This window comes from Microtus pennsylvanicus, chromosome X (genome assembly GCF_037038515.1).
Source record: "Microtus pennsylvanicus isolate mMicPen1 chromosome X, mMicPen1.hap1, whole genome shotgun sequence".
NCBI classification, from domain to species: Eukaryota; Metazoa; Chordata; class Mammalia; order Rodentia; family Cricetidae; genus Microtus; species Microtus pennsylvanicus.
The window spans coordinates 36,834,900-36,906,988 of record NC_134601.1 but is presented as its reverse complement, the minus strand read 5'-3'; the positions used below and the strand labels follow the sequence as shown (position 1 = coordinate 36,906,988).

General features: G+C 39.3%; 2 protein-coding genes across 2 annotated transcripts in view; one reads left to right on the top strand and one right to left on the bottom strand.

Annotated features, from left to right (window-relative positions):
* Positions 1-23,532: 23,532 nt before the first annotated feature.
* Positions 23,533-48,049, bottom strand: LOC142841571 (uncharacterized). Its single transcript, XM_075958508.1, has 2 exons — positions 47,683-48,049; positions 23,533-25,366 (listed from the first exon to the last, which is right to left on the bottom strand). Exons 1-2 carry the CDS (start codon positions 48,047-48,049, stop codon positions 24,966-24,968), a joined length of 768 nt encoding a protein of 255 aa, XP_075814623.1. The 3' UTR covers positions 23,533-24,965.
* Positions 48,050-71,939: 23,890 nt separating this feature from the next.
* Positions 71,940-72,089, top strand: part of LOC142841570 (melanoma antigen preferentially expressed in tumors-like) — a 9,852-nt gene continuing 9,702 nt past the window's right edge. The window contains exon 1 of the mRNA XM_075958507.1: positions 71,940-72,089. This exon is cut by the window's right edge and continues 140 nt beyond it. Coding sequence (XP_075814622.1) covers positions 71,940-72,089 — 150 coding nt within the window.

The following is a 72,089-nucleotide window of genomic DNA, read 5'->3' as shown; positions in this document are numbered from 1 at the left end:
TCATCTGCAAATAACGAGAGCTTAACTTCTTCTTTTCCGATACGAATCCCCTTGATCCCTTTATGTTGTCTTATTGCTATTGCTAGAACTTCAAGCACTATATTGAAGAGGTATGGAGAGAGTGGACAGCCTTGTCGTGTTCCTGATTTTAGTGGGATGGCTTTGAGTTTTTCTCCATTTAATTTAATGTTAGCTGACGGCTTGCTGTAAATAGCTTTTATTATATTTAGGTATGATCCTTGTATCCCTAATCTCTCCAAGACTTTTATCATAAAGGGGTGTTGAATTTTGTCAAATGCTTTTTCAGCATCTAATGAAATGATCATATGGTTTTTTTCTTTCAGTTTATTTATATGGTGGATTACATTGATAGATTTGCGTATGTTGAACCAGCCCTGCATCTCTGGGATGAAGCCTACTTGATCATAATGGATAATTTTTCTAATGTGTTCTTGGATTCGGTTTGCCAGTATTTTATTGAGAATTTTTGCATCGATATTCATGAGTGAGATCGGCCTGTAATTTTCTTTCTTGGTTGGGTCTTTGTGTGGTTTTGGTATCAGGGTAACTGTAGCTTCATAAAAGGAATTTGGCAATGACTCTTCTGTTTCTATATTGTGAAATACATTAAGGAGTATAGGTATTAGCTCTTCTTGGAAGTTCTGGTAGAATTCTGCATTGAAACCATCTGGTCCTGGGCTTTTTTTGGAAGGTAGATTTTTGATAACGGTTTCTAGCTCTTCGCGACTAACAGGTCTATTTAGATCGTTCACCTGGTCTTGGTTTAGCTTTGGTATGTGGTACTTATCTAAAAAAATGTCCATTTCTTTTGTATTTTCTAGTTTTGTGGCATACAGGCTTTTGTAGTAAGATCTAATGAGTCTCTGAATTTCCTCTGTGTCTGTGGTTATGTCCCCCTTTTCATTTCTGATCTTATTTATTTGCGTGTTCTCTCTCTGTCGTTTAATTAGTTTGGATAGGGGTTTGTCGATCTTGTTGATTTTCTCCAAGAACCAACTTTTTGTTTCATTGATTCTTTGGACTGTTTTCTGCGTTTCTATTTTGTTGATTTCCGCCCTCAGTTTGATTATTTCCAGTCTTCTACTCCTCCTGGGCGCATCTGCTTCTTTTTTTTCTAAAGCTTTCAGGTGTGCTGTTAAGTCTCCGATGTATGCTTTCTCTGTTTTCTTTAAGTGGGCATTTAGTGCTATGAACTTTCCTCTTAGCACTGCTTTCATGGTGTCCCATAGGTTTGAGTATGTTGTCCCTTTATTTTCATTAAATTCAAGGAAGACTTTAATTTCTTTCTTGATTTCTTCCTTGACCCAGGTGTGGTTCAGTAGTTGACTGTTCAGTTTCCATGAGTTTGTCGGCTTTCTGGAGGTAGGATTGTTGTTGAATTCTAACTTTAATCCGTGGTGATCTGATAAGACACAGGTGGACACTGATATTTTTTTGTATCTGTGGAGGTTTCCTTTGTTTCCGAGTATGTGGTCAATTTTCGAGAAGGTTCCATGGGCTGCAGAGAAGAAGGTATATTCTTTCCTATTTGGGTGGAATGTTCTATAGATGTCTGTTAAGTCCATTTGCTTCATTACCTCCAGTAGTTCTCTTACTTCTCTATTAGGTTTCTGTCTGATTGACCTGTCCATTGCTGAGAGAGGTGTATTGAAGTCTCCTACTACTAGTGTGTGTGGTTTGAGGTCTGCCTTGAGTTTTAGTAATATTTCTTTTACATACGTGGGTGCTTTTATATTAGGGGCGTAAATATTCAGGATTGAGACTTCATCCTGACAAATTGTTCCTGTTATGAGTATAAAGTGTCCATCTCGATCTCTTCGGATTGATTTTAGTTTGAAGTCAGTTTTGTTAGAAATTAATATGGCCACACCTGCTTTTTTCTTAGGACCATTTGCTTGAAAGATCTTTTCCCAGCCCTTTACTCTGAGTAGATGCCTGTCTTTGTGGTTGAGATGTGTTTCTTGCAAACAGCAGAATGTTGGATCCTGTTTTCGTATCCAATCTCTTAGCCTGTGCCTTTTTATAGGTGAATTGAGACCATTAATATTAAGTGATATTAATGACCAGTGGTTGTTTACGCCAGATATTCTTATTGTTTTTGGAAGTAGAATTTGTGTGTCTCCCTTCTTTGAGTTGTGCTAGTGAAGGGTCGCTAGATGCCTGAGTTATTGTAAGCAGTGTTGGCAATGTTGGATTCCTTGGGTTGCGATTTTCCTTCTATTACTTTCTGTAGGGCTGGATTCGTGGCTACGTATTGTTTAAATTTGTTTTTATCCTGGAATGTCTTGATTTCTCCATTTATAGTGAACGAAAGCTTGGCTGGGTATAGTAGTCTGGGCTTGCATCCATGGTCTCTTAGCTTCTGCAGTACTTCTATCCAGGACCTTCTGGCTTTCATTGTTTCCATAGAGAAATCAGGTGTAAGTCTGATCGGTTTACCTTTATAAGTTACTTGGCCTTTTTCCTTTGCAGCTCTTAGTATTCTTTCTTTAACCTGTATATTTTGTGTTTTGATTATTATATGGCGAGGGGATGTTTTCCTTTGATCCAGTCTGTTTGGTGTTCTATATGCTTCTTGAATATTCAAAGGAATATCTTTCTTTATGTTGGGAAAGTTTTCTTCCATAATTTTGTTCAAAATATTTTCTGGGCCTTTGAGCTGTGACTCTTCTCCTTCTTCTATTCCTATTATTCTTAGATTTGGTCTTTTTATTGTGTCCCATATTTCCTGAATGTTTTGTGATGAGAATTTGTTGGCTTTGCAGTTTTCTTTGATCAGAGCGTTTATTTTCTCTATGTTGTCCTCAGAATCTGAGATTCTCTCTTCTATTTCTTGTATTCTATTGATTATGCTTGTTTCTGTAGGCTCTGCTCGTTGACCTAGATTTTCCATATCCAGCTGGGCCTCAGTTTGTGTTTTCTTCCTTGCTTCCATTTCAGTTTTCAATTCTTGAACTGTTTCCATTACCTGTTTGATCGTTCTTTCTTGGTTTCCCAGGGTATTATGTACGTATTTACTCATTTCTTCAAATTTTTGGTTATACTTCTCATCCATTTCTATAAGGGCATTTTTCACATGTTGTTTAAGGGACTCTACAGCTTTCATAAAGTCAATTTTTTCCACTTCTTCTGTGTTATGGTGTTGGAGACCTTCTGTTGTAAGATCGTTGGGTTCTGGTGTTTTCATGTTGTTTTTCAGATTATTGGGTGAATTCTTTCCTTGGCGCCTGCCCATCTCCTCCTATCGATGCTATCTAAGGGGTCTTTTAAAACTGGTTCAGGTTCCCCTGCTGGCCAGGGGCTCCTCTTACAAAATGCCCTTGCTCTGTTTCCTGGATCCTGCCGGGGGCCAAGATCCCTCTCTCCCCTCAGAAAGGTCTTCAGGAATAGGACCCGGCTCCTCCTTTGCCAGGGACCTCCCCAACCGAAGGCCTACCTCTTTGGTTTAATTGTAGTGGGGCGATCTGTTCTTGGTGTTGCGCGCGCGGTCCCTGCAGCCTGCTTCTCCTGCTGGGACGGTTCCCGCCGCCAGCAGCCTGTGTCCTCTGCTGCCGCTCTGGTCCCAGTGGGTCCCCGCCGGCTGCGCTGGGCGTCCTCCGGCCGCGTTCCGCCGCCCGGTGGTCCGGCCGCGTTCCGCCGCCCGGTGGTCCGGCCGCGTTCCGCCGCCCGGTGGTCCGGCCGCGTTCCGCCGCCCGGTGGTCCGGCCGCGTTCCGCCGCCCGGTGGTCCGGCCGCGTTCCGCCGCCCGGTGGTCCGGCCGCGTTCCGCCGCCCGGTGGTCCGGCCGCGTTCCGCCGCCCGGTGGTCCGGCCGCGTTCCGTTCCGCCGCCCGGTGGTCCGGCCGCGTTCCGTTCCGCCGCCCGGTGGTCCGGCCGCGTTCCGTTCCGCCGCCCGGTGGTCCGGCCGCGTTCCGTTCCGCCGCCCGGTGGTCCGGCCGCGTTCCGTTCCGCCGCCCGGTGGTCCGGCCGCGTTGCGTTCCGCCGCCCGGTGGTCCGGCCGCGTTCCGTTCCGCCGCCCGGTGGTCCGGCCGCGTTGCGTTCCGCCGCCCGGTGGTCCGGCCGCGTTGCATTCCGCCGCCCGGTGGTCCGGCCGCGTTGCGTTCCGCCCAGGATAGTGTTTTCTATTTCCATCCATTTGCATGCAAAATTCGAGAAGTCATTGTTTTTTACCGCTGACTAGTACTCAAATGTGTAGATGTGCCACACTTTCTTCATCCATTCTTCCACTGAAGGACATCCAGGTTGTTTCCAGGTTCTGGCTATTACAAATAATGCTGCTATGAACATAGTTGAACAAATGCTTTTGTCATATGATAGGGCATCTCTTGGGTATATTCCCAAGAGTGGTATTGCTGGGTTCAGGGGTAGGTTGATCCCGAATTTCCTGAGAAACCGCCACACTGATTTCCAAAGTGGTTGCACAAGTTGCATTCCCACCAGCAATGGATGAGTGTACCCCTTCCTCCACAAGCTCTCCAGGAAAGGCTATCCTTGGTGTTTTTGACTTTAGCCATTCTGACAGGTGTAAGATGATATCTCAAAGTTGTTTTGATTTGCATTTCTCTGATTGCTAAGGAGGTTGAGCATGACCTTAAGTGTCTTTTGGCCATTTGAAGTTCTTCTGTTGAGAATTCTCTGTTCAGTTCAGTGCCCCACTTTTTAATTGGGTTAATTAGCATTTTAAAGTCTAGTTTCTTGAGTTTTTATATATTTTGGAGATCAGACCTTTGTCTGTTGTGGGGTTGGTGAAGATCTTCTCCAGTCAGTAGGTTTTCTTTAAGTGGGCACTTGGTGCTATGAACTTTCCTCTCAGGAATGCTTTCATGGTGTCCCATAAGTTTGAGTAGGTTGTTTCTTTATTTTCATTAAATTCGAGGAAGACTTTAATTTCTTTCTTTATTTCTTCCTTGATCCAAGTGTGGTTCAGTAGTTGACTGTTCAGTTTCCATGAGTTTGTAGGCTTTCTGGGGGTAGCATTGTTGTTGAATTCTAACTTTAATCCATGGTGATCTGATATCACACAGGAGGTTATGAATATTTTTTTGTAACTGTGGAAGTTTGCTTTGTTATCAATTGTCGAGAAGGTTCCATGAGCTGCAGAGAAGAAGGTGTATTCTTTCCTATTTGGGTTGAATGATCTATAGATGTCTGTTAAGTCCATTTGATTCATTACCTCCATTAATTCTCTTTTTTCTCTGTTAGGTTTCTGTCTGATTGACCTGTCCATTGGTGAGAGAGGAGTGTTGAAGTCTCCTACTATTAGTGTGTGCGGTTTCATGGCAACCTTGAGTTTTAGTAATGTTTCTTTTACGTACGTGGGTGCTTTTATACTAGGGCCATAGATATTCAGGACTGAGACTTCATCGTGATGAGTTGTTCCTGTTATGAGTATAAAATGTCCCTCTCCATCTCTTCTGATTGATTTAAGTTTGATGTCAACTTTGTTAGAAATTAGTATGGCCACACCTGCTTGTTTCTTAGGTCCATTTGCTTGATAAAACTTTTCCCATCCCTTTACTCTGAGTAGGTGCCTGTCTTTGTCGTTAAGGTGTGTATCTTGTAAACAGCAGAATGTTGAATCTTGTTTTCGTATCCAATCTCTTAGCCTGTGCCTTTTTATAGGTGAGTTGAGTCCATAGACATTAAGTGATATTAATGACCAGTGTTTGTTTACTCCGGTCACTTTTTTAGTATTAAAGTTTGTGTTTTTCCCTTCTTTGAGTTGTGCTGGTGAAGGGTCTCTACTTGTTTGAGTTATTGTGGTCATTGTTGGACTCCTTGGTTTGTGATTTTCCTTCTATTACTTTCTGCAAGGCTGGATTTGTGGCTACGTATTGTTTAAATTTGTTTTTATCCTGGAAAATTTTGTTTTCTCCATCTATAGTGAATGAAAGCTTGGCTGGGTATAGTAGTCTGGGCTTGCATCCATGGTCTCTTAGTTTCTGCAGTACATCTATCCAGGACATTCTGGCTTTCATTGTTTACATAGATAAATCAGGTGTAAGTCTGATAGGTTTACCTTTATAAGTAACTTGGCCTTTTTCCTTTGCAGCTCTTAATATTCTTTCTTTATTCTGCATGTTTTGTGTTTTGATTATTGCATGGCAAGGAGATGTTTTTTTTTTTTTTTGATCCAGTCTATTCTGTGTTCTGTATGCTTCTTGAACCTTCAAAGGAATATCTTTCTTTAGATTGGAAAAGTTCTCTTCTATAATTTTATTAAATATATTTTCTGGACCGTTGAGCTGTACTTCTTCTCCTTTTTCTATCCCAATTATTCTTAGGTTTGGTCTTTTTATTGTGTCCCAGATTTCCTGAATGTTTTGTGATGAGAATTTGTTGGTTTTGCTGTTTTCTTTAATCAGTGTGTTTATTTTCTCTATGGTATCTTCAGTGTCTGAAATTCTTTCTTCTATCTCTTGTAGTCTGTTGGTAGTACTTGTCTCTGTAGTTCCTGTTCATTTACCCAGATTTTCCATCCCCATCCTTCCCTCGGCTTGTGTTTTTTTTTTTCATTATTTCCATTTCATTCTTCAAGTCTTGAACCACTTCCCTTACCTGTTTGATTGTTTTTTCTTGTTTCTCTTGGTTTTCTTGGGTATCTTTGAGTGATTTATTCATTTACTCTACCTTTTTTTTGTGCTCTCTAATTGTGTATGGCAGTTTTTCACCTCCTGTTTAAGGTCTTCTATTATTTTCATATAATTCACTTTTGAGTCCATTTCTTCTAATTCTTCTAGAGTAGGGTGTACACTTCTTCTTATTTCTCGATCCGTGGATTCTGGTGATGTCATGTTGCCTTTCAGGTTGTTGGGGGAATTCTTGCCTTGGCGCCTTCCCATCTCTTCCTTCAAAGGGAGCCAGGAGAGGCCTGGTGTCTTGGTCCAGTCTTTGCTGTGACTGTCTCTCTGGGTGTATCTCTTCAGTGTAGAAGCAGGAACCATCCAGTCCAGATGGAACTTTTCAGCACCAAAACATAGATGCCTGGTAGTCCAATGACCCGTGGACACAAGGGAGAACTTGGGGGTAGGGCGGGGACGAGTAGAACACAGGACACCCTGCTGCAAAAGCTGAAGGTGCGCGTGCTCCCTTTGGTGTGGGGGGGCTTGAGGCCTGCCAAGGTAGGCAGGCACTCACCTCTCTGGGTGGGTAGCCTTTGTGTAGGAGCAGAAAACTGTTCCTGAGCAAAGGACCATGCAGAAAACGCAGGCTTGGAGGGGGGGGGGTCGTGTGTAAGAAAGACAGCCCTGCAGAAGCAGCTGGGAGAGGGAGGTTTGTGCTCTCTTCTGGGACAATCCGCCCCTGGATAGCACACACTCACTCGTCCAGATGGAACTCCTCATTACCTAACCAGGGTCTCCTGGTAGCCCAATGATCCGGGGACAAAAGGAAAAACGGGGCAGGCAGGGCGAGATCCAGGAGAGCACAGGCACCCCTGGAGCACAAGCTGAATTTGTCTGGGCTCCCTTACAGGGGTCCTTGAGACCTGCCTGGTAGGCAGGCACTTACCCCTCTGGGTGGGTAGCCTTAGTGTAGGAGCTTAAAACTGTTCTTGAGCACTGGTCCTAGCATACAGCAGGGCAGGTTTGGGGGGGGGTCACTCTATTATATTTTAATATTTATTTTATTATCTTAATTGGCCATGTGGGCACCAGTCTGTCGATGAGGGTCTGCTTGTTCTTTCCAAACTGCCCAGATAGCTTAGACCTGAAATAATCACACAGAAACTGTATTAATTAAAACACTACTTGGCCCATTAGCTCTAACTTCCTATTGCCTAATGATTAACATCTTAATTTAACCCATCTCTATTAATCTGTTTATCACCACAAGGTCGTAGCCTACCAGCAAAGTTTCAGCAAGTCTTCAGAAGTGGATCCCTGGCATTTCTCTCTCTTCTTTCCTTCTCCCAGCATTCAGTTCAGTTTTACCTGCCTACCTAAGTTCCGCCCTACCAATAGGCCAAGGCAGTTTCTTTATTCATTAACCAATAAGAGCAACTCATAGACAGAAGGACCACCCACACCAATCCTATCCCTCCCTTTCTTTCCTCTCCTTTCCTTCATTTCTTCTTTTTCTTTGAGTCAGGGTCTCATGTATCCCAAGCTGGTCTTGAACTCCCTATGAAGCTGAAGATTATCTTGAACTCCTGATCTTCCTGCCTCTGTCTTCCAAGTACTCTGATTACAGGCATGCATTACTACACTCAGTGGTCATGTTTTTCAGTAAGCATCATTTTTTTTGCAAGTTCAACCATACGTTTTGTTGCTTATACCAGTCTTTACTCCCTTTCAGAAAATGTTTGTATTAACATATACTTATTATATATAGTAATGAGCTTAATTATGACATTCTCATATACATACATAATGTATTTGAATCCTATTCACCCCACAATGCTTCTTCATGTCCATTTCCATTCCCACTAACCAGCTTCCTCTTTCCAACTTACCACTCTTCTACTTATACATCTTTTTTTGTGACACAGTTAGTTTAAATAGGGCTGTTTATAGGAAGTTGAGTAAGAGTTTGTCTATAGGAGGCGGTGGCGGGGAAGAGACAGAAATCTTTAATAAATAAATAAATTTAAAAAAACCATGACAACACCTCACTTCATCCTCATTGGTTTGGCCATGGTGAAAAAGCAAACATTTTCACAATGGGGTTTATAACCAGAACTCAGAAACGTGTATTTTTTTCTATTTTTGTTTATGTTACCTGAATTTTGTATTAATAAAGTATTTTCATAGGATATTCTATACTAGGAAAATACTGTTTTTGTGTGTACCATATCACTCACAGAGGACCAGGAACATGAATGGCATATGCTGGATGAAAAAAAGAAGAGGATAACAATTGCTAGTGAGGGGTTGGAGAAACAAGCCTTTACATGATTCTTCTGCAAGTGACGACGGCCTGGTCACTATGGCAAATGGTTCTGTTTGCCATAAAGCTGAACGTGGAAGAACCCGGCTTTTCCATTTCTAGGTTTACAGCCAATTCCCCTGAAGCAAGGACTTGAACTTGATGGATGTATGTCAGCCTTTATTTGTAATACATAAAATTTGCAACAAAAAAGTGCAAAAAAAAAAACTAGACCTAGTTCTTCATGTCTATAATTCCAGCACTTGAGCTATGGAAACAAAAGGATCGGAAATCAGGGTCATATTTTGGGCTAAAAGAGACTCAGTCTCCAAGTAACTAATTAACTAACTTGTTAGCTAACTATTTAGCAAACTAACTAAAAACATTTTGTGTGTATTAAAGATTGTACCCAGTTCCTCACACATGCAAAAACATATTCTAAAACAGAGCCAGAAATCAAGTTCAGTCAAGCAGTCATATTGTTGTGAGCTATCCACCAGAGGAGGATTCTGGAACACAGATTCAAGAAAACAGAAAGTCATTATTAGCCAACCTGTAATACATTGGGTTTCTGGACCCCAGTGCATTGATGAGCATTTCTCAGCATATACTTTTTTCTTATTTGTTTTGTTTTTGATTTTTCAAGATAGGGCTTCTCTGTGTAGCCCTGGCTATGCTGGAACTTTCTCTGTAGATCAGGCTGACCTCGAACTCAGAGATCTGCCTGCCTTTGCCTCTCAAGTGCAGGATTAAAGACATGCACTGCCATGGCCCAACTAAGCATGGGCTTTTAAGCCCAAAAGTTATATCCTGTGTTGCCACACCTCAGTGAGTAAGAACAGCTATTCAGAAGCAGAACTATAGAAGCCAAAATGCAAGGTTAGTACATTTAGGGATTTTCCCAGAACTTTAATAGATTAGGTCTTTGTTCTTAATTTGGCAAGGGTTACTGCCTAAGTGCTGATTTTCAAGGTCTAAATGGTACTTTAGTTGTGTTAAAGTATGGGGGGCGGGCTGTTATAGTATGTCCAGTTTTGTGTTTTATGTTGGGAAGATGGATTAGTGACTAAAATGCTTGTCATACAAATGTGAAGAAATGAGTTCCAATTTCCAGAAGTATCTGTAACTTCAACCTTCCTATGGTAAAATTGGAGGTGGAGCCAAGAGAATCCATTGATGCTTGTGGGCCATTTAGCCTTGTTTGTAGCAATGAACAACAAAAGAAACCCTGCCTTAAGGTAGAAAGCAAAGGCCAACATTCAAGATTGCCTTTTGAGCTCCACATGTGTCACTGAATGTGTGGACTCTTTTCCTGGCATTAGTATTCACACAGACACATCACACAATATTTAAAAAGACCATTTTAGTTACATAACCCAATTCTTTGTGGCATTCTTCTGACAAAACAAGAGTGCCTCAATCTAGTTAAACTGTTCATTTCTCCTTAAGAAGGGTCATGCAAATTGTCTAAAAGTAGAAGTCTGTGGGGTTAGATGCCCCCAAGGTACCTCTCAAATCACATTGTGTAGTTACTAGCTGCTCTCAATTTCACAAGGCCTACACTGATGGTGATTTCAGATGTATCCTTGTCATTGTCCTCAAAACAAAATTCTTTTGGGTCATTGCTCAGTGCCAAATTGCTCTAAAGAAGTTTTGTCCTCAAGTTGCAGTGCTAGAAGAAGCAATGTGGCTATTTCTTTCTGTAGTTTTCATTTACCTCAAATCAGGTCAATGCCTGCGAACTTGGAGCAAACACTTCCAGTACTTGAGATAATTTAATATTTATTATTTTATGTCAGAGACTGAGATAGTCATTGTGGGAAAAGGTGAATCTTTTATAGACTTCCACATAGTTAGTTGCTAGAATACAACTTTATTCTTTAAAGTATCACACACTATAATGGTTTTTTGAAAATTTCAGGGGGTAAAACAACAGTTTGCAGTGAATCGCAATATATACTTTCAATTTAAAATCATATCCAAAATAGAGGCACTGCAATTTATTCATGATTTAGTTTAAGAGTTTCATTCAGCCCTGTAACTCAGGAATTTAGAGCTCAAAGACACATATACAAATAGAACAACAAACAGCTTTGAATTGGGAACCTTCTTTTTCTTTCACATGTCACATGGTAACTTATGGTAGCCAGCCTGTCCATGATTAACTGAGTAGGAACTAATTTCCACATTTTTAAGACTGTTTCTGTGGTGCTGGAGAGAATGCTCAGTGGTTAAGAACAATTCTTAAAAAAAAATTAAAAAAAAAGAAAAGAACAATTCTTTCTCTTACAGAGGACCTGGAGTTTAGTTCCCAGCATATACCTGGTGGCTTAAAAACATTGGTAATTTCAGTTTCAGGGGATTCAGAGCACTACTCTGGCCTCTGTAGGTATCTGGCAAATACTCATCTGATAAAATACTCATATACATACATAAAAATAAAATAGAATGAAAAGTTAAGAAAAGCAGCAATAGAGGAAGACACCATGGGTCTTAGGCTTCCACATGTACATGTATATGCATCTATACACACACAGAAGCATGTACGCATGCACACCCAACAACATACGTATCACACACACACACACACACACACACACACACACACACACGCTGACAGATACAAACTCACAAAAGGAACAGTCATAGTTGGCTGTATGTGGGACGAAGCTGAAATGGGATTTCAACTGCAGAATGGCTAAGGTCACTTAGGGAGTTAAGGTTTCTGGAAGTCTTTACAAATTGATTTTTATTTATCTAACAGCTTGAGAATGTTTAAGGCTTGCAGTTTAAAACTTCTCTTCCAGGAGTTCCACTGGAAGACCGTGACACACAACTGCAACAAATATGCTGAGGGCCCAGGTAAGTCCCATACAAGTTCTCTGTTTAGCAGTTCAGTCTCTGTGAGCCCCTATGATCCCAGGTTAATTCACTGTGTGTGTGTTTCCCATGGTGTCCTTGGTCACTTTGGTTCTCATGGTCTAGTCCTTCCTCCCCTTCTTCCACAGGATTTCCCAAGGTCTGCCTAATATTTGCTATGGATCTCTGCATCTGTTTCCTTCAGTTGCTGGGTAAGCCTTTCTGATGAAAATTGAGCTAGACAATTATCAATGAGTATAGCAGAATATCGTTAGGAATCATTTCATTGACTTTTTTTTTGTTAGTCATGCTTGGTTATGTCCTAGGTCTCTGGGCTGTCAAGCCTCTGGGTCCTGATTCTCTAGGAACTGTCAGGAGTGGGTTCCTTCTCATAATATGGATCTCAAGCTGGACCAGTCATTGTTTGGCCAGTGCCATAATTTCTGCACTACCTTTGTCCAAGCATATCTTATAGACAGGGAACATTGCAGGTCAGAGCTTATGTGGCTGGGTTGGGATATCAATCCTTCAACTGGAAGGTTACAGAAGATGGCTTTTTCAGGTTCCATATATCCCAATCCTAGGAGTCGTAGCTAGGGTCACCCTCATAGATTCCTCAGAGTTTCCATTGCACTAGGTTTCTAGCTCATTCCAGAGATCTCCCAATTCTAGTTGTCTTTCCCAGACATACATGCAGGAAAAACACAACTGCACATGAAATAAAAACAAATTATTCTTTTTTAAAAAAGAAGAAAGGCATCAAATTATCTAGGAAGTAAAGTGTGCCTAAGTTTTGGGGAAGATCTTGCCAAAAATCTGAGGGGCAGACAACCCGAGGTGACAATGAGTTTGGCACACTGTAAAATCCACAGGAAGAATGTTGGACCAAGGATACCAAGCAGTTCAAAGATGTAGATAGAGAAAAAAAACCTGTGTATTGCCATGTTAATTGTGATGATGGCTTGGATTAGATTTTCAAAAGTTGCTAAAGTCCTCTGGGAGGATAGAACAGGAGAGAAATATGATCTGAGCAGTGACAGTTTGAAAATATTTCAAGTACTCTTGCGTCTGTGGATCGCTGAGAATAGTCCTGAGTGCTGATAGCGTGTTGACAGAGCCTTCTGAAAATTCCTCTCAATCTCTTCATTTAAGGTAAATGAAAATTATACATTGGGGAACTTTGTAGTATGCAGCTTTTTTGGTTCAGGATTTCAGATTGCAGTTTTCATTTCCCACTCTTGGCTCTTGGGTGGATATAGTCCAAGGTCTGTCACTAGTGGTGACTTTGAAGTATTCACGGTTTCTTTCTTTCTTTCTTTCTTTCTTTCTTTCTTTCTTTCTTTCTTTCTTTCTTTCTTCCTTCCTTCCTTCCTTCCTTCCTTCCTTCCTTCCTTCCTTCCTTCCTTCCTTTCTTTTCTGTTTTTCTCACTATGTAGCTCTGCCTGTTCTGGAACTCACTCTATAGACCAGCTGGCCTCAGACTCAGAAATTGCCTTGCCTTTGACTCCCAAGTGTTGACTTTTTTCCTTCTTTCCTTCTTTCCTTCTTTCCTTCTTTCCTTCCTTCCTTCCTTCCTTCCTTCCTTCCTTTTATTTTAAATCTATTAAGTTTTCTATTTTAAACATTTATTTCATATACAATGTTCTGCCTGCATGTATGCTTACAGGCCAGAATGGGGAACCGGCTCTCATTATGGATGGTTGTGAGCCACCATGTAGTTGCTGGAAATTGAACTCAGGACCTCAGGAAGAACAGTCAGTGCTCTTAACCTCTGAGCCATCTCATATGCACATTATATGCCTCTATTTATCCCCCAATCAATCCCTCTCTGGTACGGTAGTGTTTCGGTCCTTGGACTAAATTAATTTCTGGCCAGATCGCTCTCCCCTGACTCCACTGCATTTACTCTATTGCCTTACTCTGACATCTCAAATCCAAAGCTTATCTGTAAATATTCACAAGGTTTGTGGTAAAAAGTCCTCTTTTCCCTCTAGGATGTATGTGTTTACTTGAGAAAGAATTTAAAGTGCAAAGTCTTCCAGTCACGACATAATTCTAGAAATACCTTCTTTTTGTCTTTTAGAAAAAAAAACCCTGTGAGGTGCTGTTCTTTAGCAACCAAATGGCAGAAACAGATTTAAAATCTAGGAATAGATCTTTGTGAAATGTAAGAAATTATATCATAGTATGTTGCCTTGTTGCTAATGTTGTCTTAATATACTATTTAGAATTTGGTTTTCCTCACTGCTTATATGCTTTGCCAGTATTTACTCAGAGTCCATTTTTCAAGGGGCAGTTGCCTCCTCTGCCTGCTTTACAGGAAATATATATTTTAAACCTTTCAAGTTATTGAGAACAATAGGGAAAATGTTTTATTTTTGTTGTCATAGGCATAATAAAACTAAATAACCAAGACTAACATTAGTTTGAACTTTATCTTGGAACATATCCATGAAGAACAAAGGAAGAAAGTTTAGCCTTTTTATTTTTTAGTACAGCTTATATGAAGGACACTTAGACATCAGTGAGTTATAGCTTGTGAATTACTTGTCACAGCCTGGACCCATCTTGATGCTTTTGCATTGTTTTAAAAGTCGAGCCCTCTCTTCCTTTGCAGTCTTCTATCTGTTTTGCCATTATTTCAGCTATTCATTTACTTTGTTGAGATTCTTTATCTTTCAAACCACATTATTTGGGAGGATAGCTGTGGTCTGCATCAGACTGGTTGTCAATTCTGATTTGGGAGAAAGGTTCTTAAAATCCAACAGTGCTGAGACTCATTTCTCCATGTCTCAAGGGATATCATTGGTACGGTTCACAAAATTTTCAAAACTTCACAAAGAATGTGGGACAGTTAATGTGTTTCAGCCATATTATTTTAAGGTAAGATTTCTATGAGATTGAAATCCCTCCCCCAAAGCTGTATTTTCATTTCTTTAAGTAAGATGAAGAAGGAAAGGCAGCTAACTGCAGATTGACTTCCACATGTCTTTGTTATAATACAAACTTCACAGAAAATTTTCTACTGTAGCATGTCACATAGCTAACTTCCATTATTAGAGTTCTCTCTCCCTACATTCTCAAAATATCTCACCTAAGCAATGTACAAATAGCATTAATATGACCATCTTTTATTAAAAATAATCCCATAGACAGGTAAACACACTGTCTCTGATCCCAGGTAGCAAGTAGACTATTAGGCTTTATTTTTTCTTTATTTTTTATTGCTTTATAAATAACAACATTCAAAATTTGCACTTCCTCTCCTCCCCCATTTCCCTCCCGCTCCCCCACTTACTCTCTCCCTTCCCCCTCCAGTCCTAAGAGGGGGCAGTGTACTCTGCCCTGTGGGAAGTTCAAGGCCCTCCCCTTCCATCCAGGCTTAGGAAGGTATGCATCCAAATTGACTAGGATCCCAAAAAGCCAGTATATGCAGTAGAGAAAAATTCCAGTGCCATTATCATTGACTTCTCAGTCTGACCCAATTGTCAGCCACATGCAGAGGGTCCAGGTTGATCCCATGCTTGTTCAGTCCCAGTCCAGCTGGATTTGGTGAGCTTCCCTTAGCTCAGGCACACTGTTTCAGTGGGTGGACCAACCCCTTGAGGTTCTGACTTCCTTGCTCATATTCTCCCTCCTTGTGCTCTTCACCTGGCCCATGGGAGCTTACATCAGTGCTCCCACGTGGGTCTCTGTCTCTATCTCCATCTGTCGCCAGACAAAGGTTCTATGGTGATATTCAAAATATTCATCAGTCTGACTACAGAACAAGGCCAGTTTAGGCACCCTCTCCTCCACTGCCCAGGGTCCTAGCTGGGGACATCCCCGTGGACACCTTAGAACCCCTCTAGAGCCAAGCCTGTTGCCAACATCAAAATGGCTCCCTAAATTAACATATCTTCTTCTCTGCTCCCATATCCGTCCTTCCTCCACCTCAATCATCCCACTCCCCCAACCTCTCCCCAACCCTCCCCTTCTCCCTTCAAAAATACCAATGATAACCTATGCTAGAGAGGATATGGAGTAAGGGGAACACTCATCCATTGCTGGTGGGAATGCAAACTTGTACAACCACTTTGGAAATCAGCGTGGCAGTTTCTCAGAAAATTGGGAGTCAACTTACCTCAGGATCCAGCAATACCACTCTTGGGAATATACCCAAAAATGCCCAATCATACTACAAAAGCATTTATTCAACTATGTTCATATCAGCATTATTTGTAATAGCCAGAACCTGGAAACAACCTAGATGCACCTCAATTAAAGAATGGATAAAGAAAGTGTGGCAATCTACACATTAGAGTACTACTCAGCTGTAAAAAACAATGACATCTTGAATTTTGCATGCAAATGGATGGAAATGGAAAATACTATGCTGAGTGAGATAACCCAGACCCCAAAATACAAATATGGTATGTACTCACTCATTAGTGGATTTTAGCCATAAGCAAAGGACACTGAGCCTATAGTTCATGATCCTAGAGAAGCTAAATAATAAGGTGAACCCAAAGGAAAAAATATATAGATCCTCCTGGAAATTGGAATTAGACAAGATCGCCAGGCAAAATTTGGGAGCATGGGGGTGGGGGTGGGGTGTGAGGAAGGGGATAGGGGGAGAGAGACTCTTAGGCTTTTAAGCAAGTATTTGCTATCATTTTCTGTAGAGCTCCATATGGTACCTATTTCAATTTTTATGCATCAGATGATCTTTGCCATGTCTCTTAAATTCTGCTGCTGTAGTCTGAAAGCAGCCATAGAAGTATATAACTGAATGGACATGAATGTGTTCCAATTGAACTTTATTTATCATAACACACTTATCCTAATTGTATGATGTGTTATTTGTGAACTCTCAATTATAATACTAACAATAGACTTTTATTGTGCTATATTTTTTTCTGCTCCTCTCCTTTCCTACCCTCTCCCATTCTGCCCTCTCCCATGACCCCCACGCTCCCAGTTTACTCAGGAGATCTTGTCTTTTTCTACTTCCTGTTTAGATCCATGTATGTTTCTATTTAACAATTCTGTTTCTATTTAACAATAGACTTTTAAATTACCCTCTCATTACATTGAAGTGTGCTTGTGTGAGTGTGTGTGTGTGTGTGTGTGTGTGTGTGTGTGTGTGTGTGTAGGTTAGAGGTTGACTTTGAGTGTCTTCCTCAGTCACTCCCCGTATTTTTTTCAGATAGGGTATTTCATTAAATATGGAGCTCGTCAATTTGCTCAAGATGCTTGGACTACAATCTCCAGGGATCTGACTGTGTCCCTAGCACATCTACCCCAGCCCCTGAATTGGAGTTGCAGTCATGCACCATGGCACCAGTTTTTATATGGCTCTTAGGGAGCCCCAAACTCAGGTCCTCATGCTTGTGTTAGATGGTTGCCTTATTGACTAAGACATCTTCCCAGATCCAGGAGAGGTATCTTTTTTAATGACCTATTTTATTACTTTTAATTATGTGTATGCATATGTTTTTGTGTGTTGGTGTGTGTATGTGAATGACCGCCTATGGAGGTAGAAAGCATTATATACTTTGATCTTTGGGAGTGGGTGGTTTTGACTCACTTAACATGGGTACTAGGAATCCAATTGTGGTCCTGTGCAAAAGCATTATGAACCCCTAACCACTGAGCAATCCCTTCAGACAAAAGAAGCACTATTTTCTTTCTGGAAAAAAAAAAGATTTATTTATTTGTATTTTTTTTTCAAGACAGGATTTCTCTGTGGCTTTGGAGCCTGTCCTGGAACTAGCTCTGTAGACCAGGCTGGTCACGAACTCACAGAGATCTGCTTGCCTCTGCCTCCTGAGTGCTGGGATTAAAGGCGTGCACCACCATCTCTTGGCTATTTATTTGTATTTTATGTGAGTGCACTGTATGTGTATATGTGTACTTTGTGTGTGTCTGGTACCTGTAGAAGCCAGAATAGGGCACTAGATTCCCTGGAACTGGAGCTCCAAATAGTTATGAGCTACTGTCTAGATGCTGAGAACTGAAGCATCCACATCCTGGAAAAGTAGCTTATGCTCTTAACCACAGAGTCATTGTTCCAGCCCAAGGAGAGAGTTTCCTAATAGAATGTTTTCAACATACCCAAACTACATCATGAAATTCTTGGACAATTGAGAGGATGCCATGAGATACTGTGGCTACATGATAATTTTGCCATTCATCCTAGTGTCTTCATTGTACTTCATTGTACATAGTCACTTCATCAGTTGTCTTGATTTGGTTTCAACAAAAGTGTCCAGACTTCAGATGTTAATTTTTCATAAGTACTATTTATATAGTTGCCTTTGACAAAAAGACTTGGGATTTTATTTAATTAGAATTTCTTAATGGGTTAAACACAGCAAATTTTATAAAGCAACTGCAATGCTAAAAAAAATGTTTATGGGAACAAGCTGAGGAAGAAAAAGTCGAGTTTACTTGAATGTTGCTCACTCTACTTTCTAATTTGCACTTGGTCAAGTATCACTTTATGTAGTTTTGCTTTGTGTAAGGATATTTACAACTCATTCAATTTATTTTGTATTCTCAGAAGACATGTACTTGTTTATTGCTGTATATCAGAGTAACCATGTACAACTTGTTTGCTTCCCATCAGATATGGAGCAGAGAAATGTCCTTCAATAAGCACTTTCACATATGTTTATTTCATTTGATAAAATTCAATTATTTTTACAGATGAACCAGAGAGAAGATAAAGTTACTTGCCCAGGGTCACCTAACCAGTTGAATGCAGATGGAATCAACAACAGGCCTGCTGGCTCTCCAAGGCTGCACTTTCCCCACCACAAAACAGTGTCTACAGGAAGCTACTTGCAGTTCTTGGCAGGCTTTGCCTCCCTCCCCCGTCAAGTTCTTTTCAAGTAAGTCACAAGAAAACTGAGTAGCTGAATATTTGATTCTTTTATATTTTGGAAATACATGCTTTCAAAAGGAGATATGGTGGGTTTTTTTTTTAAACAACCATAGTTCTAGAACTAGGGTATTTCCAAATAAGGATACCGTTCAGAAATTATTTGCTTTCTTGGCAGTCTCCACACATTCTTTGTGAATGCAACTCCATTTCCCATCTTCTGTGTTCAGCGAGGACTCAGATGGTATTAAAAAGCTTTTAAAGGTGTGGCTTAGTGATATTCTTTGCAGATTTGAAATAACCAGACTTCCTGGCAGCATAACGTCACATTGTGATGGAATTGGCTGATAAATTTATTAATTCTAAAGTTGACTTGTGTTAGAGTGCGGTTTTGTATAGTCTGGATCATGGGGATGAGTTGAGGATAAACACGAATGTCAAAACATTATGATACAGGAGATTGGAGGGGGCAGAAGATGGAGCAGAATCTATTAAAATCTATCTTGTTTGAAAGTACTGTGATTATTTCTAACACCATGTAGTCCAATTTAAAAAAACATGAGATTCAAAAATATTAAAATATAGTTTTTGAAGTATATGCCTTTATATAAATATGGGATCCTGATTCTTTCGTTTATTTTTACAGGAAAGCTCTGAGAATATAGAAAATCGTGGCAAGACAAAATGTGAAAATAAGCAAATTCTCACTTAAAACTGATATAAAATCTAGGAAGCATACATTTCAGTCGCTGTTGTGCAGAAATGCAGCAATTTCCTCTGACATCTCTAGTTAAGATTCGGAGCCTGAATATTGACATTCAGTGAGGGAGGACTGTGAAAAACACACTAACCTTTGTCCTAGGATCTCCTAAGCAACACCTTATCTTTTGGCTCTTAGTAGTTGGGGTGTTGGAGGACAATCGGTGAGTGACAATGAGAGGGTGACAGATCTGGAGTTGTTATTCACAGGACTAAATGGATTACTGCTGAGATGGCCAATTTTCTGCCCAGATGTTCCCTTCAGCTCAGCAGTCCATGGCTCATTTTCCCACTACTTCAGTGACTTTGGAAACTGCCACCACTAACACATTTCTGTATGGGCAAGAAGTACCTCACAGCCATAGCTTGCTAGGCTCCTTGTGCATCCCTGATATAACTACAGGGAAAGAAGTACAGGGTTTGAAGTCATCTCAAGAGTTCTTGCTAGCTTGCTTGTGCATGCTTATGAATAGAAACACTTAGGAGACTGAGAGACTGATGGTCAGTTTCAAGCCTATCAAAGCTATGTAGCAAGATCCTGTTTCAAAGAAAACATAAGCTGACATACGTAACTGTTCCCACAAAACAAAAATCTGGTTTCTTTTAAAAAATGGTTTATTTATTTTTAGTTTATGTACATTGGTTTTGTTCTGTTTTGTTTTTTGATTTTCAAGACAGGGTTTCTCTGTTTAGCCTTGTAGTCTGTCCTGAAACTCACTCCGTAGACCAGACTGGCCTCGAACTCACAGAGATCCACCTGCCTCTGCCTCCCGAGTACTGGGATTAAAGGTGTGCAACACAATGATTCGTGTACATCTATGTAAGGGTGTCAGATGCCCTGGAACTGGGGTTACAGACAGTTGTGAGCCACCATGTGGCTGCTCGGAACTGAACCGAGGTCTCTTAACCAGTGTTCTTAACCACTAGGCCATCTCTCCAGCCCCACCCAGTCCCTCTTACATAGCCTTTCCCTTTTCTACATTTCAATTTTCTTCTTCATGGTCTGGATAACCCATGTCTGTAATCTCAGTATTTATGAGGCAAGCTGGAGGACTGAAGCCAGCCCAGACTATGAAGTGACAATGCCTTTAAAAAAAATCAGTGTAATGGGGGGCAGTATTGGCTGTTCCCTGGGAAAGACTGCTTCTCCCACTCCCAGCCTGTATTTATTTGTTAGGATTGAAGCACTGTGAACTTTCCTCCTTCTATGTTGGCATATCCATTGGTTGTATTTTACAGTTAAGACTGGATAAAGAGAGAGAAATGCACTCACCCCACACCCTACATAGTATACATGATGTGGGAGTCTGCTGTTTTGTGTTGATATCATTGGTTAAATAAAGAGAGTGGCTTGGCCCTTTAATAGGACAGAAAATTAGGTAGGAGGAGTAAACAGAACAGAATGCTGGGAGAAAGAAGCCGAATCAGTGAGTCGCCATGATTCTCACTCCTGACACAGCCACAGGTTAATATCTTTCCTGGTAAGCCACCTAGTGGGCTACACAGATTGTTAGAAATGGGTTAGATCAATACGTAAGAGCTGGCCAATAAGAGGCTGGAACTAATGGGCCAGGCAGTGTTTAAAAGAATACAGTTTCCGTGTAATTATTTTGGGTATAAAGCTAGCCAGGTGGCGGGAAGCAGCCCGCTGCTCCTATTACAACAGAGTGGCGCCCGACGTGATGGACTAAATCCACTTAAAAACCTGAGAAGGCTTAAAAATAAGGGAAAGAGAGTTTAACACAGATTTTTTGCTGTTTGTTGGCGGCATGCTGTAGAGAGATTTCCTGATTCGGCAACAGCAGCAGAAAAAAAGCTGTGTCATTTTAAAGTGCAGCTTCTTGGGGCTGTGCTGCCAGTGTGAACTCTGGCTTTAAAGCATTTCAATGGCTTTTGTGGGACTGGATGTTTGTGTTCCCACTTGGGATCGGAAGGAGAGTGCTTTAAGACAGTGCTGATGGCTCAGTGCTCCCCGCCTGCACCTGGGCAGCCGGCCGAATCAGGCTTAGGCAGGCAGAAGAGCATGGCGGATTCCTGCCGCCATACAGAGACGTGTTTTCAGACTGCGCAGTGCTCTGCCTGTCAGATTTGGCTGTAACTTGGATGAAAAGAATTTCTGTGCTGCACACTCAGTCTCAGAATTAAAGTGCTAAGTGCCGCTCCTGGAGGCCCCAGAGCTAGCACAAAATGGTACATCCTCCATTTTGAAATTTTCCTGACTCAGCAGCAGTAAAAAACTGGCTGTTTTAAAATGCTGGCTTTCTGGGCTGTGCCGCCATTGCGATCTCTGTCTGGCTCCTATGGGAGACAGAGCTTTTAAATGGAGCATTTGGAGTAAAGTGCTATGATTTGTTTGATGGCAACTAGACTTGCTGTGTGCCTAAAAGGAAGTCATTGTGTGCTGTGGCTCAGAGGCACAAGCAGCTCCACCACACTACTGGTGCAATGTGCAAGGATCAGAGGCACGAGCAGCTCCGCCATGTTGGACTGGGCAGGGCAAGCAGGCAGTACCTGTTTTTGACCTAAGAATTGTCACAGCTTAGATTCTGAAGTGCTTAGTGATTTAAAGGCGCAAAACAAAGTGCTCCTGGATAGTAAAAAAAAAAAATACACATTCACAAAAAACAGATTCAGACACTGTTGGATGAATGTACATGGGCTTGGGAGAGAGAAGAAAAAGAATATAAAGAATAAAGTTAATGTCTTTAAAAAGGGGTAAAGTCTTTAAAGAGACAGAGTACAGATAGTTAAGAAATTAAAAGAAATAAAGAAAAATAAGCCACGTAAAAATGGAAAATTCACAGAGAGTCTAGATTATGTACATTGTATTTTCTTTAAAATTTTTGGCTGTGAAGGAGCTAAGTACAAAGAGACATTTCATTACATGGGCTGCCAAGCTAAACCAGAATGGATATAAGGGTATTATGATTTCAAAAATTGGGTCTAAGGATATGACGCTTTGGAGAGGGTCTTCTTTTGTTTTCACAGAGGAACAGACCCTGTAGATTGATTCTATACTGATATGGTATGATAGACCACGACCTCCCAAAAAGTTCCTGTGAACACCCTCAAAAAATTACTTCACTCAACTGCCAACTGAGATAAACCTGGCACACAAGTTACACCCTAAATGATCTGACTAACATTGCCCCCATTCAGCTCGAAGCAGTTTGGAGAAAAAAAACTGCACCCATGTTCCCAAAATATTGTTTATAAATGTTCTTTTACATTTAAAGGGGGAAATAATATAGGTATGAATAATTTGCATTGGTATGGATTTTAAGGTCAATTTTGTTATATGTATATGTATTTCTGATCTTGATTAAGGTGTTGTGATTGTGTAGTTCATTTTTAAAATGTAATGTATAATTAGGAAATATAGGTTGTTGATGGATAATCATAATAGTCAAGTTTGTAGTCATGTTACTTAGATTTTCTAGATATATAGAGATATATTTCAGATAGGCATTCTTCATATCTCTCAAAGGCTGCAGAATATAGCATTTAAAATATTTTAATAACTTAGGGCTTTTCATGACAATGAGACATGTCTGCTCCTGGCAGCACCAATCTACTTCAAGAGGAAGATGGGCATCGAAGAGGCCCGTTACGGAGTTTGATAGTCATTTGGGCAAGAAACTGCTCTTGCCTGGACTGATACATAAACTGGACACAAAGAATCTGCCGAGAGAGGACTGCTGAACTTGCCTAAAGGTGAGATGGTCTTTAGGGGTTCCTGACTCATGAAAGAGTCTGTGAGACATTCTGCAGGACACAGCAGAAAGTGACTAGCTGCTTCATGGAAATGTCTGCTGGATACTATGGGCCTGTAGGGCAAAGATGGATGCCCCAACGGTACAGAGGAACTTTGGGTGACTGTCCAGGCAGCGAGTTGTCTCTGTCATTTCTAGAGTTTTGGACTTCTTGTTTGCTTAGGTAATATTATAAACCTTTATTTAAAAAGCTAAAACCACAAACAAAAAAGGAAACAAGAAACATAATTTTCAAAGTAATTGGATTAAGAGGTTCTGCTTAGTGTCTAAAATGTAAAAGACAAACCATAAAAAAGTCTATAATCAGCTGATCTCAAATGATTTGTAAATTGACTTAAAATAACACCAATACATTTATTTGTATTTGGAAATAAAATAAAATAGTATAGATGGTAGGAAACACAAATGGATACTGTATTGTAAAACTGCACATTTATTTTAAACATTACACAAAAACATGGCTGCTAAGAACATGGATAATTTTGAAAATTGATAGCCTGTCATTAAACAAAACACAATGAGAAAATCAAGTATATCAGTTAACATAGTGGCACATATTTTTGATCCCAGCATTTACGAAACAAACAGATCTGTGAGTTCAAAGCTAGCTTGCTCTACATATTGAGTTCAGGCCACTTAGAGGCTAAATAATGAGATGCTGCCTCAAAATAATTAGTATACCTATCTCTTCAATGATCAAATCATCTTGTGAAGTGAAGGAGAGGGCAGTAGTGGCACACGCCTTTAATCCCTGTACCCCAGAGGCAGGTGGATCTCTGTGAGTTAGAGGCCAGCCTGGTCTAGACTGAGTTCTAGGACAGCCAGGGCTACACAGAGAAACTCTGTCTTGAAAAAAACCAAAGGGGTGTGGGGGAGGAGTGAGAAATGAAAGGGAAATTCTAAGGACTTGATGCATAAAACTTGATTTATAGCATGATTTGTCAAATTTTTTACTCCCGACTTTAAAAATATTGGCAAAAACCGGGCATGGTGTCAAAGTCTTTAATCACAGCATTCAGGAGGCAGAGGCAGGTGGATCACCGAGTTCAAGATCAGCCTGATCTATAGAGCAAGTTCCAGGACAGCCAGGACTACATAGAGAAACTCTGTCTTGGGGGAGAAAAAGAAAAAAATACATATGCAAAAAAGGTAATATTTTATGATACTGAACTGAATGTATATCTAAGAAATCTTTGTTCCTGATTCTATTGGTATTGTTTTTGTTTTTTTGAGACAGCGTTTCTCTGTACAACTGCACTGGCTGTCCTGTAGCTCCATTTGTAGATCAGGATTACCTCCAACTCAAAGAGGTTCACCTGCCTCTGCCTCCCGAGTGCTGGGATCAAAGGTGTGCACCACCACACCCAGCTGACATTTTATCTTTGCCCCCCCCCCCATTTTAAGAAATGGGAAGAGATTAAATTCAGTTAATACTGATTTTTTTTTAATGTGAAAGAGACTAAGTTGAGTTTTTAAAGCAAACAAGCCATAACAATTTGGCACTATTTCAATAATGAAGTGTCCATAATATGGTATTGGTACATAGATCGAAGCAAATCTCAAAGACGGTAGATTAGTAATTAGGACATCATGCAATGTTGATTTTAGCAAGAAACTTAACAGGTAAAAGAAGCATCTTATTACATTATAAATTCGAGTATGCAATTATAATTTACAAATTATAAAAATCCTCCCTTTTTACAGCCAGTTGTTTTGAATGGCTACATGAATGCGTAGTCAACAAATCAAATAAACAAACACATCTACCCAAATTTACATCCCAGAATACCTAAGTAAACTGAAGACATTATGCAGATGAGTAAGTTCTATTCATTTTCGTCATCTGGGTGGTCTGGTTGCAAAGGACATGCTTTTCTTTTCGATGTTCCTAAGCCACTGCATCCTGCTTCCTCGGGAACCTGGTTCTCTTTTTCAGGATCTTTAGGAGACAGCCTAAAGAATTCTCCAATGCCTTTTTGCCACTTTGGAGTTGGGCGCACACAAATTGGATTCCCTCCTGCATACTTATTTTCAGCTTTTCTCGACGAGCACGATGAAGAATTGGTGACAAAGGTGGAGGAGCCAAGCACCTTCCTGGGGGCTCGAGAAGCCACCACTTTTCTGTAGGCTCCCGGGACGTAGTTTGCTTTGGTCCGCACAATGTTCACACAGCAAAAGATAATTCGCACCAACGCCCCAGCTGCGGATGTCTTAACTGAACAAGAACCTATAAAATATTTCTAAATGAAACATAGTGTGTTTAAAAAATGTACATAGGTTTGGGAGAGAGAGAAAAAGAGTATAGACAGTTATAAAAAGATAGACAGTCATAGATTAAAGAAAAGAAGATAATAAAATAATTATTTAAAGGTAATAGAGAATAAAAGCCACATAAAGATGAAATATGCACTGAGAGTCTGAATTATGTATACTATTGTGTTTTCTTTGAATTTTTGACTGATAATGAGCTAACTGCAGAGAGATATTTGCTAATCTCTAAGTTAAACCAATACAAAGGTATCTTGACTTCAAAACTTGGATCTAAGAATTGGTTGCTTTGGAAAGGGGATTCTGCTTTTGTTTCCATAGAAGATGAGAACCTGTGGATTCCTTCCAGGCTTAATGTGGTTTGATGGAACAAGACCCTCTGAAAGGTCTCCATAAACCCTAAAATTACTTCACCCAATAAACAATAGGAAGTAGTTAGAAGAAAACAATGCCAAAATTCCCAAAATGATTGTATATAAATGTTTGTTTTCATTTAAAGGAAGTTGATTTTAAGTGATTAATGGTAACAGTAAATTTTTAAAAAGTAAGGGAGATATGATATACAGATGAATACTTTGCATTGGTATGGATCTTGGTCTATTGATACAAAGTTAAGGTCAATTTTGCTATATGTATTTTTGTTCTTGTTTAAAGCATGTTTCGGCAGATCATTTAAAATGGTAATATATGATTAAAAGTTGCAGATTAATAGGTAGTCATTTATAATAGTCAAATTTGTAGTCATGGTAGATAGGTTTTCTAAATGGACAGAGATATATTTTCAATAGATAGGTAGTCTTCGAAGGATTCAAAGTCGTACAGAACATGGCATTTAAAATGTTTTAAGAACTTAAACTTTTCTCAACACTGAGACATGTCTGCTTCTGGCAGCATTAATTACTTCAAGAAGTTGATGGGCATTGAAGAAATTCATTATGGAATTTGCCTTTAATGTGACAAATCTAGCCATTTGAGCAAGAAACTGTTCTTGCCTAACTGCTTGGTGGTATGCTGTATGAAGTAGACATGGAGGACTCACAGAAAAATGACTGCTGAACGTGCCTAAAGGTGAAACAGTCCTTCAGAGTTACTGCTTCATGAAAGAGTCTGCCAGACATTCTGCAGGACACAGAAGAAAGTGACTGACAAACTGCTAATATAGGTGAAATAGTCTTTCAAATTTCCTGCTTCATAGAAAAGTCTGCCAGATACTATGGGCCTATAAGCTAAAGATGGATACATGAATGTTACAGATGAAATTTGGGTGACTGTCCAGGCAGTGAGATATCTCTGTCAATTCTAGAGTTCTGGAAGTTGCTTACTATGTACTTCCTGTTTACTTAGGTAATATTTTATCCTACTTGGGGTCTTTGATGGAGTTGAAGAGTAGATATAGTTTTCCTTAGCTATGTTAAAAGATAAAGTAGATATAAATATTGTAACTGTAATTCTTGATTGATACCTGTTCATATATGTAATTTTACTACATTAAAGTTAAAACCTTTTTTTTTAGAAAGGAAAGGGGAGATGAAGTGGGATTCCCCTAAGTATGCTATGAATATGCTTTATTAGCATTGGTTATTAAAGAACTGCTTTGGTCAATGGCTTAGCACAGAGACATATATAGAGAGTAGGCAGAGTTGGAGAGATGCCATGTAGCTGCTGAAGGAGCAAAGATACCAGCCAGACACTTACCAGTAAGTCAAAGCCTAATGCTGAAACACTGATGAATAGAAATGTGTTAATTTAAGATATAAGAATTAGTAAATAAGAAACCTGAGCTAATAGGCCAAGTACTATTGTAATTAATATGGTTTCTATGTAATTACTCATGTCTGAGTAGTCAGGAAATGAAAGAGCAGTCTCTGCCTACACATGGTGGAATTTTTAGAATCATTTATATATATTATCATATCATCTGCAAATATTGAAAGTTTGAGTTCATCTCTTCTAAATTGTTTCCCCTATATCTCTTTCAGTTGCTTTATTGCTTCAGCTAAGACTTCAAGTACTATATTGAACAGATATGGAGAGAGTAGAGAACCTTTTCACATTCCTAATTTCAGTGGAACCACTTTGAGTTTATCTCCATTTAATTTAATGTTAGCTATGGACGTACTGTGGATTGCCTATACTATGTTTAGGTATGTCCCTTGTATCCCTACTCTCTGCAGGACCTTTATCATAAAGCAGTGTTGAATTTTGTCAAAGGCCTTTTATACATCGAATAAGGTAATTATTTGTTCTTTCAATTTATTTATATGGTGGATTTCATTGATTTTTGTATATTTATCCATTTCTGTATCTCTGGGATGAAGTATATTGTATGTTTAGTGTTTTCATTATTATGTGAATAAGGGTATCATAATTATCTTTTCTGGTGCAGTCTATTTGGTATTCTATAAGTTTCTTGTATCTTGATAGGCATTTGCTTCTTTAGGTTAGGAAATTTTTCTTTAATGATATTTTGAAAATATTTTCTGGAACTTTGCGCTGAGTATCTTCTCCTTCATCTATTCCTAATATTCTTGGGTTTGGTCTTTTCATAGTGTTCCAGATTTCTTGGATTTTTTCAGAACTTTTTTAGATATAACATTTTTCTTGGATGAATGTATCCATTTCTTCTATTAATATTTTTTTATGACTGAGGTTCTTTCTTCCATCTCTTGGTCTGTTAGTGTTGATTGCTTCTATTTTTTTCTGTTCAGATTCTCAAAGTTTTCATTTCCACAGTTTCCTCACAGTTTGAGTTTTCTTTATTGATTCCATTTCCAATTTTAGGTCTTGAACAGTTTTATTTATTTCCTTTCACCATTTGTGGTTTCCTAGATTTCTTTAAAGGATGTATTAATTTCTTCTGTAAGGACTTCTATTATCATGACAATGTTGGTTTTAAGGTCTTTTTTCATCTATATTGGAATAATTAGGTCCTGCTGTGGTAGGATAGCTGGGTTCTAGTTGAGACATGTTGCCCTGATTAGTATTGATAGTGTTCTTATGATGACACCTTCGTGTAGGTGGAATTTCCTTATCCTGCAGCTGCTCTCAATAACTCAGTGGCTTAATATTAATAATGAGTGCTTGAGTGATAGGTCAGATGTTTTATCACCTAATTCTTACATTTAAATTAACCCATATTTCTTATCTATGCTTTGCAATGTGGCTTATGGTTTGTTACCTCATTTTCTACACATCCTGTTTCCTCAATGGCTGGCTGGAATCTCCTCTGACCTCCACCTTTCTTCTTCCCATCATTCTCCTAGTTTGTTGTACCACCTATAATTCCTGCCTGGCTACCAGCCAATCAACTTTTTACTAAACCAATCTGAGTGACAAATTTTCATAGTATACAAAAGGATTATTCCATAGCACCTATGCATTTTGGTTTGGGTTGATTATTGGTTAAGATTCTGATTCTTGATTTGTCTTTCTTGGGTGGGTGTTTTATTCCTTGGTTTCTGTTTCCTTTCTGAAATTTTTTTGGAGAGTCTGATGGTTGAGAACTGCCTGTTTTCATGACCTGCTCAGCTGGTGTGTTCATAGGGAATGCTTGCTGGTGTTGGAGACTAGGATACTGGAATGAGCGGGTGGCATGAAGTTGGAGGAGAAGGTTTTTGTGATCCATTGTGAATAAGATCAGAGAATAAGACATTACATCAAGTTTTCTGCTACTGAGCCAGGGAATTGTTTCTCAGAAGCAGTGGGAGAGATGTTGATCTGTCTTCAGGCTACTTGTTACACTGGGAGGAGCAGCCCTTGGGTTAGTGGGAGTCCTTGCTGGAGTTGAAGTCTCAGACAAGGCAGCAGTTTGGGGGAAGAAGTTTAGAAAGGGAAGATCTGTGGGATCTACAAGGAGATAGGAGCAGAAGAAAGGGAAGGTTGTCATGGTTGATCTGTTGTAGTACTTGAGATTGGGGAATTGGGTCTTGGGAAGCATAGAGCAAGGAGAAGGTCTGAGGGAAGCTTATCTGGTTTTCTGCAAGGCATTTTGTTTTAGCAGGGATACCTTCTGGATTTGGGAACTCAGGGGAGAGAGATTAGAAAGGAATCATCTCTGGGAAACACAGGAGTGGGTAGAAGGTTAAGAAGGCATTTTCTGGTGTTCTGTTGAAACATTCAGGATGAGGCCAGGGTACTGAGTCCAGAAGAACAGCGAAGGTGTCTCTCATGTTTCAAAAACATTGTTTTATTATTAATTATTTTTGTTTTGAGCCAGGGTCTCATGAAGCCAACCAAGCTGTACCTTGAATTCCTGATTTTATAGTCTCTACCTCTCAAGCACTGGAATTACTGGAGTGAGTTATTAGATTTGTCTTAATTTTAATTACATTTTTGATTTGTTAGCCTACAATGTCATAATTTTTGAGACATTTAAATTTTTAAAAATTGTTTTTTATGTATGAGTGTTTTACCCGCTTGTATGCAGGTCTACTGTATGTGTCCTGGGGCCAATGGAGGTGAAGGAGGCCTTAGATTCCCTGGATTTGGTGTTACAAATGAATATAAGCTACCATGTGGGTGCTGAAAATTTGACTTGTGTTCCTGGAACTTTGTAGTAAGTGGGTTTTAACACTGAGAGAACTCTCCAACTTCTATTGAATCATTTTCATATGTGTCTGCCTTATCATTCATTCTCATGCACTATCCCATCCCCTCTTCTCTCTCTGTTACTGGTACTTTTTTCCTTCCTCTACCTTTTTTCACCTAGGTTTTATTACTATCATTTGTGCCATCTGATCTTTAGACTTCTTCCTCCTCTTTCAGAGGACCACTCCTATTTCCATTCCCTGCTACTGTTATTTTGGGTTTGCATTTACTGATTGTTGTAAGTTTGAAAAACTAATGGGATTTCTTCATTTCTAAGTTGCTTATTTTTCCTTGTAAAAATAGCCTTGACTTGCAAAGACCCACAGCCATATATTAGGCAGAGTTCAGGGAATTCTGCAGAAGTGGAGACAGAAGGATAGTAGGAGTCAGAGAGGTCAAAGACACCATAAGAAAACCCATAGAATCAACTAACCTTGGCTTATAGGGGTTCACAAAGACTGAACCGATAGCCAGGGAGCCTACATGGGACTGACCAAGGCCCTATGTGTATAAGTTACAGTTGTGTAGCTTGGTCTTCTTGTGGGACTTCTAACAGTGGGATCAGGGGCTGTCTCTGACTTTTACCGGCTTTCTGAACCTTTACTCATACTGGATTGCCTTGTCATGCTTCAAATTGAGGGGAGATGCTTAATTTTATCACACCTTGATATGCCATGTTTTGCCAATATCTATGGGAAGTCTGACCTTTTCTGAATAGAAACGGAGGAGGAGTGGTTGTGGGGGGCAGAGGGGAGATGCAGAAGAGGGATTGGAAGGAGAGGGGGAGGGGAAAGTATGGTTGTGTTGTGTAATAAGTAAGCAAATAAATAATGAAAGAAAAAAGAAAGGAAAAAATAGACAAATGTAATTGTCTTTAAAATTTATTCGTTTTAAAATTTAATTTATGGTATAGTGGTCAGTGAGTTTTCACCAATGTATAAAATTGTGCGATCCAGGTGGTGGTGGCAAATGCCTTTAATCCCAGCACTTGAGAGGCAGAGGCAGGTGAATCTCTGTGAGTTCAAGGCCAGCCTGGTTTACAAGAGCTAGTTCCAGGACAGGGTCCAAAAGCTACCAGGAAACCCTGTCTCAAAAAACCAAAATAAAATAAAATAATATTGTACAATCATTACTACAAATATAATTTACCTTATAGTGACACTATGAATTCACCTCTCGCGTCACAATTTTTTTGGGACAAAGAGTTATGTAAACTAGGTTTGCCTCCCAGTTATTAAACTCAGATAGTTTTTGAACTCTTAGTTCTCTTGCCTCACCACGCGAAGTGCTGGGATCAAATGTAAAAGCCACCCACCCTGCCAAATATTTTTCTTTTTATTTAGGATTTGCATGGTGTATTTTCCCATAATTTTGTTCTGTTTTTAACTAAGAAATGTCATGAGCTGGATAAATAGTCTTTCCCAAGGAGGAGCAGAACAGTTGGTTATCCAATACCAAAAAAACCCCAGTCATTCATATTTATATGTATATATATATATACATATTTACACAGATAAAGATCGTTATATTTAGGAATATATATATATATATATATATATATATATATATATATATGCATGTAGCAACAACTAATAAAAAAGAGGCCATGTAGGGTGTATGAGAGGGTTTGGAAAAAGGAAAGGGAAAGTTAAAATTATCCAAGCATAATTGAAAACTCATGAAAATATTTTTACATTTTATGTGTGTGCATGCATAATTTTGTGTGTCTGTGTACCATGCTGTGTGTTCATGTGAAGATCAGAGAGCAAGTCCATGGAGTTTGTTTCTAGACATAAATTTAGACTCTCAGCCTTGAGGGCTGTTAGTGCTTTCCCCCACTGATCTCTCTTACTTGCCCTTCCATGATTTTATTCTTATCTTTATTTCTGGTGAGTTTACTATAAGTACATAAGAGTCTTGTGGTTTTCCTTATTTTGGGAGGAAATAATAACAAATTGTGTTATGATTACCAAAGAATTATAATAGTATTAGAACAAATATGCATAAGTCTGCAAAAGTTCAAAATAGTAAAAGTATATCCTCATATTTCCATGAGATTTCTGTGTTTATGGAGAATTAGGAGCTGCTCTTTTTGGATTTACTCTAGAAACCTGGATGATGTCATTTTTATGGTTTCTTTGCATGTGTGTTCAAAAGTCTCTTTGAAGATATATATTTCCAGCTGGAGAATAGAGCATGGAAAATTTCACACTATGAGAGACTTAGATGTGGCAAATAAACATCCTTTCACATTCCTCTGGCTGGTATTCAGTCACAGAATCCCAGCCAATTTTCTGAAGAGCTGGGAAATTGAGTGTAGGTATATGTACCAAGGAAATAAAAAGAGTCTGCTGGGCCTTTAATTGTTTCTGTTGTTGGACTTGCCAGTGTTTTTTAAAAGATGTCTTCAGTATTTTGGTAGACTAAAATTTCATTGCTGACTCCCTAACAGTCTTTACACTGTTGAATTTAACTATGAACTTTTAGTTTTCTATAAATTATACCATGAAGCTTTTCTTTAATTTGTTAATACACTAGTTTATATAATTAGATTTTTCAATTCTTAAACATTTATTATTGGGAAAAATGTTAATATGTCCTTTGCTTTATGCCACCCTACCAGTTATTCTTGCACCCTATGTAGAATATTTTGCTTCCATATTCCCAGTAGAATTCAGCCCATACTGTCTGTATATCTTTTTCCTCTAGCTGTCTGGTTTTGTTTTCAAGTCATGCCAAGTCTAAGGGTACTATGACTCTGGTAGTTTCATTTCTCTAGTTTCTAAATTACCTCTCTGTTGTTTTAGTAACACTTGTGCATACAACTTTAGTCAAGTATCTGACCTCTATTTTGTGTACTTAAAAAAGAATCCTGTTCATGCATTCCTTTTGAATAAATGATTATCTATTTATCTTGGCTTTCTATTTTTCTTGGTCAGTTTGGGTTAGCAATTATATTTCTCATTTTCACAGTCTATTCTCATCTTGAGGCTACTTGATAATTTCCTTTGCAATATGATGTGGGAGGTCCTTCTGTCTAAGTATTTCTTTCATTGGTTAATGAATAAAGAATCTGCCATGGTCTATTGATAGGGCAGAATTTAGGTAGGTGGGAAAAACTAAACTGAATACTGGGAGGAAGAAGGGCAGAGTCAGAGGGAGACACTATTGAGCCGCTGCCAGAGTCAGACATGCTGAAATGTTGACAGTAAGCCACTGCTATGTGGCAATACACAGATTACTAGAAATAGGATAAACTATGATATAATTAGCCAATAAGAAGCTAGAGCTAATGGGCCCAGCAATGATTTAATTAATAGAGTTTCTGTGTGATTATTTCAGGTCTAAGATAGTTGGGCAGCCAGGACAAAAAAGTGGCCCCTTACTACAATTGGCATGCTAACACGGTGGAGTAAATCCATGTAAAACCTGAGAGGGCTTGAAAATAAATTCTAGACACACACACACACACACACACACACACACACACACACACACACACACAAAGTTTAGCTGTGTTTATTTTTTAGGTGGAGTTTTGCCGGAGCTCCTTTAAGAGAGAGTTTCCTGATTCAGATGCAGCAAAGGAGAAAAGGTCACGCTGTTTTGAAATGCCAGTTTTCTGGGTCATGCTCCAGTGAAAACTCTGACTCTAAAAGTAAGGAGGTCTGGCCACAGAGCATTTGGATGGGGTTTGTGAGCAAACCACTGCAGCTTGCTTAATGGCAACATGGACTGGCTGCGTGCCTGAGAGTGGGGCAGTGTGCAGCTCTTAGAAGGGAAGCAGCAGGTGGCTCTGCCATGCTGGACTGTGTGAGTGAACAGGCAGTACTGTATATACTATACTAATGGTGCAGCCTAAATTTTAGAAAGTGCTTAGCATTTTAAAAAGCACTCTTGGACAGTAAAGAGTTACAGATATGCAATAAAGACAAATCCAGATGAGACAGTGTTGGATAAATGTATGTAGGCTTGGAAGAGAAAAAAAAAGAGTAAAGAGAGTCATAAAATAAAGTTCATGTTTTTTTTTAAAAGGGTAAAGTCTTTAAAAAGACAAAGTACCATAGATTAAAAAGAGTAAAGAACAATAAGCCATGTAAAGATGGACTATACACAGAGAGTCTGGATTATATATGTCATTGTGCTTTCCTTGAATTTTCTGACTGTGAAGGAGCTAAGTACAGAGACACATTTCATCCTATGGGCTGATAAGCTAAATCAGCATGTATATAGCAAAAGTATCTTGACTAAAGATATGTTACTTTGGAAAAGAGTTTCTTCTTTTATTTTCACAGAGGATAAGAACCTGTGGATTTGTTCCAGGCTAATATGGTTTGATAGAGTACGATCCCCTGAAAGGTCGCCGTGATCACCCTCAAAAGAATTACTTCACTCAACTGCTGACTGAGATGAACCTAGCACATAGAATATACCATGAAAGACCTGATTAATAGCACCCTTAAACAGCAGGAAGCAGTATGGAGATAAATAACTATGTACATATTCCCAAATATTATTTATAATTGTTTGGTTACATTTAAAGGGGGATATGCTATAGAAATGAATAATGTGCTTTGGTATGGATCTTGGTTTACTGATACAAATTTCAGGTAAATTTTGTTATACTGTATAGGCATATTTCTGCCCTTGATTAAGATATTGTGTTTATGTATTTCATTTAAAAATGTAATGTATAATTAAGACATGTAGGTTAATAGACAGTCATCTATAATAGTCAAGATTGTAGTCATGTTAGTTAGATTTTCTAAATATATAGAGATATATTTCAGTTAGTCAGGTATTCTTCAAATCTTTCAGAGACCTTCAGAATATGGCATTTAAATGACTTAAAAATTTAGGATTTTTCATGACAGTGAGACACATCTGCTCTTGGTAGTACCAATCTACTTCAAGTGTAACATGGGCATCGAAGAGGCTTCTTTTTTTTCTTTTTTTTATTGATAAAAGGAGAATAATAAAGAAAAAAAACAAATTTCCACCTCCTCCCATCCTCCCATTTTCCTCCCCCTCTTCCCACTCTTCTCCCCCTCCTCCCACCCCTCTCCCCTTCTCCCCACTCCTCTCCCCCTCCCTCTCCAGTCCAAAGAGCAGTCAGGGTTCCCTGCCCTGTGGTAAGTCCTAGGTCCTCTCCCCTCCGTCCATATCTAGGAAGGTGAACATCCAAACTGGTTAGGCTCCCACCAAGCCAGCACATTAAGTAGGATCAAAACCCCGTGCCATTGCATATCATCCTAGAACCTTCATCTGGTGATGGATGGAGATAGAGACAGAGACCCACACTGGAGCACTGGACTGAGCTCCCAAGGTCCCAATGAGGAGCAGAAGGAGGGCATGAGCAAAGAAGTCGGGACCACGAGGGGTGCACCCACCCACTGAGACAGTGGAGCTGATCTACTGGGAGCTCACCAAGGCCAGCTGGACTGTTACCAAAAAAGCATGGGATAAAACTGGACTCTCTGAACATGGCGAACAATGAGGGCTGATGAGACGCGAAGAGGCTTCTTATGGAGTTTGTTAGATGAACTGGATAGGCAGGATCCACAGAGAAATGACTGCTGAACTTGCCTAAAAGTGAGATAATCCTTTGGGGTTCCTGCTTCATAAAAGTGTCTTTCAGACGTTCTGCAGGGCACAAGAGAAAGTGATTGACAAACTGCCGATATAGGTGGAACTATCTTTGAAATTTCCTCCTTCATGGGAAAGTCTGCTGGATACTATGGGTCTGTAGGCTGAAGATGAATGCTCCAATGATACAGAAGAACTTTGGGTGACTGTCCAGGCAGTGAAATGTCTCTGTCAATTCTAGAGTTTTGGAAGTTGCTTTAAATGTACTTCCTGTTTACTTAGGTAATGTTGTATTCTTCTGTAGTCTTTAATGGAGTTGAAGATTTATAGTGATAGTTATAGTTTTTCTTAGTTATGGTGAAAGATAGAGTAGATATAAATATTATAACTGTAATTCTTGCTTGATACCTGTTTTGTATATGTAATTTTACTATGTTAAAGTTAAAACCTTCCTTTTTTATTTAAACAGAAAAGGGGAAGTAATGTGGGAGGTTGTTTTGTCTATGTGTTGCTTTTATTGGTTAATAAAAAAGAAACTGCCTTGGCCTTTTAATAGGGCAGAACTTAGGTAGGCAGAGAAACCTAAACTGAATGCAGTGAGGAAGAAGGGCAGAGTAAGAGGGAGATACTTTGGAGCCGTCACCAGAGTCAGACATGCTGAAACTTTGCCAGTAAGCCATTGTCAAATGGCAATACACAGATGAGTTAGCCAATAAGAAGCTAGAACTAATGGGCTAAACAGTGATTTAATTATTTTGGGTCTAAGCAAGCCAGGAGGCTGGGACAAACAAGCAGTTTCTTACTACAGCAATATTGGCTTATTATTCAAAAATAGATTTGCTAATGTTTACCTCAAATTTGACAAAATTTTGATTAGTATTCCATTCACTTCATCAAGTTAAGGATATCCAGAATCTTTATTAGATTATGGAATTATTCTCTCCTTAAACAATATCCTGTTTCTCTTTGTTAAAGTTTTTCTTTCATCTTAGTATTATTCATATTTTTTTCTTAGGAGTATTAGTCTTACAGTTGTTCATAATTTCTCATGTATTATTCCAAGTATAAAATAACTTCCATTGTTTAATATTTTGTCTGGAAACCATGCTGAACTCTCACTTTGTCTATTGACATTTTTGTTCATGTTTTGTTAGCCCATGAGTTTGTTTTTCAAATAATTGCATTTATATTTTCTGATATTTTGCATAATTATTAATGTCTTATTTAGAATTTCTATTGCTGTGAAGGGATATCATGACCACAGCAACTCTTATAAAGTAAAAACTTTTAGTTGTGGTGTCTCAATAACAATAGTGAGGTTTAGTTCATTACTGTCATGGCAGAAAGCAAGGCAGCATGCAAGCAGACACAGTGCTGTAAAAGGAGATGAGAGTTCTTACATTTTGACTCATAGGCAGCAGAATGTCCTCTGTCTCACTGGGAGGGGCTTGAGCATACATGAGCCCTGAATGCCTGCCTCCACAGTGGCACACTTCTGAAGATGGAAGTTACAAAATAATCCCACCATAGCTCAGAATTGAATATATTTTTTGAATTGAAAGATCACAGTCCCCTACATGAATGCGGAACAGGAACAAAATCCATAAGCTAGGAAAGAAAGAAAGCATGTGATTTATGTAGCATAAGAGGCCATGCCCAAGTAAGCTGGTTTCTTAAAGGCTACTGACTGAAGGAAGTCATGTAGCATTTCCTCCATTTGTTTAAATACGAGAGTTTTAAACCTAATAGAAAACTATGCACAATAAAAACAGATAGAAAGTATAAAAATTAGAATTATAGTGAATATAAACAATATTAAGCAAGGAACATATGCTAAAAGTTTCAATAATCATTCTATCCTAAGATGTCTAAATCTTATATTAGAAAGGGGATGGCTAAATCATAAGAGGACGGTAACAATGACTATCTAATTTTCAACCCCATTGAAGGTATGAGAAGGAAGATAATATTACTTGAGTAGGCGGGAAGAACAGTCAAGCAGCTTCCAAATTTTGCAGTAGATGATAGAGACAACTGGCTACTTAGGCAAAGACCCAAATTCTCATTTGCAATGTTCAAACAACCAACTTTGGGTATGGCCTAGACTGACAGACCATTTTTAGAGGCAGAAATTTTTTTCAAAACTGTCTTACCCTGTCTTGGCAAAGGTTGGAAGTCTTTTGTCTTGTATCCTGCTTGTCCAGTCTGGACAACATGCATTTTGTCAGTGATTGAGGCATGGCAGTTTTGCCAAGAAGAAAACAAGCTCCAAGAACAGTGTCTTTGTTGCTCAACACTCTCTCAGGAATAGATCAGTGCTGCCAAGAGCAATTGTATCCCATGTCAACAGAACCATAAGTTATTTAAATGCCATATTCTACAGTTCTTTGAAGTAGTTGAAGATTATCTATGTACGCAGAATACAATCTCTGTGTATTTAAAAAAAAACCTGGTTAGTCTAACTATAAGTATGACAAACATGAATGACTACTGACCTATAATACTTAATACCTGAATAACTTATTGACTAAGACTTCATATTAGAATATTAAAAATTCTTTAAACAACTGTGCAGCAATTGAGGACAATGACCTCAAAATATAAACAGTGTACAAGTATCTTGATCAGAGGTAGAAATTATAATGCAATATAATAAATATGTCCTAAAATTGTATCAATATACAAAATATCTTAAACAGAGGTAGGAACATACATCTATACAATTTGAAAAATTACTTTATATAGGTGTAAAAGTATTGAAAACAGAAATAGGTGTATATTCAATATAACAAATACAATTTGAACTTGTATCACTATATAAGAATCTATACCAATGTAAATTGTCCATAAATAATAGCTCATAAGTATTCACTCTATTACTCACTATTATTATTAATGTGAGTAAGCTCATACTAATTTACCTATTATCCCACTCAAATTTTCCTTTTGTTTTCCAGAGAGATCTCTGAGCTTACATAATTTCCACTGCAACTCACAACCCTATGCCGGTTATAATCAACCCCTAATTGATGTCCCTAATCCTGAGGACAAGCTTTGTTGGTAGAGGTAATGTCATCTTCTAGAATTACTTCCAGGTGTCATGGGGGTAATGTTCTTTCTATGGGATCCCATAGAAATAAATGATAGTTACATTTCAAGATTACTGACTGGTATAATTGCAAAAAATCTCTGAGTACTGAGTAGTGTTTTTCTGAAGATCTTATTTGAAGTTCTAGCCAGAATGTGATAAGAAGGTGTACCATTTCAGCTAAGCAAGTTGGAATCATTTTGAGTAGCTGGTACCCAAAACTGATCTTAAAGTAGCTCTATCAACATTATCAACCAGGTGGAGTCGTTGTTATAGGGCCCAATCATTTTTCCTGGAAACTTCAAGGATTACTGCAGGACAATTCATTGTTCATTGTGGAAAATTTAAACATTATTTATATAGACATATATTCAATAAAAGGTATGATAGAGACAAAAATAGGTATGAAAAAAGTATTTTTTTCTAAATCCTTTCTTCTTTTTGTCCCATACCAGATGGCTCCTAACATGAGACAGAAACTCTGACCTTTTCTTTTAACAACATGCTTGAATTTTAGAAAGAGATAGCCAATGTAAATTCCAAAGCCAGCTTTGATTTTTGAGTAGAGATGTATACGTGTTCAGATAATCAAATTTTACCATTCAGATGATGATACAGCATAAATGAGATTTCTAGTTGCTTGGTGATTCTTTCTGGATAGTTATCTTTAGGCATCTAGATATCCAAGGTCTCTCTACTTTTTCAAGTCTTGCAAAGACAAGAATAGAATCCTGCCCCAACCCTTATGAGGTTTACTTACCTCCTGTATGATTGTCACCTCTGTGGATGAGCTATCATTTCTTTCTCAAGATGTTTCTCTTTTTCAAACTGAATCTTTATTAATTTTGATGGTATCCATAATTTTTCTTCTCCTGTGAAAACAATAGCAAAACACCTTCCCCAACATAGCACATTGACTGGTTTCCATTCTGAGGCCAATATATCCTTGAAATACACTGGCTGATTTAATTCAGAAGTCTTTTCTATTATCCAGTGTCTCTCTGCTGCTGTTGTTCCATTCTTATTAGTGTTAAAAAAATCAAGATTAATAAAGTATTATGCAATCTATTTCTGGGGGTATTTTCCATAACTTTCTGTTGTTTAACTTGTACTTTGTAGTTCAATTTGATATTTGTATAACTCCCTGACTTGTAGGATTGTTTGGTATACCTGTAATATGCTTTATATTATAACAAGCAAAAAATGTGTTTTATTTTCTTAGATACATATGCAGGACAATTGTCCTTTTTTTGTGCAGGTATACCCATGATGGCCATAGTTTCTTATAAATGCATTATTACTAAATCAGTCTTTTTTATTATTTCAGTTTTGTTAAGATAGAATAACTCAATATGAGTTCTTTGGGAATTTTAAAATATTTTCTTTTCATTAATTTTAACTAAGCATACCAAGAAATAGGTTTCACTCTGATATTTTAATATGAATATATCAGTACAATATATGATTTTTAATTTTTTCACTCATCATAATTTCATAGAGGTTAGTAGCATGTTGTAAAGAGCAATAGGTCATACAATTTTATTAATGTCATCCCATAATATTAGTATAGCAGCACTATTAATATATTTTTGGTTGTCCTTGGGATTGAATCCAAGAACTCAGGCACACAGGATCAGTCCCAATCAAAAACAAGAATTAGACACGACCCCCTCCCCCCCCCCCCCACAAGCCTCCGTTTTCTGCTAGGTCCTCTGCTCAGGAACAGTTTTCTGCTCCTACACTAAGGCGACCCACCCAGAGCGGTGAGTGCCTGCCTACCAGGCAGGCCTCAAGGACCCCCCCCCCCTGAAAGGGAGCCCGGGCACCTTCAGCTTGTGCTCCAGGGGTGCCTGTGCATTCCTGGATCTCGTCCGGCCTGCCCGGATTCTTCCTTTTGTCCCCAGATCATCAGGCTACCAGGCGGCCCTGTTTATGTACTGAGAAGTTCCATGTGGACGGGTGAGTGTGTGCGATCCAGGGGCGGATTGACCGGGAAGAGAGAACAACCCCCCCGTCTCCCAGAAGTTAGCTACTTCTGCAGGGCTGTCTTTCTTACACCCGACCCCCCCCCCCCCCAACAAGCCTGCTTTATCTGCTAGGTCCTTTGCTCAGGAACAGTTTTATGCTCCTACACTAAGGCTACCCACCCAGAGCGGTGAGTGCCTGCCTACCTTGGCAGGCCTCAAGCCCCCCCACACCAAAGGGAGCACGCGCACCTTCAGCTTTTGCAGCAGGGTGTCCTGTGTTCTACTCGTCCCCGCCCTGCCCCCCCCCCCCAAGTTCTCCGTTTTGTCCGCGGGTCATTGGACTACCAGGCGTCTATGTTTCAGTGCTGAGAAGTTCCATCTGGACTGGACGGTTCCTCCTTCTACACTGAAGAGTTATAACCAAAGAGTCAGTCACAGCAAAGACTGGACCGAGACACCAGGCCTCTCCTGGCTCCATTTGAAGGAAGAGATGGAAAGGCGCCAAGGCAAGAATTCCTCCAACAACCTGAAAGGCAACATGACATCACCAGAATCCAGAGATCCCGAAAAAAGAAGAATCGTACACCCTACTCTAGAAGAATTAGAAGAGATCGACTCAAAAGTGAATTATATGAAAATAATACAAGACCTTAAACAGGAGGTGAAAAACTGCCATAAACAATTAGAGATCACAAACAAAAAGGTAGAGAAAATGAATAAAGCTCTCAAAGATACCCAAGAAAACCAAGAGAAACAAGAAAAAGCAATCAAACAGGTAAGGGAAGTGGTTCAAGACATGAAGAATAAAATGAAAGCAATGAAGAAAACACAAACCGAGGGAAGGATAGAGATGGAAAATCTGGGTAAACGAACAGGAACTACAGAGACAAGTACTACCAACAGATTACAAGGGATAGAAGAAAGAATTTCAGACACTGAAGATACCATAGAGAAAATAAACACACTGATTAAAGAAAACAGCAAAACCAACAAATTCTCAACACAAAACATTCAGGAAATATGGGACAAAATAAAAAGGCCAAACCTAAGAATAATTGGGATAGAAGAAGAAAAAGAAGTACAGCTCAATGGTCCAGACAATATATTTAATAAAATTTTAGAAGAAAACTTTCCCAACCTAAAGAAGAATATTCCTCTGAAGGTTCAAGAAGCATACAGAACACCGAATAGACTGGACCAAAAAAAATCTCCTCGTCATATAATAATCAAAACACAAAACATACAGAATAAAGAAAGAATATTAAGAGCTGCAAAGGAAAAAGGCCAAGTTACTTATAAAGATAAACCTATCAGACTTACATCTGATTTCTCTATGGAAACAATGAAAGCCAGAAGATCCTGGATAGATGTACTGCAGAAACTAAGAGACCATGGATGCAAGCCCACACTACTATACCCAGCCAAGCTTTCATACACTATAAATGGAGAAAACAAAATTTTCCAGGATAAAAACAAATTTAAAAAATATGTAGCCACAAATCCAGCCTTACAGAAAGTAATAGAAGGAAAATCACAAACCAAGGAGTCCAACAATAACCACAATAACTCAAACATCTAGAGACACTTCACCAGCACAACTCAAAGAAAGGAAACACACAAACTCCACTACTAAAAAAGTGACCGGAATTAACAACCACTGGTCATTAATATCACTTAATGTCAATGGGCTCAACTCACCTATAAAAAGGCACAGGCTAAATGATTGGATACGAAAACAGGATCCAACATTCTGCTGTTTACAAGAAACACACCTTAACCACAAAGACAGGCAACTACTCAGAGTAAAGGGATGGGAAAAGGTTTATCAAGCAAATGGACCTAAGAAACAAGCAGGTGTGGCCATACTAATTTCTAACAAAGTTGACTTCAAACTCAAATCAATCAGAAGAGATGGAGAGGGACATTTTATACTCATAACAGGAACAACTCATCACGATAAAGTCTCAGTCCTGAATATCTATGCCCCTAATATAAAAGCACCCACGTACGTAAAAGAAACATTACTAAAACTCAAGGCTGCCATCACACCGCACACACTAATAGTAGGAGACTTCAACACTCCTCTCTCACCAATGGACAGGTCAATCAGACAGAAACCTAACAGAGAAATAAGAGAATTAATGGACGTAATGAATCAAATGGACTTAACAGACATCTATAGAACATTCCACCCAAATAGGAAAGAATATACGTTCTTCTCTGCAGCTCATGGAACCTTCTCGAATATTGACCACATACTGGGTAACAGAGCAAACTTCCACAGTTACAAAAAAATATTCGTAACCTCCTGTGTCTTATCAGATCACTATGGATTAAAGTTAGAATTCAACAACAATGCTACCCCCAGAAAGCCTACAAACTCATGGAAACTGAACAGTCAACTACTGAACCACACCTGGATCAAGGAAGAAATAAAGAAAGAAATTAAAGTCTTCCTCGAATTTAATGAAAATAAAGAAACAACCTACTCAAACTTATGGGACACCATGAAAGCATTCCTGAGAGGAAAGTTCATAGCACCAAGTGCCCACTTAAAGAAAACAGAAAAAGCACACATTGGAGACTTAAGAGCCCACCTGAAAGCTCTGGTAAAAAAAGAAGCAGACTCACCTAGGAGGAGTAGAAGACTGGAAATAATCAAACTGAGGGCTGAAATCAACAAAATAGAAACACAGAAAACAATCCAAAGAATCATTGAAACAAAAAGCTGGTTCCTGGAGAAAATCAACAAGTTTGATAAACCCCTGTCCAAACTAATCAAACAGCAGAGAGAGAATATGTAAATTAATAGGATCAGAAATGAAAAGGGGGACATAACCACAGACACAGAGGAAATTCAGAGAATCATTAGATATTACTACAAAAGCCTGTATAACACAAAACTGGAAAATGTAAAAGAAATGGACCTTTTTTTAGATAAATATCATATACCAAAGTTAAACCAGGACCAGGTGAACGACCTAAATAGACCTGTTCATCGCGAAGAATTAGAAGCTGTTATCTAAAACCTCCCTACCAAAAAAAAGCCCAGTACCAGATGGTTTCAATGCGGAAATCTACCAGAACTTCCAAGAAGACCTTATACCTATACTCCTTAATGTATTTCACAATATAGAAACAGAAGGGTCATTGCAAAATTCCTTTTATGAAGCTAAAGTCACTCTGATACCAAAACCGCAGAAAGACTCAACCAAGAAAGAAAATTACAGGCCAAACTCACTCATGAATATCGACGCAAAAATTCTCAACAAAATACTAGCAAACCGTATCCAAGAACACGTTAGGAAAATTATCCATTATGATCAAGTAGGCTTCATCCCAGAGATGCAGGGCTGGTCCAACATACGAAAATCTATCAATGTAATCCATCATATAAATAAACTGAAAGAAAAAAACCATACGATCATTTCATTAGATGCTGAAAAAACATTTAACAAAATTCAACATCCCTTTATGATAAAGGTATTGGAGAGATTAGGGACACAAGGATCATACCTAAATATAATAAAAGCTATATACAGCATGCCGACAGCTAACATCAAATTCAAAGAAGAGAAACTCAAAGCAATCCCACTAAATTCAGGAACACGACAAGGCTGTCCACTCTCGCCATACCTCTTCAATATAGTGCTTAAAGTTCTAGCAATAGCTATAAGACAATATAATGGGATCATGGGGATTCGAATTGGAAAGGAAGAAGTTAAACTTTCGTTATTTGCAGATGATATGATAGTGTACATAAGCGACCCCCAAAACTCCACCAAAGAACTTTTGCAGCTGATAAACAGCTTTGGTAATGTGGCAGGATACAAGATCAACTCCAAAACATGAGTCGTCCTCTTATACAAAAGGATGTGGAAGCAGAGTGGCAAATCAGAGAAGCTTCACTTTTCACGATAGCCACAAACAGCATAAAATATCTTGGGATAACTCTAACCAAGGAAGTGAAAGATCTATTTGACAAGAACTTTAAGCCTTTGAAGAAAGAAATTGAAGAGGATACCAGAAAATGGAAGGACATCCCTTGCTCTTGGATTGGGAGGATCAACATAGTAAAAACGGTAATTCTACCAAAGGCAATTTATAGATTCAAGGCAATCCCGATCAAGGTCCCATCAAAATTCTTCACATATCTTGAGAGGACATTAATCAACTTTATATGGAAAAACAAAAAACCCAGGATAGCCAAAACAATCCTATACAATAAAGGATCTTCTGGAGGCATTACCATCCCTGACTTCAAAATCTTATTACAGAGCTGCAGTAATGAAAACAGTGTGGTACTGGCATAAAAACTGAGAAGTCGACCAATGGAATCGTATAGAAGACCCGGATTTTAGCCCACAAACCTATTAACACCTCATTTTCGATAAAGGAGCTAAAAGTATACAATGAAGAAAGAAAGCATCTTCAACAAATGGTGCTGGCACAACTGGATGTCAACCTGTAGAAGAATGAAAATAGACCCATATCTATCACCATGCACAAAACTCAAGTCCAAATGGATTAAAGACCTCAATATCAGGCTGAACACACTGAACCTGATAGAAGTGAAAGTGGGAAGTACCCTACAACAGATGGGCACAGGAGACCACTTCCTGTGTATAACCCCAGCAGCACAGACATTAAGGGCAACATTGAATAAATGGGACCCCCTGAGACTGAGAAGCTTCTGTAAAGCAAAGGACACTGTCACTAACACAAAAAGGCAACCTACTCACTGGGAGAAGATCTTCACCAACCCCGCAACAGACAAAGGTCTGATCTCCAAAATATATAGAGAACTCAAGAAACTAGACTTTAAAATGCTAATTAACCCAATTAAAAAATTGGGCACTGAACTGAACAGAGAATTCTCAACAGAAGAACTGCAAATGGCCAAAAGACACTTAAGGTCATGCTCAACTTTCTTAACAATCAGCGAAATGCAAATCAAAACAACTTTGAGATATCATCTTACACCTGTCAGAATGGCTAAAATCAAAAACACCAATGATAGCCTTTGCTGGAGAGGCTTTGGAGGAAGTGGTTCACTCATCCATTGCTGGTGGGAATGCAATCTTGTGCAACCACTTTTGAAATCAGTGTTTCGGTTTCTCAGGAAATTCGGGATCAACCTACCCCTGGACTCAGCCATACCACTCTTGGGAATATACCCAAGAGATGCCCTATCATATGACAAGAGCATTTGTTCAACTATGTTCATAGCAGTATTATTTGTAATAGCCAGATCCTGGAAACAACCTAGATGTCCTTCAACGGAAGAATGGATGAAGAATGTGTGGAATATACACACATTAGAGTACTACGCTGCGGTAAAAAACAATGACTTCTCGAGTTTTGCATGCAAATGGATGGAAATAGAAAACACTATCCTGAGTGAGGTAACCCAGACCCAAAAAGATGAACATGGGATGTACTCACTCATAATTGGTTTCTAGCCATAAATAAGGGTCACAGAGTCTACAATTGGTGAACCTAAAGAAGCTAAATAAAAAGGTGAATCCATGAAAAAACATATAGTTACCCTCTTGCCCATGGGAAGTAGACAAAGTTGCTGGGGAGGAAAGTGGGATCTTGGGGGTGGGGTGAGATGGGGGTAAGGGGAGATAGGGATTGAAAAGTGAGAAGGGGAGGACGGGGGTAACTTGGGGAAACAGGATGATTGGGATAAAGGAAGGCTGGATAGGGGAGCACGGAAGCACAATTCTTAGTTAAGGGAGCCACCTTAGGGCTGGCAAGAGACTTGAACCTAGAATGGCTCCCAGGAGCCCAAGGCGATGTCCCCAATTAGTTCCTTGGGCAGCTGAGGATAGGGAACCTGAAACGACTCTATCCTATAGTAATACTGACGAATATCTTGCATATCACCATAGAACCTTCATCTGGTGATGGATGGAGATAGAGACAGAGACCCACTCTGGAGCACTGGACTGAGCTCCTATGTTCTCAATGAGGAGCGGAAGGAGGGAGAAGATGAGCAAGAAAGTCAGGACCACGAGGGGTGCACCCACCCACTGAGGCAGTGGGGCTGATCTATTGGGAGCTCACCAAGGCCAGCTGGACTATGACTGAAAAAGCATGGGATAAAACCGGACTCTCTGAACATGGCGAACTATGAGGGATGATGAGAAGCCAAGGACAATGGCATGGGTTTTTGATCCTACTTCATGTTCTTGCTTTGTGGGAGCCTAGCCAGTTTGGATGTTCACCTTCCTAGACATGGACGGAGGGGGGATGATCTTGGACTTTCCACAGGGCAGGGAACCCTTACTGTTCTTTGGACTGGAGAGGGAGGGGGAGAGGAGTGGGGGGAGAGGGAGAAGGGTGGGAGGAGGGGGAGGGAAATGAGAGGCTGGGAGTAGGGGGAAACTTTTTTCTTCCTTTTCTCAATAAAAAAAGAAGAAAAACAAGAATTAAAAGCAATAGGGGGGCATTGTGAATTTCAGTGGAAGAGAGGGACATGAGAGAATCAAATGGGGTCTAAAACAATAAAATTCATTATATAAACATACGATACTTTAAATAATAAACTGAAAATATTAATTTTTAGAAAAAGCCATGTTTATTTTCTCTATTTAGTCTGTTAATATTGAAAAGCATGTTGATATATGTGTTTAAAATTGCTATTAAAGCAAATGCTATCCATATTAAATTATTTGATAAGGAATTTCTGCTTGACAAGCCAACATTGGACCATTATACTTTTATGACAAACGAAATGATTTATCTAGATTAATCTGAATAAAGGGGTAAGAAGGATTTAAACAAATAGAGATAGGAAACAAATGCTGAAACAAGGTGAACAAAGGGGTAATTACTTTGTTGTGAAATAATTGCAGACCAAGAGAACTAGGTGATTCCTTTTCTAATTCCTTGTCCGTCACCAAACTATTTAAATACATAATCCTTGCCTAGATTTTCAACTTTTCTTGACTTCAGTTACCTTACTTATATAATGAGTGATCTGGCTTTGATCTACAACATCCATTATTGATTTGAAATTAAAATTTTATGTTTTCAAACCGTGAAAAGGAGGTTGGTTTAAAAAATGCTGCAAGGTCCCCAGCGGGCCCTGCAGAGCAGCTAGTCCCAGGCAGAGACGGCTGTCAGACCTGCAAGATCCCCAGCGGGCCCACAGAGCAGCTTGTCCCAGGCAGAGAAGGCTTCTGGACCTGCAAGATCCCTGGCGGGCCCTCAGAGGAGCTAGATCCAGCCAGAGACGGCTGCTGGTCCCAAACATCTTGCGACAGGTCCCAGGCAGGCTGGCAGGCAGGTCCCGGTGCCCAGTCCTGGGCAGTGGGGAAGGGCCCAGCCATGTGGCACTGGGCTGGTCCCAGCGGGCTGGTGGGTGTAAGCAGGCAGCTGGTAGAAGGTACGTGGGCAGACACATCATACAGAATTGAATTGAATATTTATTACTTAAAGGAGTGGGGAAAGAAAGGAGAGAGAAAGAGAAAAGGAAGAGAGAAGAGAAAAGAGAGAGACAGAGAAGGGCTCGAGAGAGAGATACACACATGGCAAGAGGGACAGTGAGAATTCAAGATGGTGAGAGGAGGGAGGGCAGGGGTCACCAGGAGTGGGTGTGGTTTGTCTTTTAAAGAGACGAAAACCATAACATTCCCAGCTCTTTTTTTATAGTAAAAAGCAGGAGACTAGACACCACAGTTTGACGGAATTGGGGTGGTGGATTCTCAAGGCTGCTTCTGGCTTATTTGTGGGCATCGTCTTTGGGGGGGGGACCTGAGAAGGCTCGCTACATCCTGGCATAGCTGGTCTTCTTGCTCCTGACTGGTGTCTGTGACATGGAAATGTCTGGTGTCTCTTATCCTGTTTAAGGTATTGGCAGAACAAAGAACAAAGTTAAATTAAAGAAAAAAAATTTAGGAAAAGGTAATTGAGGGGCTATCTGACCTATTTAAGGTGGATCCTTTAATTCAGCTCCTAGGAACTCACAAAAATTCCTTTGGTTTGTGAAAACAGAAGTTGTAGACACATAATGACTGTGGCATATTTTTGTACAACGAAAAGTATTTTTTAAGACTATGGAAGGCAGCATAAGAGAGAAAGTTGATTTGAAATTTGTTTGGTGAGGTAACTTGGCAAAACCACTCAGCTATCAGACTGTATCAGAGATCTTTGAAAAGGATAAGATTTTGTTTGAGTTACTGATTAACAAATGACCGAGAACTTACTTGGTTGGCACCCAGAGCTACTCTTTTTGGGTCCTCCATGGTCGCTGAAGGTTGCACTTGACCTTTACTGTTTAGCACCAGGCCTGCCAGGCTCCAGAAGACCCTATGGGCTAAGAAATCTGTAGGAAGACAGGCCTACCTTGACCTGAGCAGCTAGGCTGTTGATTCCAGTGATTCTGTCCACGTCTGGAGATCTTTAGTTTAGATGAAAAGCAGATTAGTCCAATGGTCAGTGCTTGGCAGTCCAAGTGAACTGCAGATGGACGTTGTTCTGTGTGCCCATTTATCTTCTGTCTTTTTTGGAGGAAGCAGAGTGCTGCTGCTGGGAGCCAACCTGTCTCTTTTTGTTATAAAAATTTTTAATAATTAAATATTTAAATATCACATTTCCCAGATCTCTTAGCAGTTGGGGGCTGTTTATTATGCATAGCTGCAGTATAGAATCTGCCTGGAAGGTTGGGTCTGAGCTTGACTGTACTGGCTCTTAACAGGTAAGATTTATACTCATAAAAAGACAGAAAAAAAGAAACTGCTTGCAATAGAAAGTTAATGACAGAATTGACAATGCTAGAGAAGAGCTTAATATATTTTAAATGATGGTTGGATTAAACATAAGGCATTTTTTTGTAAGAGACTTAAAAGTACATACCAGTTTAAAACATGAGACTTATAATTTTGTAGTCTGAAATGAGATGTAATGAACAATTATTATACACAGAAAGAGTGAACAGGAATTGGGCAAAATGGATACTTTTGATGGGCCTTATCAAAGGCATGCCACTGTGCAAAACACATGTAACAGAGTTAACAAGAGGATTTTAGTGAAAATAGGGGAACAAGACAGGGTATACTTAAGTAAAAATAGGAAAGCTTGGTCGCCTGACCTGGCTCTCAGCTGAGATGGTGGCAAAGTCACCTATGTAATAAAGTTAACACTGGGGAACCTGGCAGGTACTACTTCAGTAAAGATGGCGGAATTTGGTTGTCTGACCTGGCCCTCAGTCAAGATGGTGATAAAGTCACCTGACCCTAGTCTAAACATCAACAGCCACGTGTCGTATGAAAAAAGTCACAATTTTTGAGCTGTAAGGATTTAAGCTTAATGAGAGGGACCTAAAGGCATGATCTGCCCTGTTGCTGAGCCACCATGCCCCAACACAAGCCACAGAGGGGAGCAAAAGGCTGGAACTGAAAAAAAGAACTGCATCATGCCATGGCAGGAATTTTAAAAATGTAAGGGAGCTGGTTGGTATCCAGAGCCAAAATCATGAAAACCCGCAAAATAGTGTCACCCAAGGCCTATAATGGAATGTCTTCTGGAAATAGGCGGGGTGGAAACCAGCGCGAACACCCAAGACTCATGGACGATGACCGCAAGTGCAGTATTTATGGCCTAGCTTGATCTGGTTGGGTGACCCAGAAACCAGAGAGGCCGGGTCTGCTCTGAACGGTGGTTATGATGAGAGAAGAAAAAAAAAAAGGAAAGAGAAGAAATGAAAAAAAGAGATAAAGAAACTGGGGGACCCCGGGTCCCCAGTCGAATGCACTGTATGGGGAGTATCCAATGCTACCACATGGGCGGACTGCCCCGGGGGTCAGTCCAAATACGATTCCAGTAAAGGGGAGCAACCATAGTGGAATGGGGGGAGGGGGAAGGAGACTCACTGATTGAAGCTGGGAAGCCAGTGGTGGGAGTGGAAAAAGAACATGGTTTAGGATATCTGAGTCACGCGGCACCAATTTTAAAAATGCTGCAAGAACCCCAGTGAACCAGCAGAGCAGCTAGTCCCAGGCAGAGACGCTGCCAGTCCTGAGCAGCTCATGGCGGGTCCCGGGCAGTCTGACAGGCGATGGGGTGGTCCCAGCAGGCTGGCAGGTGTGACCAGGAGGCGGGTAGGAGCAGGCAGTGGGTAGAAGGCACGTGGGGAGACACATCATACAGAATAAAATTGAATATTTATTACTTACAGGAGTGGGCAAAGAAAGGAGAGAGAGAGAGAGAAGAGAGAGAAGAGAAAGGAGAGAGACAGAGAAGGGCCCAAGAGAGAGAGACGTGTGCGCCAAGAGGGACAGTGAGAATACAAGATGGCAAGAGGAGGGAGGGCAGGGGTCACCGGGAATGGGCATGGCTTGTCTCTTAAAGAGACGAAACCATAACAGTTGGAATATTTTCCCCATTGGAAAAAGTAATCCAAAGGAGGATATGGTAGAAATTTTGGTTGCTGCTTCACCAATTCATTGTAATAAACAAGAATTGTCAGAAGAACCTCCGTCCTCCAGATCTCAGTGACAGAGGAAAGCCAGTATTACCATGTAAATAAAAAAGAAATCAGCAAGAGAAACTGATTTGGGGACATAGTAATATCTTGTCTCAGAAGAAAAAGTATGATTCTTTCAATATGTCTGTGTTTGACTGTAATAAATTTTTCTTTTTAAAAAAATATTTTTGAGATTATAATATTCCCCCTTCCCTTTCTTTCCTCTACCCTCCTACATAACTCCACATGTTATCTTTCAAATTACTGCCCTCTTTGTTCCAAAAGGTCTTACAAATATATATATATATATATATATATATATATATATATATATATATATATGTGTGTGTGTGTGTGTGTGTGTGTGTGTGTGTGTGTGTGTGTGTGTGTATGTGTGTGTAATATGTCTTAAAATGCAAATATAAATATTTGTATGTTCCAAAGTACATAAATAGAACCTGTTCAGCTTGCATAATGTTACTTGTATGTATGTCTTCAGGACTAACATTTTGCTATTGGATAATCAATTGGTGTGCTCATTTCTGTTACTCTTAGAATTGTTTAGTTGCCAGAAGTTCTTTGAGTCTGTTCTAGGCAGTACTTCTGTTGAGACTTTCTGGTTATAGCTTCCAAAATTTCTAGAAGACACAATCTCATAGAAAATTCCTTGTTCCTCTGACCCTACGATCTTTAAGTCCCCACTTCTTCAATAGTCCCTGAGCCTTATATGCATGAGCTGTGTTGTAGATGAATCCGATGTGTCGAGGCTCCATAATTTTGCACTTTGAAAAGTTGTGATTTTTTTCTAGTTGTCTCAGATTATTGCAAGGCATTTTTTTCTCTTTTTTCCTCAGTTTCAAGGTTTTTATTCAGAAACACATTGTCTTTCAATCACAAAAAAACTTGTAAAAAATACAATATAAAATAAAATATAATGTGAAATACAATTCATGCTCAGTTTTTGCATATTTCTCAGTCTCCACCAGCTGCATACCACTCCCAATTCTTTACCTGTTTAAGTTAATCATCACACCCTCGAGTTAAGTCATCTAATGCCATCTATCTTTTCACTCAGTTTACCTTTTGAAATACTGAATAGAGTATTACATGTGGAAAGGGGACTTGCTATCAAGTCTATAACTGATCTTTAGAACAGAAAACTGAGGCCTAAATCAGTACCTATGCTTTTCTAACAACTTGCAAGGAGTTTTCCTGAAGAGAGGTCTGGTCTACACTTATATATAGGTATGTTCTGGCTAGTTTTGTGTCAATTCGATTTAAACTAGAGTCACTGGAAAAGAGGGAGCCTCCATTAAGAAAGTGCCTCCAGAAGATCTGGCTGTATATCAGCTAGTAGGGCATTATTTTAGTGATTGATGTTGGAAGGCCTAGCCCATTGTGTTTGGAGCAACCCCTGGACAGTTGATCCTGGATTCCATAAGAAAGTAGGCTAGCTGCTTCCTTGCTGAGGGGATCTGGGGGAGTGAGTAAGTGGCTACATGCCCAGACAACCTGAAGGGCCACTCTTTGACAGTCCCGGGGGACTGAATCCCCTAAGCTTATCTGGCCATCCAGCAGGGTGAGTTCCCTGTTGCTGACTTTCTTTACCCCATTCCACCCTGTCCCCAAGCTTGCCTTTTCATCTGAGAGATCCTTAGATACCCCAACACAGTCTACTTCAGGGCTGAGGGGACCAGAGAGCCAGTGTTCCTGCCACTAAATCTTTCTACCATCCCACCCTGTCCCCAAACCCTCCTTTTTGTCTGTTAGGTCCTTAGGAACCTGCTTCTGTGCTGAGGGGATCTGGAGAAGTGAGTAAGTGGCCACATGGTCGGATAGCCTGAAGTGCCACACTCTCAGTCCCGGGGCACTGAATCTAGGCCCCCTCCAATTCCCTAAGCTTTTCTGGCCATCCAGCAGGTGTGTTCCCTGCTGTTGGCTTTCTTTACCCCATTCCACCCTGCCCCAAAGCCTGCCTTTCTATCTGTGAGGTCCTTGAATCCCCCAGCACAGCAGCACAGGGCAGAGGTGATCTGAGAGCCTCCTCCAGTGCTGAAGGGACCTAAGAGAGGGCAGACCAAGAAAATCTCCCAAGTACACAGTCAGCCACAGAAAAGATTGGACCAAGACACCAAGACTCTGCTGGCCTCATTTGAAGAAAGAGATAGGCAGGCGCCAATGCAAGAATTCTTCCAACATCTTTAAAAGCATCATGATAACACCAGAATCCAGTGAACATGCAACAGGAAGACTTGAGCATCCTAACCCAGAAGAAGCAGAAGAAATCAACTTTAAATTATGAAATTGATGGAGATCCTTAAAAAGGAAGTGAAAAACTCACTTAAAGAAATGGAGCAAGATCCCACTCCTGACACGTAGTCTTTAAAAAAAAAAAAAAGAAATGGAGCAAGACAAGGCTGTCAACTCTCACCATATCTCTTCAATATAGTGCTTGAATTTCTAGCAATACCTAAAAGACAACATAAGGAGATCAAGGGAATTTGAATTGGAAAGGAAAAAGTCAGACTTTTGTAATTTGCAAATGATATGTTAGTGTACATAAGTGACCCCAAAAACTCTACTAGAGAATTCCTACAGCAGATAAATACCTTCAGTTATGTGGCAGGATACAAGATCAACTAAAAAAAAATCAGTAGCCCTCCTATACACAAAAGATAAATAGCTGAGAGGGAAATCAGAGAAACATCACATTTAACAATAGCCACAAATAGAATAAAGTATCTTGGGGTAACACTAACCAAGGGAGTGAAAGATCCATTTGACAAGAACTTAAAGTCTTTGTAGAAAAAAACTGAAGACGATACCAAAATGTAAAGATCTCCAATGCTCTTGGATTAGTAGGATAATCATAGTAAAATGGCAATCCTATCAAAGGGAATCTATAGATTCAATGCAATCCCCATTAAAATCCCAACAAAATTCTTCACAGACCTTGAGAGAACAATAATCAGCTTTATATGGAAAAACAAAAAACCCAGGATAGTCAAAATAATCCTATACAAGAAACAAACTTCAGGAGGCATTACCATCCCTGACATCAAACTAGATTACAGAATTACAGTAATGAAAACAGCTTTTTATTGGCATAAAAACAGAGACGTTGACCAATGGAATCAAATTGAAGACCCAGATATAAATTCACACACCTATGAACACCTGATTTTTGGCAAAGAAGCTAAAAGTATACAATGGAAGAAAGAAAGCATCTTTAACAAATGGTGCTGGCATAACTGGATGTCAACCTGTAGAAGAATGACAATAGATCCACATCTATCACCATGCACAAAACTCAAGTCCAAATGGATTAAAGACCTCATTATAATTCTAAACACACTGAACGTGATAGAAGAGAAAGTGGGAAGTAGTCTACAACATATGGGCACATGAGACCACTTCCTACGTATAACCCCAGTAGCTCAGACAATAAAAGCAACAATGAATAAATGGGAACTCCTGAGACTGAGAAGCTTTTATAAAGCAAACAGTCATTAAGACAAAAAGGCGACCTACCGAATGGGAGAAGATCTTCACCAACCCCACATGAGACAAAGGTCTGATCTCCAATATACATAAATAACTCAAGAAACTAGACATTAAAATTCTAAATAACCCAATTTAAAAAATGGGGTACTGAACTGAACAGAAAATTCTCAACAGAAGAATTTCAAATGGCCAAAAAATATTTAAGGACATAATCAACTTCCTTAGTGATCAGGGAAATGCAAATCAAAACAAATTTCAGATATCATCTTACACCTGTCAGAATGGCTAAAATCAAAAACACCAATGATAGCCTTTGCTGGAGAGGTTGTGGAGGAAGGGGCACACTCATCCATTGCTGGGGGGAATGCAATCTTGTGCAACGACTTTGGGAATCAGTGTGGCGATTCCTCAGGAAATTCGGGATCAACCTACCCCTGGACCCAGCAATACCACTCTTGGGAATATACCCAAGAGATGCCCTATCATATGACAAAAGCATTTGTTCGACTATGTTCATAGCAGCATTATTTGTAATAGCCAGAACCTGGAAACAACCTAGATGTCCTTCAACGGAAGAATGGATGAAGAATGTGTGGAATATATACACATTAGAGTACTACTCAGTGGTAAAAAGCAATGATATCTTGAATTTTGCATGCAAATGGATGGAAATAGAAAACCCTATCCTGAGTGAGATAACCCAAAAAGACGAATATGGTTTGTGCTCACTCATTAGTGGATTCTAGACATAAACAAAGGACATTGTGCCTGTAGGTCGTGATCCTAGAGAAGCTAAGTAATAAGGTGAACCCAAAGAAAAACATATATAGATCCTCTTGGAAATTGGAAGCAGACAAGATTGCCAGGTAAAAGTTGGGAGCATGAGAGTGGGGTGTAGACCGCCTTGGCGGGTTAGTTTGTCTAGCGGTTGTAACCGGCCTGGCTGGTCAGTTATTCCAGGGTCCCAGAGAGGCGCTGTCTGAAAGACATGGGCGGGGAAGAGGAAGAAGGCCAAGTAGATTTGTCAAAGCCGCCGTTTATTAGGGTCATGGTTACAGCTTATATAGCCCCTGGATGAGGAATTTGGGGATGAGATGGGGGCAGGGGCATGGACAGTAGGGAATCTTGCAGCGATGGTTCCAGCCAGTCATGAGGTCATCGTCCAGGAGGTTACGATTGTTCAGGTCACGATTCCTAGGTCAGGAAGTTGCAAGTTGACACACCTAGTTCTCTAGATAGTTGGAATGTGGGGCTGGTTCTGCTAACAGATAGTTGGATGTGAAATAGGCTCTGCCAATAAAACAGCTCTAAATACTGTTGGGGTGTGAGGCTCTCTGCAAACTCCCCAGGGCAATGGTCCCTGCAATAATTTTGGAGGAAAAGGGCTCCTGACAGTGGGGGTGGAGTGGGGGAAGGGAAGAGAGGGAGAGACAGGGGAGACGGGGAGGTTTGGGTAGAGCTTGAGGGAGTGGGATGGTTGAGATGGAGGAAGGATGAATATGTGTGCAGGGAAGGAGATACCTTAATTGAGGGAGCCATTTTGGGGTTGGCAAGAGGTTTGGCTCTGGAGGGGTTCCCAGGAGTTCACAGGGATGACCCCAGCTAGGTCCCTGGGCAGTGGAAGAGAAGGTGTCTGAATTGGCCTTGTCTGGTAGTTAGACTGATGACTTTTTTGAATATCACCATAGAACCTTCCTCAGGCGACAGATGGAGATGAGACAGAGACCCACATGGGAGTATGGACTGAGTTCTCAAGGTCCAATGAAGAAGGGAAGGAGGGAGAGTATGAGCAAGGAAGTCAGGACCACGAGGTGTCGGTCCACCCACTGAGACATTGTGCCTGAACTAATAGGAGCTCACCAAATCCAGCTGGACTGGGACTGAACAAACATGGGGTCAACCTGGATCTTGAATGTGGCTGACAACTAGGGCAGACTGAGAAGACAATGATAATGGCCCTGGAATTTGTCTCTACTGTATGTACTGGTTTTTTGAGATCCTATTCTATTTGGAGGCACACCTTCCTAAGTCTGGATATAGAGGGGAAGGTTTTGGACTTCCCACAGGGCAGGGTACTTTGCCCTCTCTCAGGACTTGAGGGGGAAGGTTGTGAGGGTGTGGGAGGGAAATGGGGAGGATGATGTGGAAATTCTGATTGGTATCATTTATAAAGAAATAAAAAATCCAATAGAAAAAAACACAGGAAAAAAAGTAAGTAGGCTGAACAAATCATGGGGAAAAACCAGTAAGCAACTCCCCCTCCATGATCTCTGCAGTAGCTCTTGTCTCCAGTTTACTCTTCTGTTTGAGTGAATGTCCTGAGTTCCTTTGATGATAAACAGTGATATGGAAGGATAAGACAAATATATTTTCGTCCCTAACTTGTCTTTTTGGTCCTAGTCTTTCATTACAGCAAAAGAAACTCTGAGTTCTAATGACAAGTCTTCAGAATTTAGTTGGGTATGATTCTGGTCTAGTAAAGTGGGAGCTGTAGATCCTCTTCCAATAAACATGATTTCACTAGCATGGTGTCCTTTTTGTTGAGTGAATCTTAAGTCTTAGTAGCGAGTTATAGGTTACTGCCATGGTATGTGCGACTCTACTGCTCCCTTAGGGTTATTCTGCCTTGCTGACGTTTTTGTGTTTGATTATTGGATAGAAATGTTGGTTGATTGTCTCTAAAAGAAGCTTACAAAAATGCTTGATTCTATGTATTAGCCTATTTTCTTTTTCATCTTGTACATTGTTGCATGAAAATTATGTGTAGTGAATATTTAATATCTTCATTTTAGATTATTCATGACTCTAAAATCAGATTAATCTAAGATACATGAATGGGCCAAGAATTTGTTTGAAATGTGATGAAATAAATTTATTGCCTAACATGCATTTCAATGTTATTCTTTTATAAAAGGAGATTTAGATTATAAGATGGGCAAATATTTAGAAGTTCTTATCTTCCTGTGATAAAATGAGGTATAATGAGAAAACCACTAGTCAGTTCCTGCCTGTTTAACCCCGAACTAATTACACAGAAACTGTATTATTTAAATTACTGCTTGGACTCTTAGCTCTAGCTTCTTATTGGCTAACTCTTACATATTAATTTAATCCAATTTTATTAATATGTGTATGAACATGAGGCTGTGGTTTACTGGCTAAAGTTCTGCCATCTGTCTCCAGCAGGGCTTTATGGTGTTTTTCTGACTCTGCCCTTCTTTCTCCCAGCATTTCGTTTAATTTTCCCCACCTATCTAAGTTCTGCCCTACTATAGGTACAATGCAGTTTCTTTATTCATTAATGGTAATTGTGGCATACAGAGCGAAATCCCATATCAATGAGGAGTGACTCCTAAATTCTGTTTATTCTTCTGTATTCAATCTGAACACTGCTGTACCAAATCTTTCCGGTTGGTGCTGTGTATATTTCCAAAAAGGTTTATTTCTGGGAGGATGCCAAATTGAGACTGAGTTATAAGGTTGGAAATGGAAGTTTACTTGTAAGATTTCTCCTGGGTTCTTTTTCAGGAAATCTAGATCATAGTTTCATGGAATACATGGTGTGAGAAATTGACTTCACAATTTATAAGAAGTAGGGGTATCTTGGCATGAAAAGCATGTTTGAGTGTGTGTGTGTTTTGCTGGTGATTGATTGATTCCAGTACTTCATGCATGATATACATGGCTGCTGCCACTGAACTATATCCCTAGTTCTGAAATTCTTATTTTCTAGATGGTGTTTGTTTTCAAATTTGTTGCATGAGACAACTTTTGAGACTCTCTTGGAAGATAATGAATGGTTGAAACCCTTGAAATGCATCTATTTAAAGGTGGTGCCTTTGGGTGAAAATTGGTTCATAAAACACTAGAATATTTCTACTATGTTAAGATAATACTCTATGAACCACAAAGTGAAACCCCACTAAAACAGTAGTCTGTCAAGTCCTTTACCTTTGACTTCCTAACTTTCAGAATTATAAAAACTACATTTCTGTCCGTTGAAGCCACCCAGGGTATGAACTCCTGCTATGAAAGTTCAGACGGTCTAAGATACTCATCTGTTTATCAATTAATGAACTCTTTAGATACAAGCTAGGGTAGGTTTCTCATAAGAAAATAAATGCCTTGCAATATAAATACAATTTATTTCTGCACTAGTTATATTACCCAGTGTAATCACAGGCTCCAAAATATTAATCATCCCTTAAAGAATAACATGCTACCACCATGAAAATATTTTAGAACAGTGATTTCTAAATCTCCGAAATATTAATCATCCCATAAAGAATAACATGCTACCACCATGAAAATATTTTAGAACAGTGATTTCTAAACTTCACTTCAAAATGCTTATTCAGAGACCGTGGATGGGGCTCACTAGAATGCATGCACAGCATACACGAAGTCTTGGCTTTAATCCCCCGTACCACCTAAACTGGGTTGTAGTAGCATCTGAATGTAATCCTAGCACTCAAGTGGCAGAGGCAGGAGAATCAGGGGTTGAAGGTCAGTCTGTGTTCCCCCAAAATTTGAAGTCAGCTAAAGCTACATGAGAATCTGTCTCCAAACTTACACCATTACGTGGATGGGGAAATGGGAAGGAGTTGGGGTGTGGAGGACTAAATTTCGAATGTATTCTTTTATTTACTTTTTATTTGCATTATCCATTTTATTTCCTTGCCATTGTGAAGAAAGCAGCAATAAACATGGATGTTTAAGTATCTTTGTGGTTCCATACAGTTCTTAGAAATATCATGGTATACAACCCTCATAACAACCATTCAAGATAGGTTTTTGCTTATTTTCTCTTTTGCAGATGAGTACACCATGTCACAAATTGGTTAGAAAAGTGCTACACTGGAAACACACATACACATGAGTAACATCATACTGAATGAAGATACTGTATTTATGATTTAGGAATGCACACATATGTATATATAGCCATTACTAAATAAAGAGACCGTGAATTTTAAAAACAACAAGAATGAGTTTATGGAAGGTTTTGGTGGAAGAAAAGGGAAAGAGGAAATGATAGAATTATAATCTTAAAAAAATAATAAAAAAGAAACTTGCAAAATTAGAGTATGAACCATTGCAGACTATGATCTGAACAAGCATGTCATGAGCTCTGTCAGGTCTCCATTCACCATGTCACTATATGGATGTGTCCATAAGGTAGTTCATTTAACTATAGTTTTCTACATTCATGCTCTTAATATATAAACATATACTAAGCATATATAGCTGAAAATTTCAAAGACAGCATACAAATTGTGTCCCTACTATGGTTCCTTTCTACCAATATCCGTGTGTTGAATGATTAAGCCCGGAGGTAATGGTATAGTGGTGAGGCCTCGGAGATGTGGTGGGTGACATGTGCAGAAGATCCATGAATGGTATCAGAACTCCTCTGAAAGAGGCCTTGAACACATATATGCTTATTTTGAAATCTTTTCAATGGAAGAACAAGAGAGAACAATAATAATGTTTGAAAAGGATTTTTGTCCCCTCTGAATCACTCCATTGAGTTCTTAGCTCTCTAACATATCACAAAGCATTTTCCACAGAGAAGGTGAACTGAGAAAGTGAAGTTCCCCCATCATTAAATTTACTAATACTGTTTGCAATTCATGCTATACTGATTTGATACTCATTTTTATTTTTTAAAAGATTTATTTAAATATATATTAGGTTTATGGAATTTTGTTTGTATGTGTGTGTCTGGTGCCTTTGGGAGACAGCGGTGTTTGATCCCCTGAAACTAGAGTTACAGGTGGTTATAAGCTGCCATGTGAGTGCTAGGAATTGAATCTGGGCGTCTTGAAAGAGCAACCAATGCTCATAACCACTTTACCATCTTGACAGTTCCATTGTTGCTGTTTTTCTTTTTGTGATACAGTATTAAAGACAGGATCTCACTCTGCAGCTCATACTGTTTGTGAACTTTTTCTGAACCTCTGGCCTCAGCCTCCTTAATGCTGGGATTCAAGATGTTGCCCTCATGCCCAGTTGCAGTTGGTGGCATTCCAGGTGTTCTGCCTGAGACTATCCTTTGTCCTCAGTTTCTTTCAGGTGCCTACTTGTTCCTGAGACTTCAACTCCTCTGTTGGTGAACATCTAAAACTTTATCTACCCCTTTGGGAAAGCATAATAGTTTCAAGACATCTCTCTGGAAAAAGGCCCATACTTGTGTATCCTCTTCACATTGTACCTGACCTATTTAAGGTCCCCACGTGCCACTGTAAGTCCACACACATGGATGCTTGTTAAGATATTTCTGCCTTAGAGGGGTTCAGGTCTGTGTATATTATGTGGATTCAGACAGTTGGAATTTCGTTGATTCTTAAATTTGATTCATTTTAACAGAATTAAGGTTTGAATTTTTTTTAAAGAATTATGCAATCAGTCTCATACTTTCCTGGCTTCTTGCTTTGTTTGTAGCTCCTGATCTTATTGCCCATTACTGAAAGGATTGGTGGTTTGCTAAGTCTACAGAATGAAATCTGCTATCTCTGGATCTCTTGTGGTTTTCAGGGCACTCTGAAGGAGCAGCCAGGTGAAGGTCTTTCTCTTCTGTGCTCAACTTGGGACCATGTCGATTTGTTCTATTATGGCTCTAAATGAGGAAGGAAGCACATTCTCTTTATTTAAACCAATCTCTTTTGGACTAATGCAATTCTGTCATGAGGATAATTTCCTGTGCTTCAGAGTTCCAACCCCTTCTCCATATAACCAATTTCCTTAAAATTGAAAAAAAGGGGGCAGATAATTGACAAGGCTATCCATTGTGTGGGTTCTCTTTAATCTCTACAATGATATCTTCATTAAGTCTTTCCAAGTCCCAGTCGCTCCATACTCTGATGGCATCCACTCTGAAGTCCATGGCTTGAAAAATGGATTTAATCTCTCAGCTCATCAGGTTCCATGTTTGTTCTCCATCCCCTTCTAGACTCGACCTTCCTGTCATATACTGCCTGCCTTTCTTGTCCACTGAATTTCAGTCACCTTCTCCATTCATTCCCCTCGATTAGGTCACCTATCATTATCCTATGCTCTGGGGCTATTTTACGTCTCATTGTTGCACACCCATAGCAGGCCATCTGGCTCTTAACATCAGCTGCCTATAGTCTCTACTCTGTGCATGGGAAAACATCTGGGGTCATCTATTCCAGGTAGCAGCTAATGAGGGGTTGCCTTAAGAACAGATACACCCACCCTGCTTTTAGAATCATCCCTTGTTAGTGAGAGGAAACTCCAAAAGATGGTACCCAGTTAGCAAATTAGACTCAGAAAGATGGATCACTTAGAAAATTAGACTTAATCTTAACCTATCTTCTTGCTCAATAAACCTTTGTGAAAACATTCAGGTCTTTACCCATATGATAGTGAAATGTGTTTGGGATGGGTACAGAAGTAACTAGATTCTTCTACTTTTCTTCCTGGTCTCTTACCCTTTTTTCTCTTTTTCATCTCTCCAAATGTTCCATGACAGCTTATGGATAGTATCATTTCATTAGTCCTTTCAACCTACACAAACCTTGAGACATTATTTCATTAAACTTCCTGTTCCTTTCATTCCTCTGTCCCAACTTCTATTCCCACGCCATCTCTCCCTTTTCCCCCTTTTCCATCATAGTTTAATTTATTCACCATAAAATTAGCTTATTTTAAATACACAATTGAATGACCTTTAAATAAATTGTCGGTTTAGTATAGTGTCAGCCCATATGCAGACTTAGAATATTATCATTTAGCTGCCCTCCATCACTAGTTACCCACTAATCTAATTATATGACGAGGGAATTACCTATTCTGTGCATTTCTTAACACTAGAATCATACGTCCTAGCTAGTGTCTGATGGTTACTGATCAGTATGGTTTTGATATTCATTCACACTTTAAACTCTACCAGTACTTGATTTTTAAAGACAGAATCACATCACATTATATGGATGAGCTACATAATAAAACAACAGTTTGTTCTTTCCTTCATCTGTTGTTGGATATTTGTATCAGTTTACCTTTTAGCTTTTGGAAATACTTCTGCTTCGCACATTCATGTATAGATTTTTGATTGAACACTATTGATTATAGACCTTCTAATGGTGTAACATAAAAGAACTATAACAGAAATTTGGAAACCTCTTATGTCAATTTGTCTGTTTTGTTTTGTTTTCCAGGAGGAGAGTCACATTAAATAATCGTTTTTCTAGGCTGGAGGTATAGCTCAGTTGGTAGAGTGCTTACCTTGCACAAATGAAGCCCTAGGTTCAATCCCCAGCACCACATTAATAGGTTATGTGGTGAATGCTTATAATCCTTGCTCTTAGGAGATAGAAGCAGGAGGTTCTGGAGTTATAGGTCATCGTTGCCTACAGGTTGAGTTTGTAGCCATCCTAGGATTCTTGAAATCCTGTTTCAAAAATAACCAGTCTGTAAGTCAATCAATCAAACAAACAAACAAGAAAATACTTTCTGAGGTCAATGTACTGAAAATTTCCCCTCTATTCATTCTGTTAGATTCTCAGTTCAGACCTTAGTTTTTGTGTTTCAAGTTGACATATGCAAGCAGGAAGAGTTAAAGGTCTAGTCTCATATTTCAGCATATACATATCCTTTTCTCCACATGATTCATTACAAAGACAGTGTTGATTTTCTGCTCTTTTATACAAAGTCAGTTGCCCCAAAAGCACAGAAATAAAAGCAAAAGTAGACAAATGAAATTGCATTGAAGTAAAAAGTTTCTGTGGGATTTAAACAGAATTTTCAAAAGAGGAAGTTCAAATGCCTCAGAAATAATCAAAAGATTTATTCAACATCCTTACTCATCAGTGGAACGCAAATCAAAACTACTTTGAGATGTCATCTTACATGTTTAGAATGACTAAGATAATAAAACAAGTGACAGCTCATGCTGACGAGGTTGTGGAATAAGGAGAACACTCATCCATTGCTGGTGGGAGTGAAAACTTGTACAGCCATTATGGAAATCAGTTTATTGGTTTCTCATGAAGATGGGAATGAATCTACTTCAAGACCCAGCTATACCACTTTTGGGCATATTCCCAAAGGCCTCTTCATCCTACCAGAAGGACACTTTCTCAACCACGTTCATTACTGCTCTATTCACACTTTCCAGAAACTGGAAACAGCCTAGATTGTCTCTCAGCAGATAATGGATAAAGAAAATGTGATAATTTGCAAAATGGAATATTGCTCAGATATTAAATAAATTATTCAGCTATTAAATGACATCATGAAGTTCACAGGTAAATAGATGAAACTAGAAAAATCACAGTAAGTAGGGCATGTAAGATCCAGAAAGACAAATACGGTATATACTTTGTTTTTATATGGATATTAGCTGTTAGAGTCATTAGAAACCAAGCTACAACCTGTAGAACTGTAGAGATTAGGTAAAGTGGTAGGAATTCGGGGTAAGGGATGTAGAATAGATCTTGTTAGAAAATGAAAATAGAATAGACAGTTGTAGATGGATCGAGGGTACTGGATGGGAAGTTTAAGAGAGAAAAGGAACAGAGATGTGGATAAAGGACACAATTCTGGGAGAAATAGCTGAAATTATGGGTCATTCAAGGAGTAGTATGGAAACCTAATACAGTGGAATCATCCTAAATTATATATTTATATGAAGTCAATATAAATGACATCATCAAATAATGGAGGATACATTACCCCAAATGACCATCTTTTGTCATTCAATAAAAATTCCTGTACTAGGATTGTGTTGCATCTAATTGAGTTGTTGGCCAAACCAGTCTTATAAGAAGACATTAACAACCCAGGATATTGCCAAGATTATAAATATAGTTTTCTGTCCAAAAACTGATGCCAAGCACACATTGCTGAAGACAACACCTATAGAACCTATTGAACAGGGAGAAGTCCAACGGATGCCTACATAGAGTCTTCACCCCACTACGTGCTAGCATCATTGGTATAGGAAGGTACTCTGTAGGCTACCACAAGAGAAATGGAAACACCAAGCAAACCACAGACCTTTTCGTCTACAGTGGAGTCCTACCTGCAAAATATGCTAAAGCAATGGAAACACAGAGCCTGTAGGAGTACTGAACCAGAATCTGATTTGACTTAAGACCACAAAATGGAATCCATGTCCAAAACTAGTTGGGTGACCCAGAACCTGAGAGTAAATTGTCCAGGAACCAAGGTTGAAACCAAATGCTACTGTTTTTTTTAAGAAGCACTAAAATGACTTCTAATGACATTCTACTATACTCATAGATCAGCACCTTGCTCAGCCATCATCCAGGAGTCTTCCTCCTGCAGCAGATGGAAACACAGATAAAGACTCATAGTCAGACAATGTGTAGAGTGAGAGATCTTTAAATACTCAAACATAAATGGGACGACTCCATCAAATACCTCCCTTTAGGGCTCAGGGAACCCCACAGAAGTGGAGGTGGAAAGGGTGTAAAAGACAGAAGGGGTGGAAGACACCAAGAAATCAAGGCCCTAGAAATCAACATCATTGAAGCTCATATGAACTCATAGAGACTCAATCAGCATGCCTAGGGTTGGAACACGTCTGCACCAGGTCCTTTGTGTATATATGATCATTTTCAATTTAGTATTTTTATGGGGCTCCTTTGTGAATGATTCTTATGCCTCCTCTTAGGCTCTTTTCCTTCTGTTGGTTTGTCTTTTTCAGCTTTAATGTATAAATTTTTGCTTTATCTTATTATAACATGTCTTATTTTATTAGTATCCCTTGGAAACCTGTATGCTTTATAATGAGAAACAAAAAGGGAGTGGGTCCAGATAGAAGGTCAAGTTGGGAGGAACTTGGAGGAGAAGAGACAGGGGAACCACAGTCATCATATACTATGTGAGAAAAAAAGTCTATTTTCAATAAAATGAAGGAAAATACTTACTCTTGTGCAGAAGACCTTAGATAACATGCTAAAAATAGAGGTAAATTATGTAGGAAATATAATGTAATCAGGAAAAATATGTAAGAAGTACTGGTGACTTGTTTAAATATGGTGGCCAAGGGAAAAAAAATCACTCGAATATTGACATGAGAAGAAATAAATTAAAGAAGTCAGATTACAAACAATGTATTATTGTTGGAAGGAATGCCAGGTGGAAAAGATGGCAGGTGAACAAACCCAGAGATGGGCATAGGCTTCAGATGTTTTAGAAACATCTCAAAGTTCTTTCCTTGCAAGAAAGTTAGCATGGATAAGGCAGAGAGAGCGGAGGGAATTGTAGGATATTGCAAAGTGCCGAGTGTAATACAACACGAAGAGTACTTTTTACATATGTCTCACCCTGACTCATAGAAAATGCTTCCACTTATTGGACACAAGTTCTCTTTTACTTAGTAGATATTCTTTCAACTGCTCTCCATGATCATTTTTTTAAAATTATTTCAGCTCAAAGTCTGATGGCTATCTTCTAGTGGAGGTTCACTGCTCTCACTTGTCTCTTGAAGAGAAAGCTGCTGACTGACTCTATAACCAGTACATTCCATAACACTAATGATATCTAGTTTGTGTGTTAGAATTTTCATATCTGTGACAAAATATTGAACAGATATTTTAAAACTTGAAGAGAAGAAAGGATTTATTTGCCACTCAAAAGCTTTGGCTCATCATGGTAAGGACTATGAGCTTAGCAGAGCACAGCAGCTTGAATCATGCAGCCAAAAAGCACACAAAGAGAATGCCTAGATTAATTGAATTTCTCATTCTCCCACTTTTCTTGCCCTTGTGCCCCCAGCCTAGAATAGTACTGCTTTTGTTCATGATGGGTCACATGTACCTTTAGTTAATTCTACCTGGAAACACCTTCAGAGATCTACTCAAAGATGTGTAGGAGGAAGCTGGAGGAATAACAAAAGAGATGTCTTGTTGGGAAACATTTCAGAAGTTAGGGAGAAACTGGTGCCAGGGAAACTCCCAGAAATAAGGATGACCCCGGTTAAGAGTTAGTGGATATGGTACCTGAACTGATTATCTGCTGTAATCAGATTGGTGATTATCCTAATTATCGTCAGAGAGCCTTTATGCAGTAGCTGATGGAAGTAGATGCGGAGATGCAGAGATTCATAGCTAAGCACTGGGCCTAGTGCTGGGAGTCCCCCTGAAGAAAAGAATTATATGAGACAAATCAAGGTCATGATAAGGGAACCCACAGAGAGCATTGACCTAAGCTCATGGGAGCACATAGACTCTGGACCAACAGTTAGGACCAATTTGCATGGAACCTACCTAGGCCCTCTGCATGCTTGTAATAATTACGTAGATTGGCGTGTTTTTAAGACTCCTGTCAGGGAGTTCTGGACCTCTTCCTGGTGCTTAGCTGGCTTTTGTGAACCTGTTCCCCATAGTGGATTACCTTTCTCATCTTTGATGCAGGTAGAGGAGCTCAGTCCTAACTCAACTTGATGTGCCATATTTTGTTCAAGCCCATGAGGGCCTGCCCCTTTCTGAATGAAAAAGTAGGAGGGCAGAATAGTAAAGGAGTAAATGTGAGTCAATGGAGGAAATGGGATTAGAGGAGGGAGCAGAAACTACAGTCAGTATGTATAATAATGAAAAATGTTAATTAAATTAAATTAAAAAATGAAAATGGTCCCAAAATAAGTGACATTATTAGGAAATGAGGGTTTGTTGGAGTAGGTGTGGCCATGCTGGAGGATGTGTGTCACTGTAGGGATGGACTTTGAGGTCTCCTATGCTCAAGCTACTCTACCAGTGAGACAGTCTACTTCCTGTTTCCTGCATATCAACAGTATCAGAAGTTTCATCCATTATCATCATGGCAGGAAGCATAGCAGCACTCAGGCAGGCATGGAGTTGGACAAGTATCTGAGAGTTGTAAATCTTGGTCTGCAGGCAGAAGAAGTGACTGTGTCTTTAGGCCTAACTTGAGCAAAAGAAATTTCAAAGTCTGCCTTCATAATAACACAATTCCTCCAATAAGACCACACCTACACTATCAATGCCAAACCTCTTAATAGTGCCATTCTCTAGGAGCCAAGCGTTAGCACACCTAGGTCTTTGGGGACAATTCCTATTCAAACCACCACAGGGGATGTCATCTGTTTTGACAGCAATATTTTAAGATGAGGGAATATTCTATCCTTCTTGAATTATAAAGATAAATAATAAAATGATGTCCCTGCAAAGAGATCAGAAAATCTTTTTCTTCTTTTCTTTTCTTTTCTTTTCTTTTCTTTTCATTTCTTTCTTTCTTTTTCTTTCCTTCTTCTTTTCTTTTCTTTTCTTTTCTTTTGATTTTTAAAGACAGGTTTTCTCTGTCACTTTGGAGCCTGTCCTGGAGCTCACTCTATAGACGAGGCTGGCCTCAAACTCACAGAGATCCACCTACCTCTATCTCTCAAGTGCTGGGATTAAAGGTGCATGCCACCACTGTCTGGCCACCTTCTATTTTAAACCTTGTTCAGGACTCATTTCATCTACTGTTTGCTGTTGTTCTTCATAGTTTAATTTTGGAAGTGTTGTGTCTCTTTGCTCCTCAGTTTTGTCTTTAACAAAAAGTTGTCCTGTCCAGCTTCCCAAAATGTGTTTTGACTTATAGGCACCTTGGCAAATTTCTTCATCAGGAGAAAATAGAGTGCTAATGTAGGGACATGTTTTCCAATAAATGATCATTGATTTTTAAATGAAAAACTGTTGCTATTGTGCCCACTAACTCTGAATGTGTATTGTCTGAGTTTGAGACTGGACCTGGTAAAGACTGCAGCCATGAAGAGGTTATGTCTCACTTATGGATTTATTTTTTAATCGGGAATGTTTTTTATAAGAATATCTTGGGAGGCAGGTAGATACGTTCTCTGAAACTGCTGTAAAATGTGACACATGGTATAGAATAGCAGAAGGATATAGAGACAATTAAGCTGACCTCTGAGGAGCCAATCAGAATTCTCCAGCGGCTGCTTTAAATAGGAGAAGGAACCGTTGCTGGCGGCAGTTGCCATGAAGCCTCTAGAGTCCTCAGGACGACGGAGAAGAAGTCTTGAAGAATGAATGACTGCTACTGTTGAGGACATTGAAAATCCGAGGATTTAACAGATCCTCACTCATAGGTAAATTAAGTAGTCTCTTTAAATAAGTTAAACTGGAGTTAAATGGCCAGGGCATAGGGATTAATCTATGAATTAACAGTGAGTTGTTTTGAATCGATCGCGAGTGACATGTGTTTCTTTCGAGGTGGCGGTTTCTGGAGAGATAGTGTTTTCTCCTGAGGTGGTGCTAGCTTCAATTATGTGACTAGGTATTTCCTACTCTTTCTTTAATGTTCTCCATACATCCTTCCTCCTCCTCTTCAAAGATTTGTATTTCTGAGAAGGACTTGGGGATGTTTCCACAGCTTTGGTATGAGGATTTGGAATTTTTCTTCAACCCGGGATAATGCGCTGAGATGTCTTTTATATGCGAGTCCTTTAAAACTGTAAGGACTGAACTGAGTAAATAGGTGCTTTTCTTTCTACAATAATTATTTTAACTTGGTTTTCACTTCTGAAGAGCAAGTAAATGCTCATGTACCTATGTATCATAACTGTAATAGATGGGTGTGATTTCATTTAGTTTAATGAGCTCTGGAACTTTGGATGCATTGGATCTTTGTCAGACACTGTTGCTATGTAATGGCTCACTGACCTTTATGATCTTTGATTCTGTATCCATAGTGATGGCATTACAGTTGTGTATCTCAGAACATGGCCTATTATTATCCTTTAAATTATAAAATGATTTTAAGCACACAAGAAAATGTTCACCCAGCTTTGCGTAGTGTAGATAATTAGGAAGCTAAAAATTTAACAAAAAGAAAATCAACATTGCTGAAGTGATAAGTTAACTGCATATTTCATTTGAATTTGATGATTTATTCAAATAATATTGTCATTGTTATCCACGATTCCATTCAAGACACCTCAGTGAATTGAGTCATCATTTTTCCAAAGTCAATTCTAGTAGGACAATTCTTCAATCTTCACTGGACTTTGAAAACACAGCATATTTGAAGATTCTTTTTTTTTTTTGGTTTTTCGAGACAGGGTTTCTCTGTAGCTTTGGTGCCTGTCCTGGAACTAGCTCTTGTAGACCAGGCTGGCCTCGAACTCCCAGAAATCTGCCTGCCTCTGCCTCCCAAGTGCTGGGATTAAAGGCGTATGCCATCACCACCCGGCTTATTTGAAGATTCTTAAAGATACTTCCCAAATCCCTGTCAATTTGGATATGTCTCACTTAGAATTAATCCATTATGTACACAATACTGCATTTGGTTATGACACTTATCCATATATATATATGTATATATATATGTATATATGTATATATACATATATATATACATATATATATATATAGTGTGTGTGTGTGTAATAAAAGTAAAATGAGGACTGTTGGATGGAGTAAAATGTTGTAGAAAAAGCAAGATAGGTGAAGAACAAAAAAACATAATAAAGTCAATATAAGTAAAGAACCATTATTGTATATCATATACACTATATATTATAAATATGTGTGTGAATAGGTATTTAAGCTTAATACTGAATATGAGAAAACACATGTGATATTTGTCTCCTTGAAATTCTCAGCATCAAAGTGTAGCTACTCCTTTTCCCTACATTCACTGCAGCATTTGTTCTTCTTTGTTTTCTTGATTTTCCCCTCTCTGACTAGAGGAGGTATGATTTCAGTGTGCTTTTGATGAACACATATTTAATGGCAATGGTTGACATGCAGAATCCATGTACTGGCCATTTGTATTCCTGTGAGAACTGCCCAATGCATTTTTCATTTTTATTTGGTGATTCCTTTATTTGGTGATTAAATTTTGAGTTCTCTATAGAATGTGGATATTAAACATGTCAGATGTATAGTGGGAAAGCATTGTTGCCATTCTGATGTCTGCCTCTTCACTTATTTCTTTTGCTTTGCAGAAGCTTGTTTATTTCATGCAATCTCACTCATGAATTCTTGTTATTTTCTGAGCTTTTTTCACTGTCTGTTTTCAGAAAGTTTGTGGTATAGTTATATCTTCAAATGTTTTCCTCATGTTTTGTTACAGAGATTTGAATGTGTCCCACCATACATTAGGATCTTTGATCTATTTTGAATTAGTTTTGGAGGTGTGAGGGACAGGAATGAATGATCATCCATTTAGATTTTGTTTACCAATTTTACCAGATCCATTTGTTGAAGCAGTTTTCCTCAATGTTTGGATTTTTTGGGTTTTTCTTTTTTTTTTTTTTTGGCTTTTTCGAGACAGGGTTTCTCTGTGGCTTTGGAGCCTGTCCTGGAACTAGCTCTGTAGACCAGGCTGGTCGTGAACTCACAGAGATCCACCTGCCTCTGCCTCCCGAGTGCTGTTCCTTAGAAATACATAAGTGGCTGTGGCTGTACAGTTTTATTTCTCCTTTCATCCATATCATTTGAAATTGGTGTGTTTTCACATGTCATAAAGGTGACTAAATTTAGCAAGTCATGTACAGTGATATTTTGTTGATGATCTAACAAATAAAACTTAGCTGAAGATCAAAGTGCAATGCTAGCCTGTCCTGGAACTAGCTCTTGTAGACCAGGCTGGCCTGGTCATACAGGCCAGGGAGTAGTGGCACACACCTTTAATCCCAGCACCCACACTAGTTAGCCTTAGAGGCCAGGCAGTGGCGGCACACACCACTAATACCAACACTAGAAAAGAATATAAGGCAGGATGAGACAGGAACTCACTCTCTTTTCAGTTTGAAGATTTTATACAGTTAAGAGCTCTCCAGTGGTTGGCTTCTCTCGGATGTTCAGATTAGGCCTTATTTGGTAGATCAAACTAAATATAACTATAGTCAGAGGCTATAATGTCATTTTTCTTCTTTAATCACGGTTAATTTGATGTCTTAGCATTTTCTGTTTCCAAGACAATGATGATACTTTCACTTTTGTATAGATTTACCATTTCTTTTGTGATGGCTTATACACTATTGATATCAAATATCAGGAGTTGGAATCCAGGTGACCAAAAGTGACTTCTGCCCACCTAGTTCTAATTTCTATTCACATATACATATTTATCTGCTCATAAATATGTAAAGGGGTTTGTTATGTGTTTATTCATATTCAAATATACCTTAATACACTCAAAAACCAATTTCTTCTGCCTATAATTAGAGCTATCTAGAAGTGGCTATTTTACCATTTATTTATTCTACAAATAGTTATCTATAGTGCCAACATTTGCAGCAAAGAAGACTCTGTGGATATCTGTCAAGTTTTCTAAATGTTTCTCACTCTCATGCAGGTTCATTAAGATGGACAACGAGAAACCAAACACACTCCTGGATCTTGCTATACATCAACTCCTAAGTAATGAATCTGCAGCTATTCATGCTCTTGAGGAGATCCCAAGGGAGCTTTTTGTTCCATTCCTCTCTGCTGCATTTAAGGGTGTGCATAAGAAT

What these genes read in the sequence shown, in the direction of transcription:
- LOC142841571 (XM_075958508.1), bottom strand. Translation starts at nt 48,049, where the DNA reads ATGTGTCTGCCCACGTACCTTCTACCAGCTGCCTGCTTACACCCACCA. An exon ending in AAACCAACCTCCTTTTCACG is followed by an intron (nt 25,367 to 47,682) that starts GTTTGAAAACAT and finishes AATATTTTATAG; the next exon opens with GTTCTTGTTCAGTTAAGACA.